The 60,948-nt window shown below is 45.8% G+C and overlaps 2 protein-coding genes across 3 annotated transcripts; both read right to left on the bottom strand.

The window, feature by feature from the left end:
• Positions 1–543: 543 nt before the first annotated feature.
• Marchf2 (membrane associated ring-CH-type finger 2) lies at positions 544–29,869 on the bottom strand. 2 transcript variants are annotated; one of them, XM_051178783.1, is made up of 6 exons: positions 29,806–29,869; positions 26,091–26,172; positions 21,560–21,787; positions 14,261–14,456; positions 6,965–7,174; positions 544–1,160 (listed from the first exon to the last, which is right to left on the bottom strand). In XM_051178783.1, exons 3-6 carry the CDS (start codon positions 21,733–21,735, stop codon positions 1,002–1,004), a joined length of 741 nt encoding a protein of 246 aa, XP_051034740.1. In that variant the 5' UTR covers positions 21,736–21,787; positions 26,091–26,172; positions 29,806–29,869; the 3' UTR covers positions 544–1,001. The 2 variants fall into 2 exon arrangements, with proteins under 2 accessions (XP_051034740.1, XP_051034741.1); XM_051178784.1 differs by having other exon boundaries at positions 544–1,136.
• Positions 29,870–45,035: 15,166 nt separating this feature from the next.
• On the bottom strand, positions 45,036–58,943 carry Rab11b (RAB11B, member RAS oncogene family). Its single transcript, XM_051178782.1, has 5 exons — positions 58,775–58,943; positions 48,043–48,238; positions 47,082–47,275; positions 46,732–46,812; positions 45,036–46,050 (listed from the first exon to the last, which is right to left on the bottom strand). Exons 1-5 carry the CDS (start codon positions 58,812–58,814, stop codon positions 45,905–45,907), a joined length of 657 nt encoding a protein of 218 aa, XP_051034739.1. The 5' UTR covers positions 58,815–58,943; the 3' UTR covers positions 45,036–45,904.
• Between the last annotated feature and the right edge of the window lie 2,005 nt (positions 58,944–60,948).

Below are 60,948 nucleotides of genomic sequence, written 5' to 3'. Positions count from 1 at the left end.
TCAAGAGTCCCTGGTGAAATGAATCTCTGGGCATGACTGTGGGGAATCATCTTGATTGTACTGATTGATGTAGAAAGACCCACCTTATCTGTGCCTTGAATTCCCCACCATGAGGGACTGTACCTGGAGCTGTGAGCTAAAATAAATGCTTTCTCCCTTAAGTTGCCTTTCTTTAAAATTTATTTCATGTGTATGGTTATTATGCCTGCATATACGTATGTGCACCATATGTGAATAGTGTCAGTGGAAGACAAAAGAGGGCACTGGATCCCCTGAAACTGGCATCAGGGACAATTGCAAGCTATCATATGAGTGCTGGGACTTGGACACAGTCCTTTTCAAGAGTGGCAGTGTTCTTAACTATTGAGCCATCTCTGCACCTCCACTTAAGTTGCTTTTATCTGAGTAGTTTATCACAGAAATAAGAAAAGAAACCAAGACAACTTCATAACAGATCCCCTCAAAACAAGCCAAGCATTTTATACCTTTTGCCCCCATAGAATCACTCACTTGGAGCAGCTTAAAAATGTAACTGACAAGTCCTTGTTAGCCAGCAAGGGCTCCTTTTATTCATTCAAGGGTGGGTTTTTGAAATGCAGTGCAACTTTATAAAGTCAAGAGTGCCAGTAAAGCAAGCCGGCCAGGCGCAGAGTAGAGCAAGAAGCTTGCTGGAACCTTCTAGCCAATGAACACCCTTGACACAAGCAGCCAAAGTTGCTGGCCAAGGAAATACCAAACAGATCTCAGAATGAGATAAGGGTACCTGCTCCATCCAAAGCTAGGGTCTGTCCATGTGTCCTTGTGTATAACAATGTGCAAACAAAACCCTTGAAAATATGTTCACACAGGAGCACACAGCAGGCTCTGCTTGCTGTGGTTCTTGGCCTGAGAAGCGTCGTGGCTGTGCGTGAAAGGTTAGGCAGCTTCTATCCTTTCAAACACCAGAGCATTGTCATCTACCTCTGGCCTTCCACTACCTTAAGGCCCTGCTAGGCAGGTCTTCATACAGGGGTCTCCTCTGCCACCTTTTTTAAGAGTCCAGCAGCCAGTAAGGAGTGGTGGGGGTCCTCGGAGCCATCTGCTTCCCGAATCTTCAGGCGGACTTTCTGATTGGTCTTCCTCCATTCTGAGTACAGCTGGCAATGGTATCGGAAAGAGACCTGTGGGGGCAGTTCTGCAGTGGGTGGGAAGGTAGAGACAGGCCTCCACCCTGAGGGGGAGGACAGGGGGGCCCTGGCATTTGCCATAGGCCAAACCTAGAAGCAGCACCACATCTGGGCATTTCCTGTAGACTGCATACACTCACCCATTTGGTCTTCGGAGGATACTCTGATAAGCCTTGAGTCCTGTAAAAGTGAGGGATCCACCACCTTGACCCCAGTAGGGAGGAGGCTCTTCCCTTCTATGGCTAATGAGAATGGAGTCTTACCAGTCTCTTGGGATTATTTAACCCCAAGCAATCATACAACTGCCCAACCTAGAAGCAATCTGTCCCTTCATAGATAGGAGGATAAAAATGATAGCATGTTTAAGGGACTGGGAAGATGCAAGCTTGAGGACATGAGTTCAAATCCCCAGCATCCATGTAAAAAGCTGAGCATGATCCTGTGTCCTACCTGTGTCACCCCAAAACTGGGGAGGGGAGGGAGGTAGAGACAAGAGAATTGCTAGGACTCACTGGCTAGTAGCAGTCACATGTGTACACACAGATATACCCACACATACACACTCATAAATACAGACACACACATGCTTACAAACACTCATACACACTCAAGCATAAAGGCATACACTCAGACGCACACGTGCGCGCGCGCGCACACACACATTCACACACACACAGAGAGAGAGAGAGAGAGAGAAGAAGTAAGAGCTGGAGCTACAGCTCAGTGGTAAAGTGCTTGTCAAGCATGTGAGATTCCAGTCTGAGTACCATTTAAAAAAGTGTCCAACTGACATTTCAGGAATTTGACCCCAGTTGCTCAGAAGACTAAAACAGGACAACCACAAATCTAAGGTCTGTTCAGACTACAGAGCGAGTTCAAAGCCTTTCTGGGCAACTTAGCTAGACACTGTCTCAAAATAACAACATTAAATGCAGCTGGGGATATAGCTCAGTAGGGGCATGCTTGCTTAGTATGTGAGAGCCCTGGGGTTGATACTCAATATGGAGCAAAAACAAAAGCAAGCCATCAAACCATGATTCGGCATGGAGAAAACAAATCCAAATAACCAACTGAAAGAGGCCAATTAAAGGGGCTACATGCTGTATGACTCCAAGTACATGGCATTTCAGAAGAGGAAAACCAATGGAGACAGTAAAAAGATGAGTGGTTACCAGGCATGTTGGAGCAGGGAGGGACAAACAGGTGAAGAACAGAGGAGCAATTAAAAAAATGTACACTAATGTTTGGGGATGTGGCATAGTTGGGGAAGTGTTTGCCTAACACGAAGTCCTGGGTTCCACCCCAGCACCACATAAAGCAGATGTGGTGGTACATGTGTGACATCCCAGTAGTTAAGTAGAGATGGTAGGGACAGGAGCTCAAGGTCATCCTGGGCACATGAGACTCTGACTGGAGAAATGGCTCAGCTGGTAAAAGATCTGCTGTGCAAGGTGTGAGGATCTGAGTTCAAACTCCCAATGACTACATAAAAGCTGGGCATCCTGGGATGTATGTATAACTCCAGTGTTGGAGGTCAGAGATAGGCACATTTCTAGAGGTCTCTGTCCAGCCAGTCTAGCCAAACCAATGAGCCCAGTTATAGTGACAGACTTTGTCTCAAATAAAAGGCTGTCAAGATGGCTCAGTGGGCACAAGCCACTGTGATGGTTTGACAGAAAATGACTGCCAATGGCACGATTAGGAGGTGTGGCCTTGTTGGAGGAGGTGAAGAGGTGGGCTTTGAGGTCTCATATATGCTCAGGATACTGCTGCTCAGTGTCAGAAACTTCCTGTTGCCTATGAGTTGAGATGTAAGCACTCTCAGCTCCTTCTCCGGCACCATGTCTGCTTGCATGCAGCTTTGCTTCCCACCATGATAATGGACTAAGTCTCTGAAAATGTGGACCACCCAATTAAATGTTTTCTTTTGTAAGAGTTGTTGTGGTCATGGTGTCTCTTCACAGCAATAGAAACCATAACTAAAACAAGCCATAAAGCCTGACAACCTGAGTTTGACAATCAGGACCTATATAGTGTGGAAAGGGAGCACCAACACTGCCATGCTGTCATCTAAGTAGTGCACACACACATACACATGCGCACATTCACGCACGCACAAATACACCCACACACACACACACACACACACGCACGCACGCACACACGCACACAGACACAAACACACACATGCACACAGACACAAACACACACAAATACACAAATGTAATTTTAAAATTATTTTTAAAACACGGGCATCAAGCCAGGTGGTGGTGGTGTACGCCTTTAATCCCAGCACGTGGAAGGAAGGTAGAGGCAAATGGGTCTCTGTGAGTTCCAGGGCCACATCTCAAAAAAAAAAAAAAAAAAAGGTGGATGAGGTGAAGAGATGGCTCAGAGGATAAGGGTTCTTGATCCCACTTAATGACTCAAGTTCAATGCCCAGAGCCCTTATGGTAGAAGGAAAGAACAGACTCCTTCAAGCTGTCCTCTACAACCTCCACACACATACAAACAAAATAAATGAATGTAATAAAAAACTTTAAAAATAAGATGGATGGTGATGGAGAAAGTAAGCCAATACAATACTGGCCTATGGCCTCCACATCCATGTGCAAGTGTGCACTTCTGCACCCATATACTTATGAATACATAGGACACTCTCTGCATGATAGGGACTAACTCCATGGTAAAGCACTTGCTTAGAATAGTCAAGCCTCTGGTTCCATCCCCAGAATCACAGGAAGAAAAGAGAAACAAGGAAGGGAGGAAAAGAGGGAAGAAGGAAGGGAGAAAGAACTTTGCTGGTAGTGGCTCGAAGTACTACTCATAACGGGGGAAAGAAAAATCCCCCACATTGCCAAAAGTCCCAGAGTGAGTCAAAGGGATTGATTAAATAAATATGGTATAACAACACAATGGATGAGTGTTCTGGGTAGCTGCCCCCTTTTCTTTTTAAAGGATAAAAGGATAAAGGATAAAAGGATAAAAACAAGCAGGCGTAAAACAGTACATATGTTTTCATGCTATTTATATATTTTAAAATGTGTCCCTTATGACAGAAATGCATCCTGAGAAATGCATCACACCCTAGCTGTGCAAATACTGGCACTGATTAAGATGCCTTTCACACCACTAAACAATGTGAATATGGTAGCTCGTGCCTCTAATCCCAGCTGAACAGGACTACTGCAGAGTTCAAGATCAGCCCAGGCTGAGATCCTCTTATAAAAGAGCATATCAGGGATGGGGATGAGGCTCAGTTGTGACAGCATTTGTCTGAGTGTGTGATAGTATGCACCTGTCACCCATGTACTTGGAAGGTGAGAGAATTGGGAAGACCATTAGTTCAAAGCCAAAAACAAACAAACAAACAAATAAAAAACCCAAAGAAACAAAACACATAAACAAACAAACAGAGGTTCAAAGCTATCATCAGCTATGTACTGAGTTCAAAGCCAGTATGGGCTATCTGAGACCCTCTTTAAAAAGTCTCTCTCTCTCTGTCTCTCTCTGTCTCTCTCTCTCTGTCTCTCTCTCTCTCTCTCTCTCTCTCTCTCACATACACAGGATCTCTCCCACACTAAATATGAACTCTACCACTGATCTGGGAACAATTTTTTGATATAAGGAATGGCTCACAGCTGGACAACTAGAGAATGCAAGGACTACTCTTTGATCAAAAATATCACTGGTTGCTTCCGTGGCACCCCTACTTTATCTTACCACTTTCTGTCTCTGTAATAGTCTAAGTGTTGCCCTCACCCTGCCCATTCTCTTCTATTCTTCCTTCTAACTACTTTTCAAATGTATTCTTATTACATTTTATAGTGTGTTTGAGCATATGTGCATATGGTCACGTGTGCACTTGTGCACATATATGGAGATCAGAGGACAACTTGCAGCAATCAGCTCTCCCTTTCCACCGAGTGGGGCCTGGAGACTGAACTCAGTTTGTCAGCCAGGAAGGCAATTGCCTTCATCTACCAAGCCATTAACTTACACTATTTTTAGCTTAATTTTTCACTGACACTTAGAAACAAGCTCATTTCATAGGGTATCCTGTTCCACACTCATTTTCTGTTTATTTCATGTGCTAGGGATGGAACCTCGGGCCTGATACATGCCAGGAAGGTTCCCTACCATGGGGTCATACCCCAACCCCTCAATTTTTCAATCACTATGTCTCATATAATCTTTCCTGGCTTACTTTGTCTTAAAACTTAAAAAAAAAAAAAAAAAAAAAAAAAACTATTATTCTTTTTAGCGGGTCTCATCCGAAAGCTAGAGGACAACTTTATGGAGTCAGTTTCCTCCTTCCACCTATGTGGGTTGTGGGGACTGCACTTAGGCTGCCAGGCTTGCCCAGCAAGCACTTTTACCCACTGAGCCATCTTGCCAACCTTGTTTTGAGTTTTGAGACATGGTGTCATGTAGTCAAGTTGGCCTCCAACTCTGATTCTCCTGCCTCCACCTCAGGTGTTTGTGAACACACCTGGGATATGTGGTGCTGGGAACTAGAACCCAAAGCTTCTAGCATGTATGCAAGCACTGTACCAACTGAGTACACTCCAGTCCTTTATGTTGGCCTCAACCCTCATTCTCTACTCAGCTTCTTTAGATGGGATTGTCCCATGTTGCCCAGACTGACCCTGAGCTACTGGAGGATTCATGCTCTGTCACTGTCAACTCCCAGCTAATTTCATTTTCTTTTTCTTTTTAAGGCAGGGACTCTCTATGAGACCCTGGCTGTTCTGGACTCTGTATGTAGATCAATCGAACTCACAGAGATCCACCAGCCTCTACATCCTCAATGCTGGGATTAAAGGTATGCCCCACCACACCTGTCATTCTATCTATCTATCTATCTATCTATCTATCTATCTATCTATCTATCTATTTTTAGACAGAGTGTCACTGTATAGGCCAAACTGGCCTTAAATTTGTTAGCCATCCTCCTGCCTCAGACTCCTGAGTACTGAGATTACAAGCAGTGTGAATCACACCACAGCTGACTTTTGTCTTATTTGTTTGTGGTACTAGGATTTAACCTAGGGCCTTTCACATGTACCACTGAGGAATCTCTCTAGCCCTGGTTTAATTTCTTTGGTATTTTTTATTATTTATTGTATGGTGTGGAGTGGGGTGTACATGTGGAAGTCAGAGAACACTTGTAGAAGTCTGTCCTCTCCCCCAGTGTGGGTTCCAGGAATTATACCAGGTCATCAGGTTTGGCAGCAAGTGTCTTTATCTGCTAAGCCATCTCTTGTACCTTCAACTTTCCTTGCTTCCTCCCTCCTTCTTCTCTCCCTCTCTCTGTTCCTTCTTCCTTCCTCCTTCCTTCCTTTCTTCCTCCTTCCCCCTTCCCTTCTTCTCTCCCTCTTTTCCTCCCTTTCTTTTTGAGACAGTCACATGGCTAGTCCAGGCTAGCCATGATCTCACTATATAGCAAAGGATAACCTTGAGCATCTAATCCTCCTGACTTGACCTTCCCAAAGCCAGAAACCAGACAGAATGGCACTGGGATTCAACACTAAGTAAACACTCCCCTGACTGAGCTACACCCTAGCCAGATTTCCTCTCCCCCTCGCCCTCTCTTTGCTTAACTTCTTTATTAATTAAACTTCTTCCACATTTTCATATTTGTCTATAATGCATTCTGATTACTCTCACCCTACACTCTCTGATCACCCTGGAGCAATAGCAAGGGTGTGCTGAGGGGACACTTCTAGCAGAGGCAACACTCACACACTGCCTGGGGATCCCAGCTGAGCCCACCCACCTGGGCTGCACCCACTCACCAGTGTCCAGAGCACATAGATGGTAAAGAGGGCGATGGTGAGAGCAATGAGCCCCACAGCCTCCAGCCGGCTGTGCAGACGGAGGTGGTCCTGGGCTCCTCGCAGGCATAGCCAGCCTGAGATGGCAGCCAGTGGTGTGATGAACACAAAGCACACCATGTCACAGCACAGCGTCCGTTTCTCAGTGCGAGGTCCTGGGTCCTTCAGCCACTGCAGGGGAGCAGATGAGGGAGAGGGGTTATGTGGAGGGGTGCTGCACAAGGAGGCATAGGATGGGGCGGGCTGTAGGCCTGGATCTCCATCCTTTTAAAAAAAATAACACTGAGTCCGGTGTGTGCTTGCCCCCATTTTACTGATGGGCAAATGGAGGCAACAGAGGAGTTAATGCATTTAAGCAAACTCACACAGCTAGAGTAGACTGACTATCCTATTCTGAAAATCTACAATCCAAAATGTTATAAAATCTGAAGCTTCTAGGACACCAGCATGATGAGTGGGTGGGGGAGGGCAACTAGAGAGCTAGGCCAGAAGTTAAGAGCACTTGCTACTCTTCCAAAGGACTAGAGTTCTGTTCCCATCATCTATGTCAAAAGTCTATAACTAACCATGTATAACTCCAACTCCAGGGGATCCCATGCCCTCTACTGGCCTCTGTGGGCACCTGCACACAAGGAAAGACATACAGACCCACATGCATATATCTAAATAAAAAAACAAAAATAAACCCTTTTATTGTTTGTTACTTTGTTTTTTTGAGCCATGGTCTCTCTATATAGTCCTGGCTGTTCTAGAACTCAAAATGTAGACCAGGCTGGCCTCAAACTCACAGAAGTCCTCTTGCCTCTGCCTCCTCAGTGCTGGGATTAAAGGTATGCATCACTATGCCCAGCTTAAAAACAAATTTTTAAAATGCCATCGTGGCACTGCAGGTAGAAATTTCTACACCATGAAACTTGTTTTATATATACATCATCACCATGGTCACCATCACTACCACCAGCACTACCAGCACCTCCATCGCTGCCGCTGCCACCACCGTGATGATGGGTTGTTACTGTTCTCTGAGACCCACATGGGCCTTGAACTTTTGACCTTTCTACTCCCAAGTGTTGAGAATGTGTTACAATGTCCAGCTCAAAATTATTTAAAATATTATATCTGGGGATGAGTGAGGTCTTAGGTTCAATTACTAATACCACCGTAGGAAAGAAAGAAGCAAAGGGGGTGGAGGTGTGGTGGCACACACCTGTAACCCCAACACTTGAGTGATGTAGGAAGAAGGATCATGAGTTCAAGGTCAGCCTCTGCAAGTCTGAGGTCCTTCTAGGCTACATGAGACCCTTCCTCAATAGACAGACAGACAGACACACAGACACACAGACAGACATATGGAGTGATGGTTTGAATGAGAACAGCTCCTGTATGCTCATATATTTGAATACTTGGTTCCCAGTTGGTAGAACTCTTAAGGAATTAGGAGGTCTGGCCTAGTTGGAGGAGATGTGTCACTGGGGACAGATTTTCAAAAAACCCACCTTAAGCTGGGCATTGGTGGTATACACCTTTAATCCATCCCAGAACTCTGGAGGCAGAGGCAGGTGGATCTCTGTGAGTTCCAGGCCAGCCTGGTTTATAAAGTGAGTTCCAGGACAGCCAGGACTGTTACACAGAGAAATCCTGTCTCTAAAAACAAAACAAAACAAAACAAAACAGCTTACATTATTTCCAGTTAGTTCTACTATGTCTCTTACTTGCAGGTAAACTATAAGTTCTCAAATACTGAGCCTGCACACTTCCCGCCACAATGATCATGCACTAACCCTCTGAAACTGTAAAACCCAATAAAGTCCTCCTATAAGTTGCCTTGGTCATGGGGCCTTATCACAGCAACAGGAAAGAAACTAAGACTGATAGATATGCTGGGTAGTAGTAGCATGTGCCTTTAATTCCAATACTCAGGAGGCAGAGGCAGGAAAATCTCTGAGTTCAGGGCCAGCCTTATCTAAATAGTGAGTTCCAGAAGAGCCAGGACTATACAGAGAAACCCTATCCCGAAAAACAAAAGACTGATATTTAAATTTTTACATGTGTACACACATGTATGTATGTGTGTATGTGCACATGTATGTGGGTACCATGAAACCTAGATGAGGGAGTCAGATATCTTGGAGCTAGAGTAAAAAGTGGCTGTGAAAAGCCTGATGTGGGTGCTGGGAATTGAACTTCAGTCCTCCAAAAGAACAATAAGTGATCTTACTGCTGAACCAGTGGATGAGAGAGAAAGAAAAAGAACTGACTCCATATATGTTGGCTCCATGACACTATGGGCTAGGGATTTAGCTTAGTAGGGGAGTACTTGCCTAGTGTGAGCAAGGCCCTGGATTCCAACCCCAGCAATACAAGAAAACAATTAACTGAAGTAAAACATTGCATAAACTTACACACACACACATGAAATATGAGTGGGTTTCTTTTCAATTTGGATCCCAAATACCTCTTACTATTCATGAAAACACTCCAAAATCCCCCAACTCTCAAAATTAAAACCACTCTAGTCCCAAGCTTTTTTCTTTTAAAGATTTATTTATTATGTATACACTGTTCTGTCTGCATGTCTGCCTGCAGGCCAGAAGAGGGCACCAGATCTCATTATAGATGGTTGTGAGCCACCATGTGGTTGCTGGCAATTGAACTCAGGACCTCTGGAAGAGCAGCCAACGCTCTTAACCTCCTTGACCTCTGAGCCATCTCTCTAGACCCCAAGCTTTTTTTTTTTTTTTTTTTTCTCTCTCTCTAAGACAGGGTCTCAACAATATGTAGACAAGGCTGGTCTTGAATTTCTGATCCCCATTCCACCACCTCCTCAGTGGGATGATAGGTGTGTGGCACCAGCAGGGTTTTATGAAGGGCTGGGGACCAGATCCAGGACTTCATGTATGTTAGGTCACCTACCAGATGAACCACTGACCCCAGGCCTTGGTGTTATCCAGGCTGGATTGACTCTGTGATCCTTCTGTCTCTGAATCTTTGCCATATCTACCTGTGTGTGCTACCACAACCAGCCCAAGAATTTTGAATAAGGATTATTCATCCTATAGCCCACAAAGCCAGCCAGGACTAGAACCTAGATAGTGCTACTTGGAGGCCCAAGCACACTTTGTCACTATGTCATACAGCCTCCCAAAGATGGTGGGCCAAAAGAAACAAGTATAGCTCATAAAAATAAATAAAAATAAATAAATAAATAAATAACTAACTAAATAAATAAATAAATAAATAAATAAAATCAGAGAAGGCAGCAGAAAGGGGCTTGTTCTCCTGTGCTAATGAGGGACATCTAAAATAGGGAAAGTTGGGGGCAAGTAAGATGGCTTGGCAGGTAAAGCGCTGGCCAAACAAGGTTGATGACCTGTTCCCAAAACCCACATAAAGGTGAGAGAGAACCTGCAAGTCATCCTCCACATGTGTACTGTGCCATACATGTGTGCATGCCCTCACCCCCACATAAAGTAATTTTAACAGATGGGGAAGATGGCCAAGGATTAAAGGCCTTGCAGAGTGGACAGGGGGTGGGAAGGGAGACAGTGCTGCAAGACTACAGGAACATCAGACACAGAGGCCCTACGGTACAATCTTTTAAACTGGCATGGTGAGCTGAGTCAAGGGTAGGAGACGGTGTATGTAGAGATTGGTGTCTCTCACTGTCTCCTTTGAGCCCAGCTCCCAGGTGGGCTGGAGGCTTTACTTAGGTCTCCCAAGTGGCCTGCAGTGGCCTTGACTGATCTGGACAGTACTTCCTGGTCTCAGGATTGGACACTGCTTCTCACACTTCAGTCCAATGATATCTACTCTGTGGTTCTAAGCCATCATATGACAGGGTGATATCAATAAAAGTCTAAGTGTCTGGGTGATGTACAAAGCCAGGTGTCACCACTGTCATCTCTCTTGAAGCCACTTTTTTCCTCCTCTCTAATTTTTCCTTTTGTGTATGTATGTACATGTGTGTGAATGTGTGTACAATATCGGGATGCAATGTGTCTGTGTGTGCGTGTGTGGGGGCACACACAGCCATGTGTAGGATGATGTCTAGAATTATCTTCAATCTGTCCTCCACCTTATTCACTGAGGCAGGTTCTCTCAATCAAACTCTGAGTTCATGGATCCCTTCCTCTGCCTCCTGAGGCTATAATTACAAGCAGCTGCTGCACTCACCTGACATTTATATAGGTTTGAATTCTTGATCCTCATGCTTCTAGGGCAAGCACTTTAACCATTGAACCGTCTTGGGTTTTTTTTTTTGTTTTTGTTTTTTTTTTCCTTCTCAAACAAAATATCTCAGATATCAGTTTGTTCACATATCCCCAAGAATAGTGTAACACAAGAGGTCTCATGTAGCCCAGGTTGGCTTTGAACCCCCTATGCAGTCATCAAGGATGACCTTCCCCTTCTAATCCTCTTGTCTCTATCTCTCAAGTGCTAGAATTCTTACTGCATTCTACAGATTGAACTCAGGGCCTCATGTATGCTAAGTGAGCATCCCACTCTGAGCTACAACCCCACCCCTTTTCTTAGTTTGACCTACTCCTCCTGGCCTTAGGGTCTTTGTACTTGCTGTGTTCTCTGTCAGGACTAGCTTTTCCCTGGATTGTCTAAATTCCTGTTTTAATCCCTCAGGTCTCATCTTGGGGATTCACCTCCAGCCAAAGCCTTTCCCTCACCAGCACACTCTGGATCTTTGTGTATATTTGTGGGTTGGTTTATGAATACAGAAATGCATGTTTGAGATATGTTCTTCCTGATTTTTCCTCTTGTATATACTAGGCTGGCTAGCCAGTGAGTTCCCAGGGATTCTGTCTCCACCTCCCATCTTGCCTTAGGAACACTGGAATTACAGAAATGAACTACTACACCTGGCTTTATATGGGTTTTTCAGACTTGGGCCCTAGTGCTTGTATGGCAAGCACCTAATACACTGGGCTATCTCCCAGCTCCTAGGACTGCTCTTGACTTCCAAATGTTGATCTGCACATACCCCACTCCCTCAACATTTCCCTTTGTGATGTTTAGTACCAATGATCAAATTGACAGAATCTGGAATCCTGGGATGTGAGTCTCAAGGAAGAACTGTCCAGGTCAGGGTGGCCTGTGGACCTGCCTGCAAGGGAAATTCTTAATTGCATTAACTAAGGTGAAAAGACTCTCACTGTGAGTTCCTATGCCACCATCACATAGTCTGGCCTAGACAATGAAAGGAGAGCCATGTGCATTGGTGTTGCTTGTTTGCCATGTCACCATTGTTTGAGATAGTCCTACCTCTAGACTTCACTGCAGTGATGGGAGTGACCTGGAACTGTGAATCATTACAATGCCTTTCCTTGTTTTTGTCTGGGTATTTTATCACAGCAAACAGGATGGAAACTAAGATACCCTCTTAACTGTTCATACCAACTGGCCTGTTTGGAGATCACATGGACATTATCAACTGTGAGTTGGTGACTGGGCAGGTCCAGCACCTGACAAAACACTGGGCACACCAGAGGTGTTCAAAGAAATACTTAGTGATCTGAGCTTCATGGCAGATATCTGTAACCCAGTACCCAGAGAAGGCTGAGACAGGAGGATTCTAAACTTTGGGTCAGCTGGGGCTATAATAGGTAGATATGGGATGGATGGATAGATAGATAGATAGATAGATAGATAGATAGATAGATATAGATAGTAGATGATAGACAGACAGATGATAGATAGATAAAGACCTGGTGAGATGGTTCAGCAAGTAAAGGTACTTGCCAAGCCTGACAAATTGAATTTTATCCCAGATCCCACATGGGGAAATGAGATAAGTAATTTGTACATGTTGTCCTTTGGCCTACACATGTAATTAATTTTAAAATATTTTTAAGGGGCTGGAGAGTTGGCTCAGTAGTTAAGAACACTGACTGCTCTTACAGAGGACCACAGTTCTATTCCCAGCATCCACATGGCAGCGCACAACTGTCTGTATCTCCAGTTCCCAGGGGACCTGACACCATAGCAAAAAACTAATAATGCCCATAAAATATATTTTTAGTTTTTTAAAAAGAAAATAAGCTGGGTGGTGGTAGCACATGCCTTTAATGAGTTCGAGGCCAGCCTGTTTTACAGAGTTAGTTCCAGGACAGCCAGTGATACACAGAGAGACCCTGTCTCAATCCCCATCCCCTTCTCAAAAAGAAGAAAATAATAGCATGCTACGGTGGTGCACACCTTTGATTCCAGCTCTTGGGAAGCAAAGACAGGCAGATCTCTATGAGATCAGCCTGGTCTTCATAGAGTTCTAGGTCAGTTCTAGGGCTACTTAGAGAGACAGACCCTGCCCCAAACAACTGAATGGTGGCTGAAGCAAGAGGGTAACAGATAATTCAAGGCTAGCCTGGTCTACATAGCAAGTTCCAGGCTATCCAGGGCTACATAATACAACCTTGTTTTAAAATAAATACAAGCAAACAAATAAGAAACCTGGGTATGGTGGTGTACCAGGATGTGGGAGGTAGAGGCTAGGGGATCAGGAGTTTAAAGCCAGTCTGATATATAGCAAGCTGTAGGCAAGCCTGGACTATATGAGACTGTGACTAAAAATAAAATAAAATAAAATAAAATAGAACAACAGTAGCCCTAGGGTTCGTGCCTTGTCTGAGTTCCAGGCCACCCTGAGCTAAAATGACAGCCTATTTCAACAAACAAAAACAGCCCTGCATGGTATGTATTTATAATCCCAATAACTCAGGAAACAGAGACTGGAGGAGAGTAGCAAATTCAAGTAACATTAAAGGGATGGGGTGGGGTTGTGGCTCAGTCGCTAGAGGGCTAGCCTAGCATGAATGAAACCCCGGGTTCCACTGCTAGCACTGTATAAACTGGTGGTGACACTGACTGCCTATAATCCCAGCACTGGAGAAGTAGAGGCTGCATGACCAGGAGTTGGAAAGTTGTCTTCAGCTAAAAGCCACTTCGAGGACAGCTTAGGCCACCTGAGACCCTGATTCAAAATCAAAGCAAGAGAGAGAGAGAGAGAGAGAGAGAGAGAGAGAGAGAGAGAGAGAGAGAGGAAGAGAGAGAGAGAGAGACCTGAAGCCTCTAGTCAGTCAGGCTCTCACTTAACAGCAGACCCCTCCCACCCTCCCAGCACTGGCAGGGACATAATCAGCTTACCCAGCTAACCTGAGCTGCTACCTCGGTCCCCAAACTGCCCTTCTTCCTTTCTGGACGTCTAGTGTGGTGACCCCCCCCCCACACACACACACACCAGCAATATACCTCTGTGAGAGGTCTGGGCCGCTTTTCAACTGCAAATTCAGTGTGGCATAGCTCGCAATAGCTGGTATTGGAGGAAGACAGCCATTTCTCCAGGCAGCTCTTGTGCACAGCTCCCAGCGTGCCGGTGCAGCCACATGGGGACAGCAAGTTCTCACCATTCGCTCCCTCGTGGCAGATTCGGCAGAAAGGACAGTCACTGGAAAGATAGAGAGATAAGACTTGTGAATGATGGACAGTAAGGCTTCTTGCTTATATCAGCAGGCATCACTACTTGCTAGGTTATAAGCTCACTGTTGCCCCCCCCCCTCCCAAATTGCTATTTGGTAAACTCATCTTTCAGGAACCCAGCTCTAGATGTCCTCTTCTCAGGTAGTTTTTTCAAGGTCCCATTGGTAGGGTCATGTGTTCCCTCCCGAGAGCTATTGTGGGCCCTTATTAGACTAGAGTGAACAGCCTGTCCACTTGCCTGCCTAATGCTCTCTCTCTCTTTTTTTTTTTTAAAGATTTATTTATTTATTATGTATAGAGATTTCTAACTGCATGTATGCCTGCATGCCAGAAGAGGGCACTTATAGATGGCTATGACCCACCATGTGGTTGCTGGGAATTGAACTCAGAACCTCTGGAAGAACTGTCACTGCTCTTAACCTCTGAGCCATCTCTGCAGCCTAATGCTCTCTTCTTTTGATGAAATGGTAGCATGACTAACTATCCACTCTTGGTGACCCTTCTGATGGTTTATACTGTGAGCCTGACAGGATGTAGAATAATCACCTTGGAGACAAGTCTCTGGGCATGTCTGTGACATATTTTCTAAACCATGTTAACAGAAATGGGAAGACCCACCAGAAGCATGGACTGAATAACAAGGAAGAAGCAGGGACACAGATGGCTCAGTGGACAAAGATGCTCAATCCCTGGTACCCACATGCTGGAAAAAGAGAATTGACTCCTGTAGGCTGTCCTCTAATGTCCATACGTATGTCATGGTATGCACACAATGGTGGGCACACACCCATACATACACACTAATAGTTCTTTAAAGGAAAAAGCAAATTGAACACAAGAATTCATCTCTCTGATTCCTAGGCTTCCTCATTATAGGTGCAATGTGACCAACCACCTCTGATGCCTGTGCTTGCTGTGACTTCCCAGCCATGATGGAGAGTAGCTTGGAATTATGACTCAAAACAAACCTTTCCTTTAAGTTGCTTTTTCACACAATCACACACACACACATACTAACATACATCACACACACAATCACATACATATACTAATATACATCACACACACATATACTAACACACATTACACACACAATCACATACGCCTACACACACTACACATACATGATCACATACACTAACACACATATACACTAACACATATATACTAACAATCACACACACACATACACTAACATACATCACACACATGATTACACACATCACAATACAATCACACACATACACTAACACACATCACACACAAAATTACACACATATACTAACACACATCATACACATACACTAACACATCACAATATAATCACACATATATAGTAACATACATGATGATACATTAACATATATCACATACACATGATTACACACATATATATTAACACATGATTATACACACATATACTAATACACAAGATTTTTTAAAAAGACATTATCAAAATTCCTGGCTCTATCTATATCTAAAGGTCACACTGTCTGACAAACCTGTGCATATGAGAAAAATCACTAATTTGTATTTCTGTGCATGGCTGAGGAAGACAAGGGGTGGGATGGGTGAACAGGCATAGAAACCATCCATAACAGCTGCTGTGGGGAGTCTCTAATCACAGCCCAGTCTCTGGGGATGTTGAGTTCTTCCTGGGCCAGCTCCAGAAGGAAGGAGGTGTAGCTTCAGTGGACTCATGGGATATTCAATACATGAGTCGTTGTTTTCTAAACTTTCTGCCCAAAAGCATATTGTCAGGAACATGTGTGCACACGCACACACGCACACACGCACACACGCACACACACACACACACACACACACACACACACACACACAGGGAGACCTTTTCTCCAGTTTTCTGGTTGTGTGGTAGAAGCCTGGCTACTCTGAAACAGGCCCAACAATGGACTGCGGCTGTAGCTCAGGTTGGCAGAGTGCTTGTTTAGTAGTCAGGAAGTCCTGGGTTCCATCTCCACCACCACAACGGCATAAAACATGAATGTCTGTGAACCTAGCACTTTGGAGGTAGACCCAGGAGGATCAGGAGTTCAAGGCTGGAAATCAGCCTGAGCTACATGAGATCCTGTCTGAAAACCAACAGAAATGCCAAAAAGCCCAGACCACAAAAGAGAGGGCTCACATCTTTCCTTTCAGCCCAGTCTCTAAGATGCGGTTTTCTTTTGCAGTACCAAAAGGCCACTGGCAAGACTCAAGGAGACACTCAATAGGTAAAGAGCTTGTCATGCAGATATAAGAACTGGAGTTTGGATCCACAGCATCCACAGAAATACGAAGCCGGATGTGGTGGCCCATGTGTAATCCCAGCACCTAGATATGTAGATGGGGTTCCCAGAACAAGCTGGGTATTTACTCTAGGTTCAAGTCAGAGGCCCTGCCTCAACAGCACACTTGTGTGTATGGGTGCCTGTGTGTTAGACAAGAAAGACACCTGATGTCAGCCTCCAATCTCCACAAGTACACATGTATACACAACTGCATATGTGTGTACCTATACACATGCAAACACACACGCGCGCACACATACACACACCCATAAAAGGTCACAGGAAAGGACTCCCCATTCTGGAAACCAACTCAGGGAAAGAAGCGGCAAGACTCTTAAGAGCTACATCAGCTCAGTTTCTTCTGGGAAGCCCTGGAAGCTGTGGAACAATTCTGAAAGAGGCAGAAAGAGCATAAGTTATTGTTTACTGAGCACTCCCCATGTGTGAGTCACTTCTGGGCCATTTTGTTTTGTTTTCAATTTATGTTATCAGATATGAATGTGTATATACATATGTATATATAATAAATGTATGTATATATGTGTCATGACACATGGGTAGAGGTCAGAGGACAACCTCCCACCTTGCTTGAGGCAGGGTCAGTGTTCATGTGTACCATATGTCCCAGACTTGCTCCAGGCTTCTGTGGCTTCACCTGTCTCCACCTCTATCTCTCTGCAGGAGTGGGTAAAGGTTTGTAGGCCTGAGTACCACACCTGGATTTCTATATGGATTCTGGGGATTTGAAGTCAAATCCTTATGCAGGCATAGTAGGCATTTTACCCATTGAATCATCTTCCCAAGCCTATTTTTATTCATTTTAAGACATGGTTTCCAGGGTTACACAGAGAAACCCTTTCTTCAAAAACCAAAAAAAGAAAAGAAAAAAAAAAAAAAAAAAAAAAAGACATGGTTACATTATGTAGCCCTCACTGTCCTGGAACACATTATGTAGTCCAAGCTGGCCTCGAACTCATAGAAATCTGCCTGCCTCTGCCTCTCAAGTGCTGGGATTAAAGACAAATGCCACCCACCCAACTTCAGCCTGTTTTTATTTGTTTATTTTTAGACAGGGTCTCATGCAGTCTACATTGGCTTCTAACTTGCCACCACAGCTGAGGGTAACCTTGAATTCCTGGTCCTCTCGTGTCTACCCCTCCAGTCCTGGGATGCCAGGCATGTGCCAACATCCCTAACTTTGTTTTTATATTTATTTATTTTTATTTATTTAGGGACAGAGTCTCACTATGTAACCCTGGCTTGCCTGGAACTTGTCACATAGACCAAGCTAGCCTTGAACTCACAGAAACCTGTCTGTCTCTGCCTCCAAAGTATGTTCAGTTGTTTTACTTTCTGAAACAGGATCTCACTGGCACTCACTACATAACCCAAGCTAGACTTGGGTTCACTGTGCTACACAAGCCAATCTCAAACCGATGTTCCTCTTCCCTTGGCTCCCCTTGTTCTGTCTGGCTCCAGAGCTTTGGCTATAGGCTCTATTCTAAGTGCAATACTGGGTTTCGTTGATTTTCACAATGAGCCACAGAGGAAAGTGCTCACTTGCTCCCACTTTGCAGATATTAAAAAGTCCAAGGAAGATGGGTAATGTGGCACACATCTGTGGTTCCACTACTAGAAGGCAGAGGTAAAAAGAGCAGGAGTTCAAGGTCAGCCAAGCTACAAAACAAGCATAGGGTCAGAATGGGTTATATGGCATCCTGTCTTCAGAAAGAAAAATCCAAACCAAACCAAAACAAAAAACAAAAAGAAAAGGAAGGAAAGGGAGGGGGAGGGAAGCAGAAAAGGGAAGTGGGGGAGAAGGGAGGGAATGAAGGCCTGGAAGAGCTTTAATCTGTGTGTGTGTGTGTGTGTATGAGAGAGAGAGAGAGAGAGAGTCACACATTAGTTACAGGTTACTTCTATGGGGTTGCTCACTGAACTGAAGTCTGCCTTTTCATCTAAGCTAGCAAGCTAGCCAACAAGCTCTCAGGATCTGCCTGTCTCTCCCACCTAACTTGCTATGGTTGCTTCTCTCTTCCCACATTTAGGTGTGTTCCAAGGGTTGAACTCAGGTTGTCAGGCATCCGTGGCCAGTTTTTTACACACTGAGCCATCTTGCCAGCCCAGCATTTTCAGCTGATGATCCTTTCAGTTACAGTGGGCTCCTTAGAACATACCTTCGTTAGGGACAGGGGTAGCAAAACCCACACTCTGAGGAACGTAACAGCATATTCTCAGAATAATCTGACCAGAAAGGTGTTGCTACTTTAGAGATCTGGTCTAATTTATTGCAGGTCACTCAGGGAGAGAAAGGTATCCACAGGAGTTTCATCTCAGGCCCTGTTCTCCACACTCCTCACTCCAAAGCCCAAGGTTACTTGCTGTAGAGCCCTATCCTCTCGGCATGCTAGCTTTCAGCATCTTCATCCAGAGTAGCTGGAACTACTTACAAACAACCTTTAAGATCCAGCTTGTTGACTGTTGGCCTTCCCTCCTACAAAGAGGAGGTGGGTCACTAGCCCCTCCCCTGAAACCCCAGACACCACCACCTGCACCTCTCCCTGCTAACTATACTCCATTATTTCCAAGTTACACATGATCTTGTGGTCTAAGAGGTGCTATGCTAGACTATACAGTACGTGGGAGGTTCATGAAGGGGGACTCTATAGTGCTGTAGGGAAGTCATCATCCATTCTAGGTGACTTTCTGGTGACGCAGCTATTCTGGGGTACCCATGCTCCTGTAAGTAACCGCCCAGCCATGTTCTCTAAGTAACCCCAGTAAAATCATTGGCCCCCACAGCTAGATTTTGGTGGAGCTAGATTTTAGTTTGTCATTGGTGGCGTCTTTGGAGATATTGAGGGAGGAAGCAAGCATTTATTCATATTTCCCCAGGAAAAGTTCAAGAAACAACTTTCAACACTTGGTCTTTGGATTTCCCATAGTCCTCTGGAATTTTAGTGCCGAAAGAGAACCCATGGTTTTGCCCTTACTAAGCAAGCACTCTATCACTGAGCCATACCCCCAACCCCAATTTGTTCATTTATTAGTAATTTTGAAAAAAGGATGTTGCTATGTAAACTAGGATGGTCTCAAACCCTTTGTAGCCCAGGCTTGCCTTGAACTTTAATCCTCCTGCCTTAGCTTCCAAGTGCTGGAATTTATAACATGTACTTTGGTGTGTGCTTGTGTAAGGTGTGCAGATGGGTGCTGGTGAGCATGCATGTGTGTGCACATGCTTGTGGAAGCCCCAGTTGTCATTCATCAGGAGCCATCCACTTTATTTATTAGACAGAGTCTCCCACTGGCCCAGAGGTGTCTACCTTGTTTTTAAAATTATATTTTATTCATTTATTTTTTGTTGTGTGAGTTGACAGGTGGGTGTATATGTGCCAGACATACATGTGAAGGTCAGAGGATAACTTTCAGGAGTTGATTCTCTCCTTCCATCATGAGCTTCCCAGGGATATAACTCAGGTAAATCATGAGGCTTTTACCCACTGAGCAGTATCACTGGATGCCATCTTGTTTTTTGAGCCAAGGTTTCTCACTGACTAGGCTAGAGGGCCAACAAGTCCCAGGGATCCACTTCTCTCTGCCTCTCCAGTTCTGGGATTATAAATATGTGTCTCCACACTCAAGCTCTATGTGTGCATGTGTATGTGTGTTCCTGTTGTAGAATATTTAACTATGTAAAGATGTATTTCATTTGTTTATGCTATGGGCTATTTAACTGTGTAAAGCTGTGTTACATTTGTTTTTGCTGAATTTGTTTAATTATGTCCAGATGTATTGCATTTGTTTCTCTTTGCCTGCCAAAGGCACCTGATTGGTCTAATAAAAAGCTAATGGCCAATAGCTAAGTAGGAGAGAGATAGGCAGGGCTGGTGGGCAGAAAGAATAAGTAGGAGGAGAAACCTAGGCAAAGGAGGGGAGAAGGAGGAAAGAACAAGGGGAAGAAAGAGGGACACACTGGGGAACCAGAAGCCAGGCAGCCTGAGGTACAATGCAGATCCAGAGAAACAGGGTAAGTTATAAGAGCTAGTGGGACAAGCATAAGATAAGGCTGAGCATTCATAACTGATAAAAAGTCTCCATGTCATGATTTGGGAGGTGGCTGGTGGGCCAAAAGAAAAGCCTGGTATATGTTCCTGTCTGTGTGCACGGGTGTGTGTGTATGTTAAGACCAGAGATCAACATCAGGTACTGTTCTTCAGGGGATGCCCACCTTGTTTTTTAAAGAAAGGTGGACTGGCTGAGAGCATTCCAGAGATCTGATTGTCTTTGCCTGGGATTACAATACAGGCTACCAAGCCCAATGCTTTACATAGATTTCAGGGATGAATTTTGGGTCTTCAAGCTTGCATAGCAAGCACTTTACTGACTGGCCCATCTCCCTAGCCCCGTTTACAGACATGTTCCACCACACCCAGTTATTTGGCCCTTTTAAAAATCTATTTTTTAGTATTTGTTTGTCTCTGTGGGGAGGGAGTTCCCAAGGAGGCCAGAAGAGGGTGTTAGATCCCCAGGAGCTGGAGTTATAGACACCAGTGAACTGTCCATTGTTTTTGCTCGAAACTGAACTCTGGTCTTCTGCAAGAGCAGCAAGAGCTTTAACCATTGAGTCATCTCTCCAACCTCAGTATTTAGCTTCTTTTCTCTGGCACACTTACCTCTTTAGCCTCTCTCAGTGACTGAACCTCTGATCTCAAACTAAGAGAAAATCACTCAACCCAGAGAGAAATGTCCAAAAGCCAGGATGCTAATGGTCACAACTCACCTTGGTGTGTCCAAAGCCCGGATGACAGTTGAGAGCAGCCGGCCATCCCTTGAAGTCACCTGTGCCACATACTGGGGTGGCCCAAGGCCTGTGGCCTCCACAACCTTGGAGAAGGCAGGGCTGCCAGAGCAGTCACATAGGGAGCCAGGGAGGTGGCAGCAGTCACCTGTCGTCATGGCCACAGGGAGCCTCCTGTCCTCAAGGCCTGAGACCCATGGTCCTAGGAGCCTGAGGGGAGGCCAGCAGAGAGACCAAAGGCAAAATATGTGAGTCACAAAAACAGTTGGGTTACCCCCCCCCCTTTTTTTGAGGTGTGTATGCATGTGTGTACATGTGCTTGCAAGTGTTTGTATGTGAGGGCAAGTGAATGTGTTCCAGGACACATCCATGCCTTCCACCTTATTTGACAGTCTCTCGTTTTCTGCTGTGTACACTACGGCAGCTGAAGTCCCAGCTTCCAGAGATTCTCCTGCCCCTATCTCCCTGTTTCACAGTACTAGGATTGGGATTACATGTAAAGTTTATGATTCCTGGCTTTACATGGGTTCTAGGAATGTAAACTAAAGTCCTCACATTTGTACAGCTAGCCTTTACCCACAACGTGGTCTTCCCAGCCTGAGTCCCTCTTGTGATCTTACTCTATAGCCTAGCCTGGAACTTAAAATCTAAGCCTCCTGAATGCTAGATTTTAGACCATGCCTGGCCCTTGAATCCCATATTGTCAGGGATTGTGATGGTAATTAAGTTGTCAAACTGACACAATCAAGAACCACCTGAAAAGGGGCTCTCATGAGGAGCTGTCTAGACTAGGTTGGGATGTGGTTGGGCTTTTGAGGATTTTTTTTCTTTTTAAATTATGTTTGTTCTGTGTATGTTTATGTATGTGCCACAGCATGTATGTGGAGATCAGAAGACAACTTGCAAAGGTCAGTTCTCTCCTTCCACAATATGGGTCCTGGGGATTGATCTCAGGTCATCAGGCTTGGTGGCAAGTGTTTTTACCTGTGGAAACAAATGGAGTCTCTTTTACCTAGGTATTTCTCTTCCTTCCTTCCTCCCTCCCTCCCTCTGTCCCTTCCTTTCTTTTGTTTCTTTTTTTTGAGACAGGGTTTCTCTGTGTAGCCTTGGCAGTCCAGGAACTAGGTCTGTAGACCAGGTTTCCCTTGAACTCACAGAGATCTGCCTGCCTCTGCCTCCAAAGTGCTAGGATTAAAGACTTGTGCTGACACCACTACCTGGTACCCCCTATCCCTTTTTTCCTAATCAATGGTTTGTTTTTAAGTTTTCACTCGACAACTTCACTTTTGTTTTCCTTTGTTTTTGTTTTTGTTTTGTTTTGTTTTTGAGAGAAGGTTTCACTGTGTAGATCAGGTTGGCCTCAAATTCACAGAGATTCATCTGCCTCTGACTCCTGAGTGCTGGGATTAAAGGTTCATGCCACCACTGCCTAGCCCTAGATATTTCTTAATTGGTTAGTTGAGGTGGGAAGAGCCACCCTGGACTGGACTGAATGAAAAGGACAGAATAAGCTGGGCACTATCTTGCATGCATTCCTTGCTCTCTTTTCCTGATTACAAATGTGACATGATGAATGCCCTCCAGCTCTTGCTGTTAATGACTTCCCTGAAATTATGGCCTAGAACCTGGAACTGTGAACTAAAGTAAATCCTGTCTTCTCCCCTAAGTTGCTTTTGTCATAGTATCTGTCATAACCAAACTGACACTAAGACAGGGCTCTAAGACTTGCCTCTTTGGATCTCTGTTTGCATCTGTAAAATGTAGATTTGAGAACTCTACAAGCTGATATACACAACTTATTAGCTCAGACTTGGAGGACAGCTAGGGCTTGAGCTGGATTTTCTCAGTCTTCTAGGAAAAGCCAGGCATACACACAGAGAGAGCAATTGAAAGTAACTGCACACATATTGTGTGCTGGAGCCTTCGCTCAGTTTTTTTCCACAGTCAGAACCATCCTGTTCTAGATAAAACCAGGCCAAGTGGTGGTGGCATATGCCTTTAATTCCAGCACTTGGGAGGCAGAGGCAGGTGGATTTCTGTGAGTTTGAGGCCAGCCTGATCTACAGAGTGAATTCCAGGACAGACTCCAAAGCTACAGAGAAGCCCTGTCTCAAAAAACAAAACAAAACAAAAATCTACCTAAGACCAGATCCTTGAGACTGCGCTAAAAACACATTAAGCTGTCTTTAACAAAGCAGAATGCATCTAGAGAGGCTGGGAGCATGACTCAGAGTTAGAGTACCTGCCTAGAATCTAGTGAGGGCCTGGGACAGACACAACAGCAGTAAAGTGCTGCCCTAGCAATAGTGCAGGCAGAGGATGGGGAGAGAGACAGAAAAAAACAGAAACCTAATGTTTTGCACTGTACTAGAACGGTGAATCACTCAGGCCCCTTGTGACTCACAGCTTCTGTTGGACCGTGCACTCTAGGAGACCTCAATTCATCAAGGAAATGACACATGTTTGTGTCCCCAGAAGACGAGTTGCTCTGTTCTCAGTTCCCAAGGAAAGGCTGGCCACAGGAAATAGTGAGGTAGCCATTCTAAAGTCTGCTCAGTGTGAGTATGGTGGAACTCTGCCCCTGCCTCAGGATCCAGTCAGCAAAAAGGAGCCCTCTGCCACCTCATACTCTTCTCTAGAGTAGCCAGAAGGGGATTCCAGCTTTCCAATCTCTATGTAAGTTTCCTCTAAGAATGTTTTTTCCTTTTTAGTAGCAGGATATGAACTGAGAGGCCGGTCTGACCAGGCAAGCACTCTACCATTAAACTTCACTCCCAGCTCCTTGCTTTTCCCACCACTTTCAACTTTTCCTTTTTGATTTTTACATTTTTTTAAAACTAACTTTATGTTACATTCACTTATGGAGGAAAGAGTGGATATGCCACAGGTGCATGTGGAGGCCAGAGGACAACCAGCAAGAGTCAGTTCTCTCCTGCCAAGTGGGTCTTAGGGGCTCAAACTCAGGTTATCAGGTTTAGCAGTAAGCAGTCTATGAAGTATATCACTGGCCCATAATGTTTTAATTCTAGACAGAGTATCACCAAGCTACCCAGGCTGACCTTGCCTGGAGCTTGCTCTGTAGCCTAGGCAGACCTTGAACTTAAGACTCTCCTGCCTCAGTTCTTCAAGTAGCTGAGATCATAGGATTGTGCCATCATGTCTGACTCTTCTGAGAAATCCCAGAAGGCTCCTTAGACATCAATCCAGAGCCAAAGATCACTGGTTTCAATTTGTCCAACACCCAGGACTCTTGTCTCAAAGAGTTAAATCTAGAGCCCCCAGTAGCTCTTACAAACAGTAACTTACAAATACTCTTAGGCCCAACTGATAGGGCCAGCCTGACACCAAGTCAACTCTAACCAGCCCTGCCTGTGAAAACCGGAGACCCAAAGACATGGAATATAAATTATTAACTGACTTTTTGCACCTAGACAGATCAGCTTTTCCCTGAAGAGCTCAGCTAAAAAGCCAGCATGACCTCCTAGGCCTCCACAGCTGAGCCACTGTAGGTCAGATAAGCAAGTATCAACCGAAGTCAGACACAGCCAGGAGGAAGGCTGAGAACCTGAGATAACACCCACAGGGCACTGGCCAGGCCTGCCTTGTTGTGGACACTGATGCTCCGTCAAACACCACATCCAGCTGAGAGGTCAGTGGGGAAGTGCTAGGCCCTTCGAGAGAATGCATGCTGAGAAGAGTCCACCGCAACCTCTATGATTTATGTTGGATCTTTTCCCCTTTCTTTCCATTCTTCTTCTTTTCCTCTTCTCTCTCTTCCTTCCTTTCTTTCTCTCTTTCTTTTCTTTTCATTTTTATTTTTTGGGACAGGATTTCTAGGTGGGCCTAGAACTAACTAAAGAAGACCTTGAACTAGCAATTTAATGGTTTTAAATTTTATTATTTGTACTTTATTTTATGTAGATAAGCATTTTGCCTGCATGTGTATCTATGTACCAAATGTACAGCTGGTGCTTGTGAGGCAAGAAGAGGGCATCTGATCCCCTGCAACTGGAGTTACAGACAGTTGTGAACAATTATGTGGTTGCTGGGAATTGAACCCAAGTCCTCTGGAAAAGCAGCCAGTGCTCTTAAACCTGAGCCGTCTCTGTAGCCCCGACCTTCACCTTCCAAATACTGCCATTTCAGGAATACCATGTTTGATGTATGTAGTTCTGTGGATGGAACCCAGGCCTTCATGCATGCTAGGGAAACACTCTATCAGCTGAACCATTCCCCTAATGCTTGCTTTCTCCTCTCTCCCTCTCTCCCCTTAATGACAGGATCTCTCACTATACAGCTCAGCTAGAATTCCTGATCCTCCTGCCTCTGTCTTCCAAGTGCTAAAAGATGACAGACATTAGGATTTATACCAACAATTGTGCATTACAAGAATCATCACAGTTCCTTACTTTACCTACTATATGGGGAAACCCACCAACACCAGTAAATCTGCTCATACCAGTCCATAAACTGCTGAAATAGTCACAGCAATGCTGGCCATGGTAGCACATACCTGTGATTCCAGCACTCCAGACATTGAGAAAGGAGGATCAAGCTACAGAGAGAGCTGGCAACCAAATGGAGCTACAGGAGACCTTGATGCAAAAAACAAAACAAACATCAGCAGATAAAATGGCTCAGCAGGTAAAGGCACTATTCCCAGAACCCGAATAGTGGAAAGAACACATACACAATGTAATAAATAAAAAAGTAACATCAGCAAAGATGTATTAAACACTGGATATTAAGGCTAGGTTTATGGCTCAATCGGTAGCATAACTTATCCAGTATGCCCAGAGCACTGCGTTTCTCCCCATTGCCTTATAAAACTGAGTATGGAGGTACACACTTGTCATCCCAGCATCCAGGTTATGCAAGCAGGAGGATTAGAAGTTCAAGATCATCCTCAGCAATATATGTAGTCTGAGACCAGCCTGGGCTACAAGAGATCCTATCTCAAAAACAAACAATACACCCTAAATATTAGATTACCAAGCTACCTGCCTACATTTAAACTTCAATCGATTGTTGTTAAATGTCTCCTTCAAAGGTCACATCCCTGAAGTACCTCTCAGGCTCCTTATGGCATGGGGTCCTTTCTGAAATGCTGTTAATGGACCTGCCATGCCTGTCTTTTACCCTTCAGTGAACTCCGGAAAGAAGGAATTTTATCGGCCATTCTTCCTGCTGTCCCCAGCACCCTGCCCTACATCAAGCACAGAGTGACTGTGTGTAGTATTGCTGCATTCATTTCTCACTCCCAACTCTGTAACAGATTAGGAGAATCGGTTAGATGAGCCTCAGAGGCTAGCCTGTCAGTCTCTATGATGGGAAACAGCTCTAAGGCTACTGGGATGGATTTCATCAGGTCTCCACAACTAAACTATAAGCCCAGTGATTAGCCTCACTGATTGAAGGAGAGGCCAAAGTTCAGAAGGCATGCCTATTCATCCAAGGTCACCCAACTAGCAAGGGACCAAGCCAGGATTTGAACTTAAACAGTACAGTGAGTTGTCTGGCCCTCAAGAGACACTAGTTCTTTTTGTTGACCTGTTTAATTTTATTTGTCATTAGTCTTACTAATTATGTTTTATTAATTTTATATGTATGAGTTTTTGCCTGCATGCATGTACCCAGTGAGTACTTGACAAGATCAGAAGAAGGAGTTAGGTTCCCTAGAACTGGAGTTACAGATGGCTGTAAGCCACCATGAAGGTTCTGGGGACTGATACCCAGGTCCTCTGCAAGAGCAGCAACGATTGTTTGTTTGTTTGTTTTTCAAGACAGGGTTTCTTTGTATAACAGTCCTGGAACTTGATCTGTAGACCAGGCTGGCCTTGAACTCATAGAAATCAGCCTGCTTCCGACTCATGAGTGCTGGGGTTTAAGGGCTGGGCCACTACTGCCCAGCTCAGCAAGTATTCTTAATGAACTCTCCAGCCCCTAGATTTTCTTCCTTTGTTTGCTTTGCTTTTGAGACAGCATTTCATTACATAACCCTCACTGGCCTTGAATTCTCTGTGATTTTTCCTGCCTCAGCATCCTGTATTCTGGGATTACAGGCATGCAGCATCACACTCAGACTCTTTATTTATTTATTTATCTTCATTTTTAGATTAATGTGTTTACTCTTTTTGGAAGGAGTGGCACCAGTAAGGAGCATGGGTGTTTACTTCAGGAGTATGGGCACATCTCTGAGGAGAATGTTCCTCCCCCCCTCAGCAACCATAAACTGCCTATAGAATCTCAGACAATGGTTAACAGGATTCATGAGTACTACCCTCCTCTCCATGTGCAATACTAGCGACTGGACCCTGAATCTCAAATATGCTGAGTAAGTCACTGAGCTACATTTCAGCTTTTTTTTTTTTTTTTTTTTTTTTTTTTTTCTTTTTCTTTTTCTACCTAGAGCCTTTCAGACTCTATGGCTCTGTGATCCAGGCTGCACTAAACTTGCAACAGTCATTCTGCTCACTCCCCTGCTTCCTTGCCCAGCTTCCAGGGCTTGCTTTTCATTTCATTTTCAAGACTGGTAAGATGGTTCCTTGGGTAAAAGTGCTTGCCACTACCAAGTCTCATGAGCTTAGCTTAATCCCCAGAACCCACACAGCAGGAGGAGAGAACAGGCTCCCAAAAGTTGTCTTGTGATCTCTACATGTGCTGTAGTGGGTAAGGGCAGACAAACTCACATATAAACAAAAGAAGTGAATACACAAACAAATGTTTTAAAATGTCAGGGGCTAAATAGATAGGTGAGCAGTTAAAAACACTTACTGCCCTTGCAGAGGACTTGGGTTTGGTTCCCAGTAACTACATGGTGGCTGACCACTGCCTGTAACTACAGTTCCAGGGGATCCAACACCCTCTTCTGGCCTCTATGTGCTCTTATGTAATAGACATAAATTCATACAGGCATACATACATAACTTAAAAAAACAACCAGTTAGCCCCAGCACTGGGGAGGCAGAGGCAGTTGGATCTCTATGAATTCAAAGCTAACCTGGAGGCTACATAGTGAGACCTTGCCTCAAAAATAAAATTAAAAAAAAAAAAGTTAAAAAATATATGTATTTAAAAAAAAAAAAAAGCAATAAAACCAAGGATATACTAAGTAACCCAGTCAGGCCTTGAACTGCCTCAGCCTCCAGAGTTCCTGAGATAACATATTGTCATGACCCATGACCTAGATGCTTTATCCTGGCTCTGCCACTGCTGTAGGTCCTAGTTCAAGTTAATTTCTTTTTCTGGGCTTCATCTTTCTCTTTTTTATTTTGGTGCGTGCGTGCGTGCGTGCGTGCGTGCGTGCGTGCGTGCGTGTGTGTGTGTGTGTGTGTGTGTGTGTGTTTGGCAATACTGGGAATTGAACCTAGAGCCTAGTGCATGCTAGGCAAATACTGAACTACATCCCCAGTCCAGAAACTAAAAACTAAGTTCTAATCCCAGATGCTGTTTCTTGTTTACTGTTTGGTCTGCGGTAACAGCCTTAACTTCACTGGGCCTCAATTTGCTCATTTGGACGAGAGGAATTATTTTTAGTATTTCCACTTAGTATGTTTCCCACTAACCACATACATTTGTGACTACAGAACTTTTAAAAGTGTTTTGAATTTTACTGATTTTGTGTGTGTTTGTCCATGTGTATGTGGGTGTACTCATAGAAGCATGTGCTTACGGAGTTGAAAAGACAACTTTCTGGAGTCAGTTTTTTCTTTCACGGTATGAGACCTCGAGACAGACAGAACTCAGGCAAACACCGTGACCAGCTGAGCCACCTTGGCAGTCCCTGACTAGCGTCTGAAAAACAACATTTTCAACACAGTGCACTCTGAGTAGCTTTTCTGTGAAGCGCCCAACTCTTCATAATGTTAATTATTATCCAGACAGAACCCTTATAAACAGGGTTATTGAATGACATTAGTCACTTATTGACCACCTACTGTATGCCAGGCGCTTTCCTTATCAGCCATCTCCTAAATCAGGCTGGCTCCGGGATGACCCACTTTTCACAGATGGGGAAACCGAGGCTCAAGAAGGTTCTTACCACGTGTCGAGACACTGAGACCTCTCACCAACCTCGAAATGAAAACCGAGGTGCCTGAGTCCCGAGCAGGCTTGGGGCCAAGAGTGCAGACCTAGCTGTCCCGCCTGAGTACTGTGTCGGGGCCTCGAACCAGGGACCCAGTGGACCCGCCTGCATATTTGGGCCTGACCCACTGTTCCGTGCCTACCTGATTCGCGGCCGGGCCGGGCGGCCGCGCAGGCCCCTCGGTTCTCCCTGGCCCGGGTCCCGGCCCGGCCCGGCCCGTCAGCAGCTGCTTGCTCCGCTCCGGCCGGCACCTGCGTCCGGGCACCGCCCGCCGAGCGGACAGCACGGCGAACCAATGGAGACCGCCTCCCAGCCATTTTTGCCAATCAGAGTTCACGTCCCGCCCCAGGAGGTGGGGCCTGCAGCTACGGGGACGTCCTGGGCGGTTCAGGCCCCGCGGCGCCGCAGCTTCTGGCTCCGCCCTTGCTGCGTCCTGGCTCCGCCCTCAGAGTGGGCCCCGCCTCGTCCCGGCTCCTCCCTATCCCAAGCTCTGGTTGGTGGATTTGCTGCCAGCTGCTGCAGAACAAAGGCGCGCTTAAGTAAACAACGCCTGGACAGATCTGAACTTGACACTTTCCAAATGATTTCTTTGCGCTTCCCTTTTCCCGTCTTTTTTGAAGACAAAGTCTTATGTAGATCGGGCTAGCCTCAAACTCACCTTGTAGAGGATGACCTTGAACCTATGAGCCTCTATCTTCCACCTCCGTGCTATAGGGTGCCAGAATCGAATCAAGGACTTTGTGTGTGCTGGGCATTCGTCCTTATTATACTTACCAGTTCTAGGGTAAGGAGAGACGGTATGATCACAAAACTGGCCCAGAAGGGTAGGGTGCTGTGGTGGAGACTAAAGCCAACATCATTCATGCAAGGGATAAATTAAAAAAAAAAACAAAAACCAAAAACAAACAGACAAAAACTCAAAAAGCCAGGCCGTTGGTGGCGAACGCCTTTAATCCCAGCACTCATGAGGCAGAGGCAGGAGGATCTCTGTGAGTTCGAAACCAGCCTGGTCTACAGAGCAAGTCCCAGGATAGTCAGGACAGCCTGTCTCAAAAACAAAAATGGAGCAAGAGATGGCAGAAAGAGCTGTAGAGGTGGATCAGTTGGCAAGAGCTCTTGCCTGGCAAACATGAGGATCTGAGTTAAAGTTCCCAGCACCCACATTTAGCTTTTGCTGAATGAAGCTTTGAACTTCTGTAACCCCAATGCTGTGGATGGTGTAGAAATGAGAGCGCCTGGAGCTTACTGTCAATCCTGTAATATTTTTTTCACTAAGAGATCCTGTCTTAAAATAAGGTGAAAAGAGAGATATCCCTGCATACAAACATGTTTGTTCTGCTAGAACATACACACACGCACACACGCACGCATGCTCGCGGGAACGCTCAAACAAATGAAAAACAAAACAAAACAAACCACTTAGTTGAACTTGCCTAGCATACAGAAAGCCCTGAGCTCAATCACCAGCACTGTATAGTCTGGACATGGTGGTACATGCCTATAATACCATCACGGAAGAGGTTCAAGGTCATCTTCAACTACACGGGAAGTTTGAGGCTAACCTGAGCTACATGAGACATATCAAGAGAAACAAAAAACAACTACTAAAGATGAAAATTCCGAAAGTAGCATTATTAGGTCCAGGCACTGTTCAAGACCCTGGGGACCACATTAACTTATGAATATTGTGGGACAAACATTAACAATTTTTAAAATTATTTCTTGCTTATTAGAAGCATTGTCTTGCCTAACCCTCTCAAGTGTAGGATTACAGGCATGTGCTACCACACCCCTACTTTATCATTATTCATTACTATTACTATTGAAGTGCTTTGGATGGAGCCAGAAGCCTCAAATATGAGGTAGGTGATCCAACACCAAGCTATACCCCTAAGCTCCATTTTGTTGTTGTTTTTGTTTGGTTTTATTCTTAGATACAGGATCTCAAGAAGCCCAGTCTGGCTTTAGTAATTTCTCTCAAATATGAAAATTGTCAGAAACAATGTGGAGTCACTTTTGTTGAGTTCCAATAGCAATGGTAAAAAGAAGTTTAAAAAGCTGGATATGTGTGGTGGAACAGGCCTTCAATCCCAGCTTCAGAGGCAGAAGCAGGCAAATATTTGTGAGTTGGAGGTCAGCCTATTCTACCCAGCCATAGTGAGACCCTGTGTCATCAAAAACAGCAGAAAACACAGAAATTGTAAAAGAGAATATTTCAGTCGCCCATGCCTCATAACAACCATAACAAAAGTATTTAAAGAGGACATTGGAACTTTACAAAAATGTTTATGCAAGGACATGTGCTGAACAATGTTTGCACTATCTCAGACTGACCCCACTCTTGTTATTGTTCACTATCTCCAAGGATAATTGATGCACATTAACTTACATAATCCTTCTCCTTTTGCTTTTACAGGGTTCCCCTTGCCTCTACCTCTCTAAATAGACACTTGATCTACACTTGGTCTACAATGATATGCACATTGCCATCATGGGGCTATACATTATCCATCTTTCTTTATTCTTGTTTTGTTGTTTTGTCTGTTTGTTCTGAGCCAGGATCTCATGTGCCCCAGGTTGACCTCTATTTTGCTGAGTAGCCAAACAGTGTAGCTCTTACCTCTACCTCTTGAAAGCTGGGACAACAGGCCTACATCACATCAGCAATCTGGTATCTCATGCTGGACATGGAACCCCAGGATTTAGCATGCTAGGCAAGCACTCTACCCACTGAGCTACATCCCCAGCCTTGCTTTGTTGTAGAATATTATTTTAAGGTATGTTACTTTTGTTTATGCTCTAGAACATTTGTTTAATGATGCATAGATGTGTTTGATTAAATAAAATTCACCTGCAGTTAGGAGGCTAGGTGAGCAGTTAGCTAACAGGAAGTTGTAAGGAGGAGCCAAGTGGAGAAGGGTTTATAAGGAGGAGTTGGGGAGGGGAGCAGGATGAGTTGCTTGCTATTCAGCCTCTCTGGGAAGCAGGGTTCTACCTCAGCCTTTGAATCTTCAGTTCTGTAGTAGGACAGAGATTTAGATAAGTTTCCTTAGTGGTTTTGAAAGAATCGGTGCTTGGCTCTTGTAGCCTATCTGCTGCTGGTAGCATCAGAGTGGCACTTGCTGAATAGGATAGCCATAGCTTAAAAGGCAGCAACAATTAAAAAAGGAAAACAACGACTTGGTGCTTGAATGGGTGGTAGAACCACTCGGGAGGAAGGGTCACTCCAGCCTGTTTAGCGGCATCTGCCATCTGAACATCTGCTGGAGAAGTCAATAGAATTGGTAAGAGATTTGGGTATTTTTTTTTATGAGGGTAGGACAGAATTAAATAACATTGAAAAGAAAAAAATTTCTATGTTAAGGATGGGAATCAACAATGCAGGGTGGGTGCTAGAGCTCTTTATACTGCTACCTTAGGAGGTTTGAAGTTAGAAGGAGAATATGGGGAGGTTAATGATTTAACTGACACTGATATAGTACCAATAATAATACTATTAATATGGTAATTAACAACTTCTCAATAATGTTGGTGGTTTTTTTGTGTGCTACATTTGACAAGTGGATTAACAGAATGCAGGTCTTGGAAAGATATACTAAAAAAAAAAAAAAATACTCAGAGGATTTAGAGCAGAATTTGCCACATCATTGCATTGTGAAACTAGAGAGGAATGGCCTAAGATTATTAGAATACCAACTTTAATATATCCAGTTACTTTCAACAACCACCACCAGATAATATGTATCCACAAGGCTACACAGAAGTTAATTGGAATCCTATAGATATGTTAGACTTAAAGAGAAAGAGAGTTAAGAGGGCAGTAGTTTCATATGGTATATATTCACCCATTGTAAGATAGATGTTGAAGAGAATTATTCCACAAGACTTCAAAGATTTAGTTTCAGCAGTGTTGGAAGGTGGTCCACAAATGCAATAGAGAACTTAGTGGAGAAGGAAGCCAGGGCTGGGAACCATGAGGTAGGTCACGAGATTTCCCAAGAACAAATTCTTGGTGAGGGTCAGTATTCTGATTTGCAAAAACAGTGTATGTTGGGTGATAACGCCCTGATTCTATGTTGTATAGCAGCCTTGAATGCTTGGGACAAGGTTGAAGAATCAGGAAAGAGGATTAAATCATTTACTAAAATTATGCAAGGCTCAAAAGAAGCTTTCACTGATTTTTTTTTTTTTTTGGGCATAGATCAACATCAGCTGTATATATGATATCTGAACCAGATGCTAGACAAATATTAATCAAACCTCTGGCTTTTGAAATGCTAAGTGTTGTTCTTTTGATACAACTATTGCCTAAGAAACACAAACACGAGACTCAGTGCCCACATGGAGTTTATTGAGAGAGGGGAGAGAAAGGGGGGTAGCTGGTAGTTAACTGAAAGCAGGGGAGAGAGAGATTAAGAGAAAGACAGAAAGAGCAGAGAAGGCCAGAGAGAAAGCAAGAGAGAGGTGCACTTGGTGCGCTTACTTTAAAAGGGGGACTTGTGCATGTGTAACTTAGTCCCCTGTGCAGCCAGGTAAAGCTTAAGCAGCCAGGTAAAGCCTGACATAGCAATGACATGGCCATGAGTGTCCCGCCCATCGTCGGGGGGCGGGGTCAGCAGACTGCTGGTTCCCAACATTCCCACCTCTTATTGTTATTAAAAAGGTGGGGGTTGGGCGTGGCAGGTTAGGGAATAAGGACGTTGAGTTCTCAAGACTGCTTCCTGCTGACTTTGGGGCATTGATCGTCTTTGGGGGATCCGAGAAAGCTGGGGTGCTGGTAGCTGGTTGTTTTACCGAAGTCCTGACAGTATGGAGCTCTGGCATCTTTTTGAGACCTGGCAAGATGTTAGCAGAACAGAGGACAAGGTTAAGTCCAAGTACTTAATGGGAGAAGTGTAAGGTGGGGAAGGGGCTCCCAGGGGAGTCCCACGACAAGGTTAGGAAGTCCCAAGACCAGGAAAAAGTTGAGTAATATTTATTTGGAGTGAATCTGACCTGTAAATGGATCCAATTCAGCTCCCTGGAACCTAAAGAATCCTTTGGGTTTGTGAAACATAAATATTAGACACTTTATCAGCATACTCATGTTAGAAATGATTTGGCTGAAAAAATTAACACAACTGGCATATTTTTAGCACAATGAAAAGCACCTTAATTGTGAGCTTATAACTACAGTTATGATTGTATAGTGGCATAGTATGGTGTTTAGTGCTGTCAAAATTGACAGCTTTATTAATTAATGTTAAGACTATAAACAGTAGCAACCTTAAAATAACCCATTTTTGAAATCTGTTTTGTAGCAATTGGAGCCTTGGCTGCTGCTTTAAGCTGACAAAGCTACCAGTCGCCAAAAGCATCTCAAGAGAAGGATAAAATTTTACCTGAATGATTAGAGAGTAACAGAGACTAACTAGATAGCAGCATGGAGAGCCACCCCCAGGTCCTCCACAATTGTTGAAGTCAGAGGCTTTAAGGACATCTGCCTTCTGCTGATGGCATGAGACCTGTGGATTAGGAGCTTTTGGAAGACTTACCTACCGTTGGCCCAAGCAACGTGGAGAAAGTCGATCCCACTGCCCTCTTGTCCACGGTCCTTAGAGCCCTTTGAGATGAAAGGCAGGATTGCTCAGTGGCTAGCGTTGCCACTTTTGTGGGTGGAGCTTCTTCAGTGTCCATCAGTCTTCTTGGAGGAAATGGGTGGTGCCAGCTTCGGCACCATTGTTGTTCTTTTGATACAACTATTGCCTAAGAAACACAAACACAAGACTCATCGCCCACGTGGAGTTTATTGAGAGAGGGGAGAGAAAAGGGGGTGGCTGTAGCTGGTGGCCAAACGAAAGCAGGGGAAAGAGAGAGAAGAAAGAGAAAGACAGAAAGAGCGGAGAGAGAGAAGGCCAGAGAGAAAGAGCAAGAGAGAGGCCTGCTTGGCGGGCTTGCTTTAAAAGGGAAACTTGGGCATGCATAATTGAGTCCTCTGGCAGCCAGGTAAAGCTTGAACAGCCAGGTAAAGCCTGACATCCCGCCCATCTTCGGGGGCAGGGTCAGCAGACTGCTGGTTCCCAACACTAAGATAGAATGTAAAAGAGCGATTAGGCCTTTAAGGACATGATCAGCACCCATAGAAGAATGGATCAGACATACAATTGATATTGACCCCCATACTTCTAATGATATTTGGATAGGATCTTTGCTTTCTAAAAATATGACAAAAAATAAAAATGTTAGGTGTTTTAATTGCAGTAGACAAGGTCATCTGAAAAGGGAATGTAGGCAACTTGCTCCTAGAAATAATGTTTATAATAGAAGTAATTCAAACAGAAGGCCCCAGCCTTTTACAGTTTGCAGAGGGTGTGGCAAAGGCAGACATTGGATAGTGAATGAATGTAGTTTGACAAGGGACAGGCAAGGTAATCCTTGGCACTGGAAATGCCTGGCTAGCTTAGTCGGTAAAGCATAAGACTCTTAATCTCAGGGTTAGTGACTCACATTGGGTGCCATTTTATTGTTTGAAATGTATTTTATTCTTTTGGCTTCTTTGAGGGGCCCACCACCCAGCTCCAAAATAAATAACACATGGAGGCTTATTCTTAGTTATGAGTGCCTGGCCTTAGCTTGGTTTGTTGCTAGCCAGCTTTTCTTAAATGAAGCTGTCTACCTTTTCCTTCTGGGCTTTTAACTTTCTTACTCTGTGTCTGACTGAGTGGCTGTCTGGGTGGCTGGCAGGCCGGCTGGCCCCTAATGTCCTCCTCTTCCTCCTCATTCTCTTGCTCTCCTATTTATCCTCTCTGCCTGCCAACCCCACCTATCCTTGCTCCTGCCTTGCTATTGGCTGTTCCAGCTCTTTATTAGAACCACCAGGTGTTTTAGACAGGCAAAGAATCACAGCTTCACTGAGTTAAACACATGCAGCGTAAACAAAAGTCACACACCTTAAAATAATATGCCACCACACTGCTTTTTGGTTTCTGAGATAGGATCTTAGTGTGTAATCTAGGCTGTTTTTGAGTCATGGTAATCCTCTTGCCTCTGCCTCCCACATACTAGGAATGCAGTTAGGTACTGTCATGCTCATCTGTCTCCTAAATATGAGCACACTTTTCTGTACAATCACTGAACAACCTCCAAGATGAGAAAATTAACATTAATCCTGTATTACCATATAATTCTCAAATCCCTTCCAAAGTTTGAATGGCATCTTTTAAAGGGAGGGCTAGATGGTAAAGTTCAGGGCCTAGAATCCCCCAGTGAGGGGCTAAGGGCCTCGCTCAATGGTAGAGCCATTCCCTAACATGACAAGATGCTGAGTTCATCCCCAACACCCAGGAGTGGGGATGGGAACAGTTCCTCAATTGTGCCTTGTCTTCATGACCTCAATGCTTTTCAAAGTGACAGGTTATTTTGTAGACTAGCTCTTCACTTGAAAACAGCTACATTTCTTCCTCATGATGTTTTTGTTCAGAAAGTACAGAAACAACATTGTCATTGTGTTCTCAAGATACATATAGTGTTGATATTCTCCACTCTTGATTGTGCTGAGTTGAAATATCTGCCTACTTCTCCATTGTGAATTAGTGTACCATATTTGTCAGTAGTGATTCATGGGAAAATGTTTTGATATGAATTAAACAGTGTTTGCCAACAAATATTCGCAAGATATTTGTTATCCATTGATGATTGCTGTCTAATTTGATTGTTACTATTGTTGCTGAGCATGTGGCTCAATAAACCCACTGCCTCAGTTTCCAGTTTTACAAAATAGGAAACAGAAATTAGGATAGGGATACAGATCTACTTATAGTTTGGGGCTGAGCATACAACTGAGTTGGTAGCAAGCTTGCCTAGAACTCATCCAGGCTTTCCTTGGGTTCCACCACACAATAGGGTAAGGTATCCAATGTCTGTATCCCATCACTTGGAAACTGGAAACAGAGACTCAGGAGTTCAAAGTCATCCTTGCCCATATATCAAAATTAAGTTCAGCCTAGACTACATGCTGTCTTTAAAAATATTCCTATTTTACACTTTGGCCATATTTGAGGAGGGGTCTAGTTTCTCTCAACCATGAGTCTAGCCCCTGATGGTTATAGAAAACTGATGGGAGATGCCATTCTGTATATGTTTCTCATACTGGTTAATGAATAAAGCACTGTTGGCCAATAGGAAAGCAAGACAGGCGGGACTAGGGGACAAGGAGGATTGGAGGAAGTACTAAGGAGGGGTCAACATGGAGAGGCTAGGGAGACTAGACACAGACCCCACTCCCCGGTAAGATGAAAGCACGTGAAAATATTAGATTAACAGAAATGGGTTAATAATTAAGACAGAGCTAGCTGATAAGAAACAAGTAACTGGCCAACAGCAGTATATCAAATACAGAGCCTTGGTGTGTTATTTGGGGCTGGCGCGGCGGCGGTACAAGACCAGCGGCAGGTGGAAAAACCTTACTCCTTACAGAAAGCTGAGGGGAAAAAAGGCTAGAATAGATGTAAATTTAGCTGTGACATGGGCTTAGGATTCTTTTTCTGGGACATAGAAGATCTGGGCCAAAGGTAAGATGTATTGTTTCATTGTCTCTGCTCTGTAACAGAGACAATTTTAATTTTAACGTTGCTTTTATATAGTGTTTTGCCTGCGTGTGTGCATGTATGCCATGTGCATGCAGTGTGTGCAGAATCCAGGAGGCATTAGATTCTCTGGAATGGAAGTTACAAATGGTTGTGAGCTACCCTTTGGGTTCTGAGAATCTAGCCTGAGTCCTCTACAAGAGCAGACAGTACTCTTAACTCCAGCTTCCCAGAGACATTTTTATTCAAGGATGGAGGAAAATATGGCCTCAGAAACTCAATCCCTTTCTTTAAAAAAATTTTACACTTATCAATTGTGGGTGTGTGTGTTCTCCTGCACACATGTGCCTGCCATGGTGCCCATTTGGAGGTTAGAAGATGACTTGTAGGAACCTGCTCTCTCCTTCCACTATGTGGGTCCCTGAGATTAAACTCAGGTTGTCAGGCCTGGAAGCAGGTGGTTTTACCCACTGAGCTGACTTGCTGGTCCAACCACACCAATTTTATTTTTCATTTTATTTTATTTTTATTCCATACCATCCTCCAACTAGCTATCTAATTGTGGATGGCCTGTTGTTCTCACCTCAAGAGTTTGGAGATGGCAGACCTGCACCACCACTGTGGTTTGTGTGGTGTTGAGGAAACCCAAATGTGCATGCTGTATGAGCACTTTACCAGCTGAATTACAGTCCTAGTTTGTTTATCTATCATCACTATTTGTGTGTGTGTGTGTCTGTGCACCTGTATGTGTGTGTTTGAACACATTTTTGTCCTCTGAGGACCCTGTTTGAAAGTGTGGAGAGGTTTGGGCTTTTCTTCCACCCCTTCCCATTTCCAGCCTGGTAGAATTCTTTATCCCTAAGTCCATTCCTTTGGTGAGTGGTTGACAGCTTTTTATATCTTCATATAAATATATATATTAAAATTTATTTATTTGTTTATTATGTATAAAATTATCTGCATGCATACTTGCACACCAGAAGAGGGCACCAGATCTCATTAGAGATGGTTGTGAGCCTCCATGTGGTTGCTGGGAATTGAACTCAGGTCCTCTGGAAGAACAGCCAGTGCTCTTAACCTCTGAGCCATCTCTCCAGCCCCCTTATATATTTTTATAGTGGCGGTTTTTTTTATATTTTTTTAAGGTTAGCTTCAAGCTCCTGTGTCCTCATGCTCATTAAACATATTCATTTTGAGGCCAAGTGTGGTGGTACATTCTCTTAATCTCACCACTGGAGAGACATAGGCAGGCTCCTCTCTGTAAATTCAAGGTTTCAAGGTCAGTACAGTCTACAGGGAGCTCCAGGTCAGCTAGGGCTACATAGAGAAGCCCTGATTTAAAAGGAGAGAGAGAGAGAGAGAGAGAGAGAGAGAGAGAGAGAGAGAGAGAGAGAGAGAGAACAAGATACAAACAAACCATACTAATTTTGCAAATAGAGAAAAGGCGAGGGGATAAGGATGTAGCCCAGTTGGTAGAGTGTCTGCCAAGTGCACACGAAGCCTTGGGGGCTACCTTTTGCAGTATAAAAAACTGGGAATTATGGTGCATGTAGGTATTCCTAGCATGTGGGGCTGGGTAGATGCAAGAAGATTAACACTTCAAGGTCTGCCCTGGCTACACAATAAAGACCAGCTTGGGCTATATGAGACTGTGTCTCAAACAAAGAAAAAAAAAAAAGAAAAGAAAAGAAAAGAAAAGAAAAAGTGATAGCCCTGTGTCCATCCAGAGCATCACATAAACTGGATGTAGTGGTACACGCCTGTCATCCAAACACTCCAGAAATAGAGGGAGGAGGATTGGGAGTTTTTTTCTTTTTTTAATTATTTTTTCTTATTTTACATATGCACCCCAGTTCCCTCTTCCTCCCTCCCTCCCTTCCATGCCCCCCACCGCTCCCATCCCCCCCCCAACTCCACAAGGAGGGTGATGCCTTCCAGGAGGGATCATCAAAATCTGTCAAGTCATTTGGAGTAGGGCCTAGGCCTTCCCCCCCTGCCTCTAGGTTAAGGGAGTGTCCCTCCATGGGGAATGTGCTCCCAGAATCCTTTCCTGCACCAGAGATACATCCTGGTTTCACTGCCAGAGGTCCCTTAGACTGCTCAGGCCTTCCCCATGTAAAGGGGGGTCTGAGTCAGTCCAATGCTGGTTTCCCAGCTATCAGTCTGGGTGTCCATGAGCTTCCCCTTGTTCAGGTCATCTGTCTCTGTGGTTTTCTGTAGCCTGGTCTTGACCCCATTTTCTTATCACTCCTCCCTCTCTATAAATCTTTTGTCCTCTCTTGTCAAGGCTGTTTTGTGAATCATACTATTGCTACGATAGCTACTAGAAGATGGCTTTCTGATTCACTTGCTTACTTACTGGCCCACCAAGATATTTCAGGATGATTTGTATCCCCTGACTCTGGCACAGATCTGGCAAATGCTATTTAGAAATCAAAATAGTAGAGAGGCAACCTTAAATGCCCTTCCCTGATGATGAGATTGATGACTACTTTATATGCCATCCTAGCGCCTTGATCCAGTAACTGATGTAAGCAGAAGCAGACACCCACAGCTAAACACTGGGCCCAACTCTTGGAATCCAGTTGCAGACAGGGAGGAGTGATAAGCAAAGGGGTCAAGACCAGGCTGGAGAAATCCATAGAATCAGCTGACCTGAACAAGGGGGAGCTCATGGACCCCAGACTGATAGCTGGGAAACCAGCATAGGACTGACTCGGATTCCCTGAATTTGGTGTTAGTTGGGAAGACTGGGCAGTCTGTGGGGCTTTTGCTAGTGGATCAGTATTTATCCCTAGTGTACAAATGGACTTTGGGAGCCTGTTCCACATAGATGGATACTCCCTCATCCTAGACACATGGGGGAGGGCCTGGGCCCTGCTCCAAATGATATGACAGTCTTTGAAGGCCTCACCCTCCCTGGGGAGCAAAAAGGGGATGGGATGGGAGTTGGTGGTGGTGGTGGTGGGGAACAGGGAAGGACAGGAGGGTGAGGGAGCTGGGATTGACATGTAAAACAAGCTTGTTTCAAATTTAAATAAATAAATGAATCAAAATTGGGAGTGGGGCTCAGCAGTTAAGAGCACTGGCTACTCTTCCAGAGGATTTAAGTTGGATTTCCAGCACCCATATGGCAGTTGGTCTCTGTGGACATCAGGCATGTGTGTGGTGCACAGACATATATGTGGGCAAAACATTCATAAACATAAAGTAGAAAATAAATTTTAAAAATTTGAAGTATAGGATTAGGAAACAGCTCAATGTGTAAGAACACTTGTTGCACAGGCATGAGACCCTGAGTTCAAATCCCAAAGACACATGTAAATACATATCAAAGTGTCTGCCTGTACCCTCAGCACTGTAAGGGGACAGCGACAGGAGGATTCTCACATTTGCTGGCTGCCAGCCTTGTTCCAGGTTCAATGAGAGATCCTGCCTCTGGGATAAGGAGAGTGATAGAGCAGGGTACCCCATACTGTTCTCTGGTTTCAAGTGAGGGCTGGAGGGCACATCAGCAAACAGAAATGCACAAACACCACACACACACACACACACACACACACATACACACACACACACACGCATGCACAGAGGAGGTGGTGGTGGTTTGAGTAACAATGGTGCCCATAGGCTCATATATTTGAATATTTGACCCCCAGTTGGTAGAACTGCTTGGGAAAGATTAGAAGGTGTGGCCTTATTGAGGAGACATTATTGCTAGGGGCAGGCTTCGAGACTCAAAAGCCTATAGCCACACTGCAGTGTTTCTTTGCTTCCTGTTTATGGATCAGTATGTGAGCACTCAGCTGCTGCTCCAGTCACACCTGCCTGCCTGTTGCCATGCTCCTAGTCATGATGGAGTCCTAGCCTTCTGGAGTTGTAAATCCACAAGAAACTCTTCCTTCTGTAAGTTGTTTTGGCCATGGTGTTTTATCACAGCAAAGAAAAGTAATACTTCTGACTACCCAAATTCCATTACTGGTAGCTTTGGGTAGTGGTTTAAATGAAAAATGACCCCCATAGGCTCTGATACTTGGGACACTGGGTTTCTGGTTGGTGGCATTATTTGGGGGAGTTTTATGTGCTACAGCACCACTGGAAGCAGGCTCGGAGAACTGAAAGCCTCACACCATTTGCCTCTCTTGACCATGTGACTCCTCAGCTTCTGGCTTTTGCCACCATGCCTGTTTCTTGCTGCCATGCTTCCCTGCTATGATGGGCCCTTGTCCCTCTGGAACCATGAGCCCAAATAAGTCCTTTCCCTGATAAGTGGCCTTGGTCATGGTGTTTTGTCACAACAGAACAGTAGCTAATACTTTTCTGAAGGTGAAAAACGAGAATTGACCCCACAAGTTGTTGTCTGACCTCCACATATGTGCTGTGGCATGTGCATGTACAAGCATTATCATATGCATGCACAATATTATAGTAATGGTGAGTTTAAATGACAAAATAAAAGCCTGATAAGGACCTATAACATCCCCAGTGGGTGTGTGTGTGTGTGTGTGTGTGTGCACACGCACAGGGGTGGGTATGGGTGGGGGAGGATGCAGGTGGGCAAGAATGCAGGCATGTGCATCCTATGAGAGCCTACAACATCCCCAGCTGCATGCTTCCAACCAGGCTTATAGTACCAAATGTGGTTTCCCTTCTGTGGAATGGGTTTTAGATTTAATCAAAAGTGATTACTACCCATAAAAGCCACACTACCCTACTGTCTAACATGTTAGTACTGTAACATGCAGGGTCCATAGGCAGGACTATCAATGACCATTCTCCCCATAGCTTCTAGCACTATAAAAGGTAGGCTGGAAGCTTCCAGTCCAGTTCTAGCTTGATTTCTCCACTCCCTGCAACCAATACATACGGTGTATTAACTATTTACACTGTACGTGGATGAGTGTCCACACATTGTGTGCATACATGTATGTACACTGTATGTGGGTACACATTTGTGTGTAAATATAGAAATCTTCCTAAGGGTTGAGGTCAGAGAACAATTTTTGAAGGCAGTCCTTGACTTCTACCTTCTACATGGTTTGAGACAGGGTGTCTTTCTTTTATCCCTGCAGAAGCTGGCCCAGCTTCTGAATATCCTGTCTCTGCCTCTCATTTACCTGAAGGGTTGCTGGGATCACAGATGTTTGTATTAGTGACTCCAGCTTTAAGTGGGTTCTGGGTGGACCCAGGTTCAATTCCTAACACCCACAGGGCAGCTCATAACTCCAGTTCTAAGGAATCTGATATCCTCACTCAGACATACATACAGGCAAAATACCAATATAAAATAACACATAATAAAATAACATAATAAAACCAACACAAAATAAAAACAAATCATTAAAAAATATTTATCATTATGTGTCCTGTGGAGATCAGAGGACTTGTAGAAGTTGATTTTTCCACTGAGTAGGTCCCAGGGATCAAACTCAGGTCATCAGGATTGGTGGCAAGCACCTTTATCAGAGCAATCTCTCCAATTCATGGTCTTTTTCTTGTTTTTGTTTTTTGTTGTTTTTTTGAGACATGGTTTCTTTGTCTAACAGCCCAGGCTGTCCTCAAACTCAGATCTGCCTGCTAACACCGCCTGGCTTTTTTGTTCAATGTCTCTCCCCACCCCCAGCAGAGTTTCACTGTATAGCCTAGGCTCTATAGACCAGGCTGGCCTTGAACTCACAGAGATCCACCTGCCTTTGCCTCTCAACTGCTGGGATTAAAGGTATGTATCACCCTTGAGGCCTTTTTAACTAAACACTTTCCTGTTGCTTTACCTTGGCCCCTATCCATCATACCTAACTTTTCCTGCCATGGCCAAACCTAGGGTAAGCCATCCCCATCACCAGTTATTGTGAGCAGGGCCTTAGACCTGTGCCACCTCCTGCTTTTGTCTGCTAGACCCCTCCACCTCATATCAGCAGCTTTGGCCTGGGCTGACTTCTGGCTTGTGACATGCCCTGGGGAATCCACCCCAATTTTCTTGAGTTCTTTGGTTTTTCCTTTTTTTTTTTTTCCTTGGACAGGGTCTCATGTAGCTCAGGCTGGTCTTGAACAGGATCTTCTGCTACCACCAACCAAGTGTGAGATTACAAGTATGAGCCACTGTAACTAGCTTGGATCAGAAAGAAGAGTCAGAAATTGCCCACCTCACCCCACCTGGCAAGGCTACATTCATTCTAGAATTGAGGAGGGAAGGTGGCCTCAGGTTCTCTTCATCCAGAGACTAGGGCTTCTAGAACAGTTGGCTGTACTTGGATTGTAAGATTTCCTCCAGGGGTGGAGAGGGATACATCTTGTTACTATGTAGGCTTGTGGCACAGGGACATGGGATAGGTCCTAGGGAGAAGCTACTCACCTTGCAAGTCACTGGTGTCCCCATTGGTCCCATCAAATGTCAAGAGTAAAGAAAGCTGGCGGGGGGGGGGGGGTGCGGGTGAGGGTAAGGAATGTGGAGGGGGGTTGACATCACCCACAGTCACCAGCAAGCCTTCCCTGCCAGGACCCCAGAGGAAGAGGCCATTATTGCAGGAGGTAGAAATGGCAAGCCATGGGCGTGCTCATGCCTCCCATTAACACCAGGGGGCACCTAATGTCTGGCAATCCTAGATACAAGCTAACTGGGGAAGGCAGGTACTTCTCCCTAAAATGCTCTAAGCTAAGGTTGCCACTTCATGTCACCAGTGTTCCCTTCCTCCCTACTACCCTGCCTTCAGCAGGTACTAGACTAACCTACCATTGGGGACCAGTAAAGGGGCCCCGGCTCAGGTGCACCATCTGGTGGGGAGAAAGAAGACAGAGGCTGAGTGGCAGGTTTCTGTACAGAAGTTGGCTTATACATTTTAGTAACGGGCAACAGTGCAGGGGCTACAGTAAGAATAAGAGTTCGAGAGCTGGGGTTTGGCGTAAATTTTACAAAGTGTATAAAGAATCTGTGTTTCTCTACAATAACAAAAACCAAAGGCTACAAGAGCAGTTGTATATACAAAACATGGAGATATTGCTTCACTTGCAGACAGGTTCCTGACCAGACAGGTAGACAAGACAGAGAAGGGGGGACGGGCAGGGGAGAGCGCTGCGTGCAGAGGAGAATGGAGAGGGGAGGGGAAGGGGGTCTTCTCCCAGCATAAATCAACAGGCAGGAGCAGGAGTGCGCAGGCCTGGGAATGCTGGAGGCCGTGCTGGCGCTGGCTATGGTGGAATAGGCGGGAGGCAGAGCCCAGAGTGTCCACCTGCCCAGCCCCTGAGGCCTGGCTCTTCGGGTATCAGCTCAGAGAGGGTTTGGGGTAGGGATGCAGGGCCAGCTGGGTTAACTGGCCAGAGAGAGAAGGAGGTGATCAGTCCCTGGAGTCTGCCAGGGAAAACAGAAGCCGGCTCCTTCTACTCATCTTCCTCACCTCTGGCTGGCCCTGCCCATCCTACCAACCTCCCCACCCTGTCAAGATGCCCACAATACCCAAGAGCAGGTACATAAGCAAGGGGCTTTTAGCTTCTCTTGAGCAGGCAGGACAGGAGAAGCCACTTGACTCCTGCTCCTCCTGGGCCAGTTGGCTGGCAGGAGGAGCTCACTTGGAGGGTGGGAGCAGCCTGTCCTAGAGAGACAAGGGAGGGGCCGGGAGGACACTGGAGGGGCTGGCCAAGGACCAAGGACGTGCACGCACGCTGGATGGAGGCGCAGGGTGGTCACAGGTTCTGGCAGCACTGCAGCTTATTGGGTTTCTGTCCATCCGTGGTGGGTGGCACACTGATGTCCACCACGTTGTTTCCAGGGGACTCATCATGGGCTGCACGGTCAGCAATTTGCTTCTGTGACACAATGCGGTAGATTTCTGTAACAGGGAGGATGTAGTGAGCAAACTGTGTGCCTGCCCCAGGCAATTTACCTATCTGTAGGACACAGGCTAGATATTTCCTGATCCTCAACTTGAAAGAACCTAGAATGGCCTGGGAGAAGGGCCTCTGTTCATGCCTGAGGGAAGGATCTTGACTTAACAGACGCAGGTAGGTCCATTCTCTGCAGGGGATGCTGGACTGTATACCATGAAGAAAGGGAGCGAGCAGCAGCTTGTGCACATCCCATCTCCTGATTGTGATGACATGACAAGCTGCTTCAGGTACCTTGAGCTATCAGTAAAAACAAATCCTTTCTTCTCTAAGATGCTTTTGTTTTTAATCACAGCTACAGGAAACAAAGACAGTTTCCACCATGCTTTGAAGGACCCCCACCACATCATGGTAAAATAGCATTGGGGGCTGGGCTCCTAGAGGTTCCCACACACAGCCAAGTGGGAGGGGCAGGGGTCAGAACTGGTCCTAGCTAGCCCAGGCTGCTTACTCCTTCCTTTCCCTGCAGCCCCAGAGGGCTCATCACAGGGACTTGGGTAAGGACCTCTGTGTCCATGTGCCAGCAAGGGCTAGGTATGTCCTCACTCTGTGGGGCACGGACTGGGTTTGCAGTGCAACCTGCACACTGGGCACCATTCTTATATCCACCCAGACACTGGTCCCACCTGTGAGGATGTTCTTGAATGCTTCCTCTACATTGGTAGAATCCAAGGCTGAGGTCTCAATGAAGGACAAGTTGTTCTTTTCTGAAAAAGAAAAAAAATGTTCTCTTGGGTCTGGCTCCCACGCTCCTCTCCCCATACCTCTCTGCAGGACTATGCCTGCCCACCTGCCTATACTGCTAGTGGGTAGGACCAAGAGGTTACTTTAACTGCTCAGGGACCAAAGGCTGAACACTTGAACCTTGACATTGGAGGAGGTGGGCACCTGACTTCTAGACAATTCTCTGAATCTGTCAGACTGATAAATCAGAGCACAGTCCCACCATTTGCTGGCATGTCTGCCACAAGCTCACCTGCAAAGGCACGGGCCTCATCAGTAGGCACAGCCCGCAGGTGGCGCAGGTCACTCTTGTTGCCTACCAGCATGATGACGATGTTGCTGTCCGCGTGATCCCGCAGCTCCTTCAGCCAGCGCTCCACATTCTCGTATGTCAAGTGCTTGGCAATGTCATACACCAGCAGTGCACCCACCGCACCACGGTAGTACCTGAAGAACATGTGCAGGCATGAACCTCAGGCTAGAGGGTGGCAGTAGCCTCACATGAACCCCGGAAGACGGTGGCTTTTTGGTCTAAGCATAGGGCCCAGACAAAAGACAGTCATCATATCTTTGAAGGAGGCCTTCACAAATGAGAGAGACTAAGGAGGGAATTTGGGGTTCAGTGCTAGAAGACACCCCAAAGCCATCAACAGAAGGAGAGGATACATCAGGTATGCAGGAATAAGGCTGCTTTCAGGCAGAAGTCCCAATGCCCACTGTGCAGACAGGCCTGGACCACACATGGGACCATGTCCATCCTCTGGGGATGAAGGACCACTGATAAGGCCACGGTGTGAAGGAAATGCAAAGCATAGCAAATGAAATGAGGGGACAGCCAGGGGGCTCAAGGGTGCGTAAAGAGGCAGGCTGGGTGGGTCTCAGTCACCAATTGGGAGGCTATAGTGATGCAAAATGTATGATAAAACTGGGACATTATGCCAGGACAGGAAAGCAGATAGGCTGCCTGGGTGGGGTTGGGTCAGAAAGGAGGGCCTAAGCCAGACCCTGTCTACCCAGTAATAACTTCAGTGCCAGGTCATGCCCAAGGCTGGGTGCCAGTCTGTTTGTGGGTCCCACAGTTCTCGGGGTACCCTTCTGCTTCTTGATCTCAGCTCTCCACATTGCAGTCCAACTCCTACATACCCTTACAAGCTCCCATGTCACATTCCCACACACCCTTGCTATCTCTAGGTCTTAACTCTAGCTAAACTCACGCAGAGGTAATGGCACGGTAACGCTCCTGGCCAGCAGTATCCCAGATCTGAGCCTTGATAGTCTTGCCGTCCACCTGAATGCTGCGGGTGGCGAATTCCACGCCGATGGTGCTCTTGCTCTCAAGGTTGAACTCGTTTCTGGTGAAGCGTGACAGCAGGTTGCTCTTGCCCACACCTGAGTCCCCGATAAGCACCACTTGGGGTAGGGAGAGGGAGGAGAAGTGAGATTCAAGTAGCACCCAATGTTTCCTACATCTACCCACCAAACCTGACATGGTGGCTTCCTGGTTTCTGCCACCTACAGAAACCCTGGTAACACACAGGCAAATGGAAGCTTCAGAAACAGCCAGCACAGATACCTTTGCTTGTTGGCTATCTTAGTTGGGAAAGGACATGGTGACATCCCAGACCATGCTGCAGACAGGATGGCCTGAGACTCACCAACCCCAGAGCCTGATGGCTGAGTAGTCAAAAATGATCATAGAAAGCTCTGGAGCTGAGTGACTTTGAGCAAGTCACTTAACCTCTCTGGCCCCCCTATTCTACACATGTCAACAGGAAGGCAGGAGGCTTATTTGGAAAGTGGGAACGAGAGCACTAAGAGTCAGGCAGGACCTGGCCAGCATGCAGTATACAGAAAAGGACACGGGTGAGCATTTGTCATTGTTACTGTAGTTTTGTTCAGGACACAGGATCGGTCAACATTCAATAGGGTTAATACTTATTACAGTTGTGTTTGGTATTTTAAGTGACAGAAAACAAAACTCCTCCTGCTGCCCATGCTTCTCCTCCAGCTGCTTCAGACAAACAAGCCCTCATTCACCTGTAGCACTGGGAGTTCGATATACAGCAGGAATATGTGTTCTGGCTGCAGCCTGCACAGAGCTGGCCACCATTCCTGCCTGGGGTGAGGTCTCTACTCAGTGCTCCTGAGGGTCCTGTCACTGTCACATCTTTATAAGACACATGTAAATGTGTATGACTTTGTTCAGCCTAGAAGCTGGCCTTCAAACAGTGACAGGGAGAAAAGGTCTCTATTTACCCTGTACATGCCTCCTTGAAGCTGGAACCAATCATTAAAGTGCACCACCACGAGTCAAGCCCTGGGTTTATTCTCCAGCACGGCATAAACTGGGCTTGATGGTGCAGGGCTGTAATCCAGAACTCAAGAAGTGGAGGCAGGAAGATCAGAGAACCGAGATCATGACAGCACAAGTCTTTAATCATAATACTTGGGAGGCCAGCCTGGTCTTGTCTACATAATAAGTTCCAGGCCATTCAGGCTATACAGTGAGATCCTGTCTCAATAAAGCCATGCCCTCCCCCACACACACAATAAGAAATTCAAGGTCATCCTTAGCTACAAAACAAACTTGAGGCAAGTCTGGGCTACATAAGACATTGGCTCAAAACAATAACAAAAAGGAGCTGGGCCTTGGTGGCACACACCTTTAATCCCAGCACTTGGGAGGCAGAGGCAGGTAGATCTCTGGGAGTTCAAGGCCACTCTGATCTTCAAAGTGAGTTCCAGGACAGCCAAGACTACACAGAGAAACCTGTCTTGACAAACAAACAAACAAACAAGCAAGCAAACAAACAAAAAACACAAAAAGGAAATCTATTCCAGAATGTCTATCAGGACAACATGGTTAGAAGATAAAGTATTATGGGTTAAAACTCCCCAGGACACAGGGCATGACACCAGTAGACATGGACTATTCAGGGGAACTGACTGGAGCCAGGCTAACCTGGCTTAGAAAATACCTCTAGGGGGCTACATTTCTAGAATCTGGGGTGGGGCCTGGGCAGGCTGTCCTTAGCCTCAGGATTCACATGCATGTGTTCCCATGTACATGTGCTCACATGTCCATGCTTACATTTTTTTTGTACTCTCATGTGCATGTGCTCACATGTATACAATGCAGATGTAATAGGCAGTGGGCATCTAATCAGATACTTTAGCCAGAGTGACTCTGTAGCTGAGGGTGGGCTTACCAGGGGAGAGCACTGGGGGCTGCAGGCTTGGTCATCCAGGGCTGGAGGAACAGGAAGGGTATTTGCCCAGGATCAGGCTCCCAGCCAAGGAGATAAGCATGGCTATAAACTGGGGAGAGCTCTTAAGAGGAACCCAGGCCCCACAGGGGAGTCTTGAGGCCTGGAAGGGCCCAAGACTCAACAGGTAGCACCCTTCCCCTTCCTACGTCCACATTGAGCTGCTCGGCTTACATACTCTAATTTTTCTCTCCCGAAAAGAATACATTTCTGTGAGGGTGCAGGGGAAGGTAAGACACCAGTAAGACAGGGCCTCATGATGTAGCCCTGTTGACCTCAAACTTGGATTTTCCCACCACAGCCTCCTAAGTGCTGGGGTGGATCAAGAGGCCAGGCTAAGAATACTCTCTTGATGCCTTACCACTCTAGGCATTGCCCTGATTTTCTCCTTTCTGTACAGCTAGCCCCTAGAAGGTGCTATCTATAGTCTTGCCTCTGCCTCCAGTTCTCAGAGCACTCTAGGCCCCAGACTGAGCATGGTTATCCAGGGTCTGGGAAGTAGGAGGGGCATCCACCTTGGGATCAGGACCCCATGGTGTGGGTAGAGATGTTATAGGCAGCCTATAGACTTGAGACTGAGTTCACTGGCCCTGATGAGCAGGGTGTGGTACACACAGTGGAAGAACCTTCAGGAGGGACTCAGCCACCACCCCATGAATATACCAACCTGCAGATCTCCCCCCAGTGACTACAAGGAAGAGGTAAGGTCTCAGTGCCTTGTCCCCATGCAGCAGCCCAGAGAAGCCCTCCTTCTACACTGTTTCTTCCTGTGCTTCAGTGACCTCACACTGCCTCCCCATCTTAGAGCCGCTGCAGGCTATCCTTCTACCTGAAAATATAAGGGAGCCACAGGACTGGATCCCTAGGTGACCCTATCCAGGCTTCTGGCTGCAAACACCATCTATAGGCTGGTGACACCTATATTTACCTCCTTTCTGCAAGCCCAGACTGGTGTACCCTCTGCTTTTATATCCCTAGCACTTCAAATCAGCACAACAGAACCGTGTCCTGATCACTTAATCACTCCACTGGCTACACCCCCACCTTCCCTAGCTTGGTCAATGACTCAGTCAACCTGGAAGGCACTCAGGCCAACCACGTACAGTCATCTTTAGTCCTTTCGTCCTCTCATGCTGTAGGGTCAATCCTTCAGTCCCTTTATAACCGGAGGGTGGGGGGGTGGGGGGACACTTCCGGGGGCCAGTAATGTTCTGTTTCCATGAGGTAGCTTCAGATAGTGAAGATATACGGGGTTATATACTTCTATGTATACTTTCCTTTGAGGTAGTCTCTCATGCAGCCCATGCTGGCTTCCAATTCGCTATGTAACTGAGGAATACCTAGAATTACTGATTGTCCCACCTCTTCCTATCAAGTGTGGGGACTACAGGCATTAACCACCATGCCTACCTGGTGTATATGATATTGGGATGGGAACCCAGGGTCTCATGTATTCTAAACAAATGTTCTACCAATTAAGCTACATCCTCAGCCCTGTATGTGTACTTGTCCATATGAACTCAGTTGCTAAACTGTGTGTGTATGTGTGTATGTGTGCGCACACACATGACACCCTCGTGTGTATGCATGCCCATGCATGTGTGCGTGTGCCGTGTGTCTAGATCCCTGCTCCTTGCCACCTTCCAAGGCCAAGCCACCATCTTACACTGTTATACTATCAGCCTTTCCTTGAGGTTCCAGCCAAAAGCTTGTATTTCTCACAGCCACAAGAAGACATCTGTGAGCACTAGAGCTACAAATCTGCCCTGGGCAGGGACTCAGAATGGCTCCTAAGTCCCTAAGAATCAAAGCCCAGGTTCTCCCTGGGGCCCACAAGGCATGGCATTACATGCTCTGAAGCCTTTTTCTTTCCCTTTCTCAATCTCCCATATGCTCCAGCCAGCTACATCTGCTTCTTGCTCTGCTTCAACACATCAAGCACAGTCCTGCCTCAGGACGTTTACACAGGCTACTCTTGTCTGACCATTCTTTCTTTGGCACCTGCCTCACCTCTTTGTGAGCCCCTCAGATGCCACCCTCTCTACAATCCTATTATAATCATACTTTCCCAACCCTCACCATTCTCTGCCTTTTTTCCATAGCTCATGTAACCATCACATGTGTCTGGCTTCACTCTTTTTTTTTTTTTTTTTTTTTTTTTTTTTGGTGGCTAGTCTGCCCCATGAACATGGATCTTAGATAGTCTTGTTCCCTGCTGTATCCTCAGGCCTGGCACAGGGCCTGGCACACAGTAAGTGCCAACAAATGTCTGTGGAATGAATCAACACACCCCAAAGCGGCTGGGAGAACCTCTCTGCCTACCTCATATGACCCTAGACACGCCTAGAACATCATGGGAAGATGCCCAGTTCACCCCCCTCAGGCCACAGGTGAGGATGTGGCAAAAACAGGGAGCCCTACCCATTGCACCTTCTGGGCTGCTTTACAGCCAAGAATAGTAAGACTGAGGCAGTCATAGTGGTACATGCCTTCCAGGACTCAGTCAGCTGCAGCATGAGAATCATGAGTTTAAGGGCAGCCTGTGCTACAGTCTGAGACCCTGTTTCAAAGGACAAACAGTACTGGCGATGCTGCTCAGTGGGTAGAGCGCTTATTTAAACATGCATGAAGCCCTGTTTGATCCCCAGCACCGCATTAAAACTGGAGGTGGAGGCAGTAAGTAGTTCAGGATCATCCCTGGCTACATGGTGAGTGGGATGCAAGCCTAAGCTTCATGGACCCTCTAAAATCAAACAGGCCTGGTATGGTGGTCCAGGCCTTTAATCCTAGCATTCAGGAGGCAGACCCAGGCCAGCTAGATCTACAAAACAAGATCTTATATCAAAACAACAAAAAAATCCCCACAAAACAAAGCTAGAAAAACCAACAAACCCAAAAAACAAAAACAAACAAACAAACAAAAAAAAAACCAAAAAAACAAAAACAGAACAAAACAAAAAAAATCCACAAACAGATTCATAAGAGGGGGACAAAAAAGAGGCTGCAGAGATGACATATGCTACCTCACACAGCCCATTTTACAAAAAAGGAAACTGAGATTCAGATGAGGAATGGGGAACCCAAGGCGTGCCATGATCAGGGGCTTGCAGGCAAGGCAGGAGTCAGGACCTGTGTTTATCTGCAGATTTGCCCCGACCTCCCAATCACTTCCACTAAGCAATGCATGTCCAGGGCAACTTGCCTGGAAAGTTGTTAGGCAGGATCTGAATTCAGGTCTCTGACACAAGGCCTTTTCCTTCCATCTCAATCCCATGTCTTCCAGGCCATTCTCCCTTCATCCCAGCCATACAACTCAGTGGTCTTGGTTCTACCTCCTGGAGGCAGTGAAGCCCAGGATACCTCAGCCTGCCTTTCTCTCAGCTCCCCACCATGTGGGCATCCTCAGGGACAGCCAACAAACTCCAGCCCATCCTTCAAGATCCAATAGTCTGTGAGATCCCTCACTCGATGCAGACTTCTCTACATTCAGGCTATGATATGGCCTGGTCCACAAGACATGTGATGACAGACTCAGCATCCTCCTGAGACTCTGTGGGTACTCAGTATAAGAAAGTCAAGTTCAAAGAAAGAGGAGATGCTAGACAAGAGCCTGTAACCCAGAGCCAAGGACTCCCAAGCATGCTGGTTGGGGCAGTGACTCGCTGCTGAGCCATATGGAAACAAACTAGACTGCAGGAATCACTCTCCACAGCATCTACCCCTCACCTCCTTCCTACAGGAGCTGCCGCAGCCAAGAGAACTTTGTTCCTCATTCTCACGCCCACAGGAATGACATGGAAAACTTGCTTTGCTCAGGAGATCTCTCACACCCTCTGTCTTCTCAGCCTTGCCTCTGTTGCATAGCCTCTGGGAACCTTGGCCACAGCAGCTGCACTGGACCTTGGGTCAAGCTTGTGCCCAAATGCCTCACGGGCCTAGGCTTAGCAAATTCTCAGAGCCACCCCAGGGACAAACACAATGTCAATAATCCAGCTGCAGTTAGGGATATGCAACCCAGAGACAAATTCCCAGTCCAAGGTTACCCACTAAGAACAGAAAGCACAGACCAGCCTGAGGGTCCACAGACTATGTCCAGGTGAACAGCAGGAAGGCTAGGCTGCTCAGGCCATCTCTGGCACTGGGTGCCTGATACATCAGGGTGGTGACTAGGCTGCCTCTGCATGTAGGATGGGTGTGAAAATGGCATTGTCAAGATAAACAAGTCATCAGTTATCTTGGAAAAATAATAAGACCTTGAGGACACAACCCCCAGCATTTCCAAAGAAGTCTGTGGCTTTGCTGGCTGGGAAATGGTCCCTCTGGATATGCCATTTGGCATGCTAAACAGGCAAGCCCAGTTGGCAAAAACAAAGATCTGGCACCTCTCAGGAGCCCTGGATGCTCTAGCCTGTCCTATGACAGGGTAGCACCCCTGGAGCCTTTGATGTTTAGACAGACTGAGCAGCTATTCAGTGTAGGGAATAAGGTGTCCTCTAGGAAGTGTGCCCTAACCATTCCAGGCCACAGGGACTGGCACAAGGGAGCATTCTTGCCTCAATTATTCTTTGGGGCTAGTGGTAATCACTAGCATAGCACAGCAGGCCTGGTAGGCATGCTGCCTAGCCTAGTGTACTTGGCTAAGGAATATAAGTTCTGGGGCTAGCCCTGCCCCTGGGGTGTAGTCATTTCTCTGTCCTTGTGCAAGGGTGGGTACAACCCAAAAAACCCTATGCTTCTCACATGAACTGTGTCCTTGAAAACTGGCTGGGAACTCTAGGAAATGAGTCTGAGGATGGGCCCTAAAGGTGATCCCAGTGTGGCACCCCAACTTAGTGTTCCTCAGAGAAGTCAAGGGTATTCCTGGGGATACACCATCAGGTTGGGAAAATGGCCTGTGGCTAACAGGCGAAAATGTTGGGAGAATAAACATGAGGATCTATAATTAGATACAAATAAACAACTTCACTCCTGAGAGAGAGAGACTATTTATGGAGGAAAACAAATGGCACGTGGCTACCTACTCTTGGGACCTCCTGGCCTTCACCTTAAGGTTAAAGGAGCCAATATGTAATGTGGCTGCCAAAAAACGTGTGTGTTTGTGTGTGTCGGAGCTGTCTCAAGCAAAGATGTGTGGCCCTCCATGTCAAGGAAAGGTGACAAGTGCCTAGGATAAGGAAGTGGGGATAGGCAAGGCTGGTTGAGCACAGAGAATTGGGGTGGATGAGACACCAGGCAGTAACCTTCCAAAGTTTCTAGAGTTGTAGAGAGAGCCACAGAATGACAAGAACTGTCTTAGTTAACACTTCTAGTGCAACTTTGACTTTTTTTTTTTTTTTTTTTTTTTTTTGTTTTGTTTTGTTTTCCTAGAGGCAGGGTCTCACTATATAGCCTAGACTGGCCTTGACCTTATCTTCTTGCCACTGAATTTGAAATGCCTCTCCAAGGTCGGTCACCACCCTTGTCATGATGATTGGCTTCTGAAGGCTGTGGGTCTCAGAAGGGACGGGCAAGTGTAATGATTTCACATTCTGGGGGATCTGCCACATGCAGGCAAGTGATGTGATTGATGACAGTAGTTTGCCCGCTGTTCTCTCTCTTCCCCTTTAATTCCCCAGCACTTCCTTTTCTAACTTAATGGCTTGAAAATCTGAATGAAAAGGACAAATGTTAAAGGGTCCTCAGATGAACTGTAAGGAATGGAAAGGAATCCTAGGGTGAGCATTAGTGGGATACTGACCTTGGGGGTTAGGCAGCTACTACAACTAACTGAAGAAGGTACCTGCTAGACCAGGAAAGGAGGCCAGTGGGGAGGGTAACAGGACAGGCAGGCAGGCACTCCCTCCAGCCAGCTGCTGCAGAAGCTGATTGGTGTTTCCAGGAAGTGAGCTCTGGAGACAAGTACCAAGAATGGCAATGGAGTTCCATAGCCCCTGACCTAGTAACTGCACTTCTGGGAATGCACATCAAGGAAACAGCCCACAGGGCAAAAAGAGGACTTGGACACATATTCAATGCCAGGCTATTTATAACAGCAAAAGGTCAAAAACAAGCAGAGAATGACCACAGATACTGAATGTGTTGATTTGAAGAGAAAAGATTCCCTGCCCTGCCTGAAGCTTCCTCAGGGTGGGCTGCATGGGGAACAGGGCCTTGCCATAGGCAAGGACTTGAGTCTGTTCCACCCATCACCAGAGAGCCCTTCAAATATCTGGTATCTAAAATTCCTTTCAAATCCTGAAGTGATACCTGCTAATCAGTCTTACATCTGGACACAGCCCACTACCAGGCCACGTGCTGTTATGTGGTAACTCTGTATCATTATAGATGTCTGTCTCTGCCTGGAGCCTTTGTCAAATGGCTATCCCTACTACCTCCACAATCCCAAGATGCCAAGGCTGGCTTTGAGCACCAGGATACAGTAGCAGACAGGCAACTGTGTGTTTAGGAATTAGCTCTCATAACCAGCCACTGTCAGGCAGGGAGTCTAGTATGAATGGCACAGGACCAAAAAGTCCAGCCACTGTCAGGTGTGGAATCTAGCATGGATTGTACAGGACCAAAAAGCCCAGCTTGGCAGAGAAGGTGTCATAAGGCCAGAGATCCCAAAATATGCTCATCAGAGAAATGAGGAACCCCAGTGACATAGGGAAATGTGGTGATGTATTACTTATGATTTATTAAAGCTTGCACAAGGATTCAGAAAGCAAAGTCAGCCTCAAGCTACTGAGATCAGGCAGTGGTGGCACAGTCCTTTTATCCCAGGACTCAGGAGACAAAAGCAGATGGATCTCTCTGAGTTCAAGGCCACCCAGGGCTACATGAGGTTGAATCAGTCTAAAAGAGTAACAGAGTTCACACATTTAATCCCAGGACTCATGACGGGTATTTAAGACAGGAATAGGGACTCAGAGCTGATATTCATTCTCCAGACACATTGAGGATAGGAAGACACTTGAGTTTCTCCAGATTCTCCAGCCTTGATGAAGAGAGCATATAAGTCTGGGATTTCAGTCCAAGTTTGGTTGAGCCAGGATCACCTTTCAGCCTGAGCTACAAGCAAGAACTAGTGGAGGATGGCTGCTTTGCTTTTCTGATCTTCGGCTTAAAGCTTGAAACCCAGTATCAGTCTCTGGGTTTTTTTTACTGATCATGCTACAGGGGGAGATTCACCAGGCAGGAACGCACACTTCCTGTGCGTTGGATGTGGATGTGTTTCGGGGAGGTCTGACATCTGTTTGTTCCACGTCTAAGCTGCAAAACTTGTGCCAAAGCTCATACCCTAAGTGGCAAAAACTCCATAAACTGTCTGAAGCTCAATCCTGCTCCTCCCTCAGGAACTTAACTCTCTGAACTTCAGTTTCCCTCTTGTTTTGAGGACAGACTATGGCTATATAACTGAGGTTAGCTTTAAAATTTTTGTTGTTGTTGAGATAGGGTCCACTTGCCACTCCACCACCCCTAGAACTCTCTATGAAGACCAGGCTTGTCTGCCTTGAACTCATATAGCTCTGTTTTAGCTTCCTCCTGAGTACTAGAATTTAAGATGTCTAACAGCACACCTGGCCAAATTACATTATTAATTCTGTGTGCTATATGTGTCTGGGCTCATGTGACATGGAGTACATGTGAAGGACAGAGGACAACTTGCAGACTCTCTTCCACCATGTAAGCTCCAAGACTCAATTCACATTATCAGGCTTAGCAGCATACAGCAATACCTGCTGACCTATCTCATCAGCCCCAGATTGACTTTGAAATAAAAAAAAGGCCTTCCTGCCTCCAACTCTGAGTACTGGAATTTTAGGTGTGCACCACTGCAAGCCTGTTTCTTGGATAATATGGGCTGTATAAACTCATAAAGAGGATTAAATGGGATCATTATTGTAAAGGCTCAGAACAGTGTATGTACTGGGCCAATCATCCATGTGTATTGTTTTCTTTGAGAAAGCGTTCCAGTAATCCAGGCTGGCCTCTGCACTTTTGATCTTCTCCCAAGTGCTGGTCACTCAATGCCTGCACCATCACACAAGGTCTAAGCGGTGCTGGAAATAAAGCCCAGGGCTTTGTGCATGCTACTGCTAGGCAAGCTCTCTACCAATTGAACTACATCTCCATGACTTACTCAGAGTTTGAACTACTGCTGCACACATAGGCACCACCCCAACCAATTCCAAGGCACCCCAATTTAGGGCTCCTGCACCACATGACCCAGGCTCCACCCCAAGGCAGACCCCGCCCCAACCAGTCCAGGTCCAGCCCTATTAGACTCACACCAATCAGGCTTACTGGGCACGCCCACAATGTTCTTCAATGCCCTAACCCCATCTATAACCCTGTTTTCAATGCAGCCCGCCCTCCCGCCAAACCAAGAAAGCCCCGCCCCCGGGAGCCCCGCCCCAACGGCCTGGCCTTCCACCCCGGGACCCACCCCCTCTAGGGCCCGGACCCGCCCCGGCGCATCCGGGGTCCATAGGCCTCTCTAAGCCTTCCTCTTCTCCCTGCTGCGAACTAGGGCCCGAAGCCTGGTGAGGTAGGCCTGCCGTGGCTTCCTCCGACGCTCTACCAGGGACAGGCCCCGTTGAAGCCTCGGGCTCCACCCTGAACCCTCTCGTCCCGTACCGCGGCCTCGACCCTCCCGTCGCTACTGCGCCCTTGCCCGTCTGTACTCCACCGGGCGCACCTTTGAATAGGTAGTCGTACTCGTCGTCCCGGGTCCCCATTGTCCTGGCGCTTCCGGCGGGATCGGCGACTCCGCAGCCCCACCACAAACACCCGACGGGGGCGGAACCGGCACCGCGCAGAGCGGCGGTCCGACAACCACTCAACGCTGAAAGCGGTAGTGACAGGCACCCAGGCAAGCCAATCAGACTTAGGAGCCGAGCTCAGGTGGGTGGGAGCCTCCTGGGATCCACCCTTCTAGCCCTCGGTCTCCTGGAGAAAGGCGGAAGGAATGCGGACCTTTCTGAAGTGACAGACTCAGCAGCCTATCAGAAGCAGAGGGAGAAAGACGGGGCGGAAGACTTGAACAATGAAGTGGATTGATGGCGTGCTTAACCAATGAGGGACTTGGGACTGGATTCAGACTCGGCTTTCAGCGGACCTGTCGGTGAAGGGAAATTGAGCTACCTCCAGTTGATGTTAAGGACTTTAACGTCCTGATGACATCATAGGTCAGTGCGTCTGCTCTGGCCTCATACCTTAGCCTCATAAACGACCATTTCCGGGTGTATGTGTGAGGACCGGGGAAACCTTCTCTGGATTGCAGTCTCCCAGTTCTTTGTTTAAAACTAAAGCTCATGTCAGTGCTTCCAAAACAAATAGGATCCTAGACTTATTTGTTCCTTTTCTAAACAAGTTGATTAAGTCTCTTGTTTTCTGCTTTTCATCATTACCCATGTTTTTTTGTTGTTTTGGTTTTTGGGGTTTTTTTCCCCCTCTAAGAGGTTCTCACTATGTAAACCTGGTTTGACTGGAATTAGTGATGTGAATCAGACTACACCTGTCTGGTTTTCTTTTTTTGAGACAAGGCAATGTTACTCTGGCTGGCTTTAAACTTACTATGTATTTATGGATTGCTTTGAACCTTTTTCCCCCTTGCCTTATTTGGAGCACGAGGTCTCGACTGTAGCTCCAGCTTGTCTGGGACTTGCTGTGTAGAACTCAAGAGATCCACCTACTTCTGCCACACACACTCACAAACGTACTGGGATTAAAGGATATTTGTCACCACTCCCTGACTTTGAACTTCTGATCCTCTTGTACATTGGTAATTTAGAAGTTACCTTTCTGACCTCATTTTCTTCCCCTGCTCATGTATTCCTGAGATTATGTGGATTGCTTCCTTAAACTCATACACAATGAACAGTCCACTTTGTGCTACCAAGTCTTTGCTTAACAGATAATTCAGAGGCTGGACAGAATAGTAAGGAAAAGGAATGCAGCTTAATTGTATTTATTTTACATGTATGTATGTTTTGTTTATGTGTTGTGCACTGTGTGTGTGCACTGTGCACTTCCCCGTAGAGGCCAGGCATGATACTGAATCCCCTGAGATTGAAGTTACAGACAGTTTGTGATCTGCCACGTGAGTGCTGGGAATCAAACCTGAATCCTGTGTAAGAGCATCCAGTGATCTTAGCCACTGAGACATCTCTTCAACCCACAGCTAAATTAATTAGAATTCAAAGTCTTGGCTTCAATCCGTAGCAATGAAGTGGGGAAGAAATTCTCACTGGCACTGTAACAGATGTTTAGAAGCTCCTTTGGGACTGAAATGCTCAAGCAATAAAGTGCTTGCCTAGTATACACAAGCCCTGAGTTTGATCCCTAGCACCTCATGAACTGGGTGTGGTAGTTCATGCCGCTAGTACTGGGGAGCGGTAGGCAGGAGAGTCAGGAGTTCAAGGTCATCATCTGGCATATAGGTAGTTTGAGGGCCTTACTAAAACAAAACAAAACAAAACAACAACAACAAAAACGAGGGCCTACAGAGATGACTCATCCATTAAGATCACTTCCTGTTCTATGAAGGATCCAGGTTTGATTTTCAGCACTAGCATATCAAGTTGCAACCATCTGTAACTCCAATTCCAGGGGATCTGATGCCTGTATTCATAAAACTCCCAAGTACAGACACATGTACAGACACATGTACACTTTTAATCCCAGCTCTTGGGAGACAGAGGCAGGCAGGCAGATCTATGTGAGTTGGAAGCCAGCCTGGTTCGCAAAGCAATTTCCATGATAGCCAGGGCTGTTGCACAGAGAAACCTTGTCTAAAAGAGAAAAAATGACTATTGAGAGTAATTAAAAAAAAAAAAAAACCTAACAAAACCCTTTTGTTAGGATGTGCTA

This window comes from Phodopus roborovskii, unplaced genomic scaffold, assembly GCF_943737965.1.
Source record: "Phodopus roborovskii unplaced genomic scaffold, PHOROB, whole genome shotgun sequence".
NCBI lineage: Eukaryota > Metazoa > Chordata > Mammalia > Rodentia > Cricetidae > Phodopus > Phodopus roborovskii.
The sequence above is the reverse complement of the archived record's forward strand: the minus strand, read 5'-3'. Positions and strand labels throughout refer to the sequence as shown.

Coding starts and splice junctions, on each gene's coding strand:
- Marchf2 (XM_051178783.1), bottom strand. CDS start 21,735: ATGACGACAGGTGACTGCTGCCACCTCCCTGGCTCCCTATGTGACTGC. Junction 7,175..14,260: donor GGCCCAGACCTCTCACAGAG/GTATATTGCTGG, acceptor GCTCCCCTGCAG/TGGCTGAAGGACCCAGGACC. Junction 1,161..6,964: donor TCTATGTGCTCTGGACACTG/GTGAGTGGGTGC, acceptor CTGCCCCCACAG/GTCTCTTTCCGATACCATTG.
- Rab11b (XM_051178782.1), bottom strand. CDS start 58,814: ATGGGGACCCGGGACGACGAGTACGACTACCTATTCAAAG. Junction 48,239..58,774: donor GTACGACTACCTATTCAAAG/GTGCGCCCGGTG, acceptor CCCTACCCCAAG/TGGTGCTTATCGGGGACTCA. Junction 46,813..47,081: donor TGAGGCCCGTGCCTTTGCAG/GTGAGCTTGTGG, acceptor TTTCTTTTTCAG/AAAAGAACAACTTGTCCTTC.